Source organism: Bubalus kerabau, chromosome 10, assembly GCF_029407905.1.
Source record: "Bubalus kerabau isolate K-KA32 ecotype Philippines breed swamp buffalo chromosome 10, PCC_UOA_SB_1v2, whole genome shotgun sequence".
NCBI classification, from domain to species: domain Eukaryota; kingdom Metazoa; phylum Chordata; class Mammalia; order Artiodactyla; family Bovidae; genus Bubalus; species Bubalus kerabau.
The window spans coordinates 92,921,889-92,992,809 of NC_073633.1; the positions used below are offsets into that span (position 1 = coordinate 92,921,889).

At 50.0% G+C, this 70,921-nt stretch overlaps 1 protein-coding gene and 1 long non-coding RNA gene across 2 annotated transcripts; both read left to right on the forward strand.

Annotated features, from left to right (window-relative positions):
• Positions 1-1,420: 1,420 nt before the first annotated feature.
• Positions 1,421-60,175, forward strand: ESRRB (estrogen related receptor beta). The gene is made up of 7 exons (XM_055538734.1): positions 1,421-1,437; positions 2,860-3,269; positions 23,271-23,387; positions 40,683-40,793; positions 41,862-42,023; positions 51,183-51,452; positions 57,114-60,175. Exons 2-7 carry the CDS (start codon positions 2,873-2,875, stop codon positions 57,356-57,358), a joined length of 1,302 nt encoding a protein of 433 aa, XP_055394709.1. The 5' UTR covers positions 1,421-1,437; positions 2,860-2,872; the 3' UTR covers positions 57,359-60,175.
• LOC129621835 (uncharacterized) lies at positions 26,408-30,305 on the forward strand. Its single transcript, XR_008699713.1, has 2 exons — positions 26,408-26,883; positions 29,852-30,305. It is a non-coding gene; the product is annotated as an uncharacterized LOC129621835 (long non-coding RNA).
• Positions 60,176-70,921: the final 10,746 nt, after the last annotated feature.

Genomic DNA, 70,921 nt, shown 5'->3' on the forward strand with positions numbered 1-70,921 from the left:
GCTTAGGGCATGAAACCGCTGCCTGGCCTGGGTGTCCGTCAGGGCTGGCTGAGCCGTTAGGTTGGGGAAGACACTTGGAAAATTGTTCACTGGACGTAGCTGTAGAGCTCTCCAACTGCTTCCCTTGGGCATGAGCTTCTTGTACACCCGAGAGACAGACCTGAAGTGGGTGGTATATAAATCATGCTTACTGAATAGCAGTTGCGATATTTACTGTTGACTTCAAGTGTGTCTTCCAAAACCTCTGGGGCACTCGCAAGCCTGAAGGAGGAGGGCTTGGGTCTGGGAGCTGACTTGTCCTGCAGTGTTCGTCACAGCAGGCCTGGGATGTTTCTGGGAACGGCAGGGCCCTAACGCTTGCCCCTTGGGAAAAAAGCCGCGACAAACCTAGACGGCATGTTAAAAAGCAGAGACATCGCTTTGCCAACAAAGGTCCCTATAGTTAAAGCTGTGGTTTTTCCAGTAGTCACGTACGGATGTGAGAGTTGGATCATAAAGCTGAGTGCCGAAGAATTGATGCTTTTGAACTGTGGTGCTGCAGAAGACTCTTGAGAGTCCCTTGGACTGCAAGGAGATCCAACTAGTCCATCCTAAAGGAGATCAGTCCTGAATATTCATTGGAAGGACTGATGGTGAAGCTGAAACTCCAGTACTTTGGCCACCTGATCCAAAGAACTGACTCATTGGAAAAGATCCTGATGCTGGGAAAGATTGAAGGCAGGAGGAGAAGGGGACGACAGAGGATGAGATGGTTGGATGGCATCACCGACTCAGTGGACATGCGTTTGAGCCAACTCTGGGAGATAGCGAAGCACAGCATGACCGGGCGTGCTGCAGTCCATGGGGTCGCAAAGCCAGACATGACTTAGCCTCTGAACAACAAAGCAGCAGTGGGAGGGGATTATAAAAGTAAGAGCACCTAGTCCACTCTCCCTGCAGGCCCAGCGCAAGGGCATAGTAGAGGGTGAACCCACAGGCACCTTCTGTGCCTGCTCAGGCTGATGGTGTTTCCTGAGGACATGCCAGGGACCTGCTGATAGATGGACGGGAGGCAGGTGACCATGTGGAGCCTGGGGACATGACAGGGCACCAGTCAGAGGTGTAAGGGAAACTTGCAGCTAGCGGAAGAAGTGTCTCAGAAGACTCAGGAATATTCAGTTTGAAACCAGAGAGACCTGAGAGCCTCTATCTTCAAACACTACATTCCAGTAGATAATAAACTTCTTGACAGTAGGAGCCTTTTAGGGATCTTTTATCCTTCTTATCAGAGAGAGCTCCCAGCTTCTGATTAGAACTGTCTGCGGGGCAATGCCTCCGGACACGTTCAAGTGTAGACGGATGGAACAGCCCTCTGGGAGGGGCAGTGACTATGAGATCATTGGTGGGACCGGGAACAAGGGAGGCCCCTCCCCATTGTGACTGCCTTGGGTGTTGTGGGTAAGTGTGGCCAAGGTTGTGTTGTGAGGGTGGGCTTTGTGGGTGTGATAGGAGAGCCCCTTCCCCACTCGGGGACCAATGCTTTCTTCAATGAGCTGCTCAGAAAACAGGGGGCTCCCTGTGAGCATCACTGGAGGTAGGACTCCAGCACTGGGACCCTCCCCTCCTTCCCAGCTGGGGCCGTCTTTCCATGAACGTGGCTGTACTCCCACCCTCTCCAGCCCCCTTCATTCTCCAGGACCTTTCCTTCTTAACTTCCACCTGCTGCTCAGGCATCTGCTGTGGCCTCCTCTGTACCTCCACCAGGTGAGGCCAGGACATGGCCAGATGGACAGCTGGACCCTGACCCAGCCTCCTGACTCCAGGGCCTGCCTGGCCCAGAGCTCTTGAGTGTGGGCTGTGGCTGGGCTTCCCTGAGTGCACTTCCCTGCCCTTCACTCTTCTCGCTCACATGGGAGAGAAGCCCCTCCCCTGGTCCTGGGGGTCACACTTCGCCTGCCTTCTCACCCACCCATCGCGGTTCTGGGAGGAGGGATTTTCCTTATGGGAAATGTTTTATGACCCTTTGTGGTGATCCTGCCTTGCTGTTCTTGCTCCTTTGACTCTCCAGTGAGGCAGGGGCGCTTAGAGGTGGAAACTTACGGTTAAGAATCAGCAAGGTGATGCTCAGAGTTGGGGTTGGAGGGCTTCCTCCTGTTGCATGATGGAGGCATGTCTCTTGAGGGGGAGGCCAACCTCTTCTGGGGCAATAGAGGGGAATGAGAGAGGGGGCCTGGGGGCCACCCTCCAGATGTGCCCTGGTGCAGAGGGGGTCCCCAGAGGGCAGCCAATTTGGCTGATGCCTTAGCCACAAGCCCTGCCTCTTGCCCTGGTCAGGTGACATGGCACCTCTGGTCCCAGTCTCAATGATGGTGGCCTTTGGGAGAAGCTCCAAGGCTGGGTTACCTGCTGCCCCCAGGGTGGGGGTGGGGATGGGGAGTGGGTCAGGTGAAGTCGGTCATCGGATCGTGGTTCTGAGGGTGTCTGGTCCGAGGGCTGTCACCTTTGGACTTCAAATCTATTACTGTTGCGTGGGAAGGTTGGCCAGATATTTTGGCTGAAGGTTACCATGTTTTTCACACTTTAGACCAGCAGTTTGCAGAGGGGTGGGGTGCCTCATCTGAAGTTTATTGATCAAACGGACTCAGAAGGTTCTGGGGGGTAATGCCAGAAACTCACTGTGGCCTGTGCCGTTTTTTCTTTTTTCCCCCAGCCCAATTGACCTCTCCCCCACCCCCGCCAGCATTTTATCTCACCAATACCTAGCATAAGGCCCCTCCCAGCCACCCCACCCACCCGGTGCCCGGAGCCCAGAGCTAATTCCTGGGGACGTCACACGCACCGCACCCTCTCCGAGCTGACTCCTGCTCTCTGTGTCCCCAGGCTGCTGAACAGGATGTCCGCAGACGACCGGCACCTGGGCTCCAGCTGCGGCTCCTTCATCAAGACCGAGCCGTCCAGCCCGTCCTCGGGGATTGATGCCCTCAGCCACCACAGCCCCAGCGGCTCGTCGGACGCCAGCGGCGGTTTCGGTCTAGCCCTGGGCGCCCACGCCAACGGTCTGGACTCGCCGCCCATGTTCGCGAGCGCCGGGCTGGGAGGCACCCCGTGCCGCAAGGGCTACGAGGACTGTGCCGGAGGCCTCATGGAGGACTCGGCCATCAAGTGCGAGTACATGCTCAACGCCATCCCCAAGCGCCTGTGCCTCGTGTGCGGGGACATCGCCTCCGGCTACCACTACGGCGTGGCCTCCTGCGAGGCCTGCAAGGCTTTCTTCAAGAGGACCATCCAAGGTACGGGGCCGCCGGGCGGGCCGGGGAGGGGTGAGGGTGCGGCCCGGCAGGGAGCCAGTGATCCCCCAGAGCCAGCTGCCGGCGCAGGTCTGGGCGCCTCTGAATGCCAGGTTCCGGAGACTCTCCTTTTGGTCTCCCCGGGGCTTCTCATCCTGGGATTCTGGATGTGGGCTCTAACTCGCGGGCTGTTGTTGAAATGGCATCCCCCCACTTAGGGGACCCCGGAAGATCTGCACAAATGCCTAGGTGTGCCTAGGATGGGAAACACTGTCCAATGCGTGAGCCTAAAGAGCTGATTTTAGGGAGGGAAATGTTAGCAGCCCTATTTGCCCTGCAATTCCACACCTCTTGAACTGTAATGGGTCTCTCGCTTTGTTCACTGGTGGCTCAGACGGTAAAGCGTCCGCCTACAGTGCGGGAGACCAGGGTTCAATTCCTGAGTCGGGAAGATCACCTGGAGAAGGAAATGACAACCCACTCCAGTATTCTGGCCTGGAAAATCCCATAGATGAAGGAGCCTGGTAGGCTACAGTCCATGGGGTCGCAAAGAGTCGAACTCGACTGAGCAACTTCACCTTAACCTTTTAATTGCACAAGTGGACTGTGACTACTCTCTTTATCTTTAAAGAGTCAGGGAAGAGCAAGGGGAATCTCCCTGCCCCCCCGACCACTCATCTTGTCTCATCCCCGAGTGGCCCATCTTTGAGGGCTTTTCACAAAGTGTGTGCTTATCGGCTGAGTCATGTTCTGACGGCTATGGGGTGGCTGCCTCTCTCAATGGGTGGGAAAGAGCCCTCCAGTGCTGAGAAGTGAGTCCTAGGTAAATAGGGGATAATGATGGCTGCACATGGTAACCAAGATTCTTACTACAGTAGGTCACAGGTAGAGACCTTGCTTCATGCATCCCATTGACTATCTGTGAGTTCTCTCTAAGTGCCAGCCTGACGCTAGGGTAGACCAAAAGCCCTGCTCGTGGAGGTCACTGAGATGAGCAGATGCTGTCCCCTGGGGCCAGAGACTGCAGACCAGACTAGAGAAAACTCAGGGGTGCTTTCCTGTCCCTGCCCTGCCTGGCGGTCCGGGGGTATCCTCCCTTGCCCCCCTCCCCTATTTCTCTTTTAGAAGAGGCAGGCTGAGCTTCCATGGATGATTCTTGGCTTGTTCAGTCAACAAGTATTTGCTTAAATTTCTTGTGAGAAGTTATTTATTAAACTAACTAAGGGTCCTAGGGTGTTTCCAGTTTAACGTGTCAGTTGAAACGGTGTGTTGACCTGTCCAACTGCTGGGTAGGCTTCTGGGCCACACGGCTCCATCCCTTAGCTTACTGCTCAGTGCCCTTGGGGGCTGCCTCAGTTCCTCTGCTTTAGTTTGTTCCCATGAAAGGTGAGATGGTGTCATGGCTACCTCACATAGAGCTGTTAAAAAGAGGCTTAATTATATACTATACTGCTGCTAAGTCACTTCAGTCATGTCCGACCGACTCTGTGCGACCCCATAGACGGCAGCCCACCAGGCTCCCCCGTCCCTGGGATTCTCCAGGCAAGAACACTGGAGTGGGTTGCCATTTCCTTTTCCAAGGCATGAAAGTGAAAAGTGAAAGTGAAGTTGCTCAGTCGTATCTGACTCCTAGCGACCCCATGGACTGCAGCCCACCAGGCTCCTCCATCGATGGGATTTTCCAGGCAAGAGTACTGGAGTGGGGTGCCATTGCCTTCTCCGTTATATACTATATATATATATATATATATAATGCATTGTATGTATTATATACATAAAATACATTATATATGATGCATTATATATATATAAAGCACATATGTAAATAATGCATTATATATATATGTGTATATATATATAAAGCACTCATGTTTTGGCCTAGCACTTAGTAAGCACTAAATAAATGTCTGCAGTTATTATTTTCAGTTTCGTAGTATCCCTTAAGACACTATTACTTAGACAACAGATATAATCTGTTTTATCTTACAAAGCAGGTTTTTGTAATCTCATTAATTTAAAGAGTACAATTATTATTTTGACTTAGGATTTAAACCATTTTAGCTATAGATAAATTTATTTATTAAATGGACCCTTTAAAAATATAAGCATGGCAAATATGCAAATAGTACATAGGAATTTTTTACTGTTTTATTGCAACAGTAAAAAAGTAAGTTTTCCTAGAACCCCGGGCCCCCAGTTCCCTGTACCTTTCCCAGAAGGAGCATGGTACCAACTTCTCTCAGCAAATACTGACGGAACCCTTTTCTGTCCGGCACTGCGCTAGCCTTCAGCACTGTGAATGGATGTATGCTGGTCCCTGCTAGCTTCACATCCCCCAGTCTGGGAAGAGGCCCTGGAATTTCTAGATGTGAAAAGCACTGTATGCAGTTCTAAGTCTCAGCCAGGCTTGAAAACCCCCAGTTCAATATCCAATCAATATCATTGGATATTGGACGGATAAACATGAGATGTTTAAAACAATTCAAGCCACTGAAAGAGCAGTGTTTTTCTTCTAAAATTGGGACGTAATCTTGGTAAGATTGCCGCTATTTTAGACTCCTGAAGGTCAGTTTTTGAAAAATTGCCTTTTAAGAGAATTACATTTTCTTCTCTCCTTATTCTTTAATGTGCTGGAGAATTCTGGATCAAATTTTCTGAAAGCAGAGGCTGGTGTCGACTCAAGAATCCTGCTACACCCTCAACAGCAACCTGGGTGTTAAGAACATTCTCAGCAAGGGCCCACAGGAAGGATTTGTAAATAGTCTTCATTATTTGCTCCCGCGAATAGGATAACGATCTTTTCCTAGAAGCCCAAAGACAAACAGAGCATTTAGTGCCATCGGAACTGGCCTACTCTTTTCCCTTTTCTTAGTCACAGGAAGAGTTATTCATTTACAACCAGAAAGACATATCTGTCTGGAACAAGGACTGTTCATCTAAAGCTGATGGATTGCTCTGGCTATTTCATCAATTCTTTGATTTTGTTCTAACAAAGATTTTGATTTTGTTGTTTCTGAGCATAACAGTTGTAGGAAATTTGGAGATAACGGGGAAAATATAAAGAGGAAACAAATTACCTACAATTGGACAACCCCAGAGATGAGCTTAGAACCAAGAGAGCATTAATTGAGTCCCTGCGCTGAGTTAGGGGCTTCCCTGGTGGCTCAGAGGGATAAAGAGTCTGCCTGCAATGTGGGAGACCCGGGTTCAATCCCTGGGTTGGGAAGATCCCCTGGAGAAGGAAATGGCAACCCATTCCAGTATTCTTGCCTGGAGAAGCCCCAGGGACAGAGGAGCTTGATGGGCTACAGTCCATAGGGTCACAAAGAGCTGGACACAACTGAGCGACTTGACTTTTCTTTACTTTCCTGAGTAAGGAGCTTCAGGGAGAGGCACAGAGTACCTGCCCTCAAGATGCCGCAATCAAAGGTTTAGAGCAGGCGAGGCTACAGGCATTGCCTTAGGCTTCCAGCCCAGGGCATAGTCTCCTAAGCACCTCCCCAGTTAAGGAGGATGTTCAGGCCATTTTGAAAAAGGCCTTTAGTCACATGCAATAATAATCCATTTACAAAGTAAATGCCAGGACAGCTCTGAAAATCATGCTAGCTCACAGCCTCCCTTCCCTCTTTAGATTCCTTCCATCTGCTCCATTCAGTGGTTACACTAATAGAAGAAATTTATGGGAACCAAGGAGTCACAAGAGACTTAGGGAGAAAGCCCTCAGAATCCCATTCCCTGCCTACAAATATTTATTGAGCACTCACTGCTTACTGGGCTCTCAGTGCTCAGCACCGTGCTGGGGGCTGCCTCTGTGGGGATGGGGGAAGGGGATGGGAGAGGTGGGCAAAGTGCAGTTTGCTGGCGGCTTCCTGCTTTTGTAAATCAAGTTGTCTTAGAACAGGGCATATTGTCTCTGTTGGTGCTTTGGTGGAGTAGTAGTCAGACCTTCAGGCCACAAAGCATAAAGGATTTACATTTTTCTGACTTTTTGCGGAAAAAAAACTTACAACCCCCTGCACTTTGGCATTAGGTCCCTCATAGGTCTTCTGCTCAGACTGAACTTGATGGTTAGGCAGATGAGTTTTTCCTTGAGCGTGCTGGCATCCCCAGGCTTATCCATCCAGTCCCTGAATTTGGACAATGTGAGTCAGCCTGTGAGAGATGGAGCCCCTTGCTGTGGCTGGCCCACACAGGTTTCTGGGCTGAGGTACTGACCCACAGTAGTGAAAACCTTTGTCATGAGTACTGCAGTGGTGAGGGGGCCCTTTTGAGGGACCACCCAGGGGTCCATGCTAAGCTGTACCCCCACACCCTGACCCTCTCAGCAAGGACCCTGCTTTCTGTTCCGCTGATTGCCCCTCCGTGTGCTCCTGCGAAGCTTCTGCACGCGGATAATACTTCCTACACTGTATCGTCATTGCCATTGGTCATCTGCTTCCCCGACATCTCCTGAGGCATCACATTTATCTCGATTTTTCCGCCGAGCCCCATGCCGTTCCACGGTACCTGGCCTGTAGGAAGTTCTCAATGTGTCTGAGTAGAAGGCGATCCCCGAAGTGATCTCTCATTTTCCCAATGAGGGCAAACCAAAGACACTTGGCTAATGTATATATGTAAGCCTTTAGGATCTAGATAAAATAGTCACATGTTTACTTATAAGCATGCTTGTTTGTTATGCTTGCATATTTTCAGTCACATTCTGTAAGACCATGTATTCTTTTTTGAAAAACCTTTTCTTTTTCAAAAGGCAGAGTTTACCCAAAGTTTCGCATGACTCTTTGATAAAAGTGTCTTTGCCTTCTCCAGAGCCACTTTCTGAGTCGAGTTGCTCAGCGTGGTGTTTCAGAGCACTCTTCCTTCCACCTCTGTTCCACACGCTCCATCTCTGTTATGGGAGATTTTGTGAGCCTGGATATGCTGTCGTCTCTCAAATTTCTATTTGGAGCCCTAAGTACATTTCCTAGATCATTAGGATAGTTCTTTTTCAGTTGTGTCCATTTTAAAAAATTGAAATATGGTTAATTTACGATGTTGTGTTAGTTTCAAGTGTACAGCAAAATGATTGAGTTAGACACATATATTCTTTTTCAGATTCTTTCCCATTATAAGTGATGATTATATTAAGATAGTTCCCTGTGCTGGGTAGTAAGTCTTTGTTGTTTACGTACTTTATATGGTTAGGGCTTCCCAGGTGGTACTAGTGGTAAAGAACCCACCTGCCAATGCAGGAGACTAAGAGAGGCGGGTTCAGTCCCTGGGTTGGGAAGATCTCCTGGAGGAGGGCTCAGCAACCCACTCCAGTTTTCTTGCCTGGAGAATCCCACAGACAGAGGAGCTTGGCCGACTACAGTCTCGCAGAGTTGGACATGACTGAAGTGACTTAGCATGCAAAAAAGTAGCTGGGTCAATTTATAATTATGGTTTCCACAACATATCAGGTACTATACTGCTTTTCACTCTCAGCCTTTGCTATTGTGACTCCTATTCCTGGAAATAACTAAATTTGTTTTAAATTTCTTCCTGCCTTTGTTACTGATTTAGTCAGGTGACAGGCCTCATTTGGGGTCTTCTTGGGGCAATCAGTTCAGTTCAGTTCAGTTCAGTCGCTCGGTTGTGTCCGACTCTTTGCGACCCCATGAATCGCAGCAAGGCCTCCCTGTCCATCACCAACTCCCGGAGATCACCCAGACTCACGTCCATCGAGTCAGTGATGCCATCCAGCCATCTCATCCTCTGTCGTCCCCTTCTCCTGCTCCCAATCCCTCCCAGCATCAGAGTCTTTTCCAATGATTCAACTCTTCACATGAGGTGGCCAAAGTACTGGAGTTTCAGCTTTAGCATCATTCCTTCCAAAGAAATCCCAGGGCTGATCTCCTTCAGAATGGACTGGTTGGATCTCCTTGCAGTCCAAGGGACTCTCAAGAGTCTTCTCCAACACCACAGTTAAAAAGCATCAATTCTTTGGCACTCAACCTTCACAGTCCAACTCTCACATCCATACATGACCACAGGAAAAACCATAGCCTTGACTAGACGAACCTTTGTTGGCAAAATAATGTCTCTGCTTTTGAATATGCTATCTAGGTTGGTCATAACTTTCCTTCCAAGGAGTAGGCGTCTTTTAATTTCATGGCTGCAGTCACCATCTGCAGTGATTTTGGAGCCCAGAAAAGTAAAGTCTGACACTGTTTCCACTGTTTCCCCATCTATTTCCCATGAAGTGGTGGGACCGGATGCCATGATCTTCGTTTTATGAATGTTGAGCTTTAAGCCAACTTTTTCACTCTCCTCTTTCACTTTCATCAAGAGGCTCTTTAGTTCCTCTTCACTTTCTGCCATAAGGGTGGTGTCATCTGCATATCTGAGGTTATTGATATTTCTCCCGGCAATCTTGCTTCCAGCTTGTACTTCTTCCAGCCCAGCGTTTCTCACGATGTACTCTGCATATAAGTTAAATAAACAGGGTGACAATATACAGCCTTGATGTACTCCTTTTCCTATTTGGAACCAGTCTGTTATTCCATGTCCAGTTCTAACTGTTGCTTCCTGACCTGCATACAGATTTCTCAAGAGGCAGATCAGGTGGTCTGGTATTCCCATCTCTTTCAGAATTTTCCACAGTTTATTGTGATCCACACAGTCAAAGGCTTTGGCATAGTCAATAAAGCAGAAATAGATGTTTTTCTGGAATTCTCTTGCTTTTTCCATGATCCAGCGGATGTTGGCAATTTGATCTCTGGTTCCTCTGCCTTTTCTAAAACCAGCTTGAACATCAGGAAGTTCACAGTTCACATATTGCTGAAGCCTAGCTTGGAGAATTTTGAGCATTACTTTACTAGCGTGTGAGATGAGTGCAATTGTGCGGTAGTTTGAGCATTCTTTGGCATTGCCTTTCTTTGGAATTGGAATGGGTCTCCTCAAATTACTGTTGTTCAGTATGAAGTGACTGACACAGCACCTCTGATATGAGAGACACCTCACAAAGACCCAGATACAAAGCAACTTGCTATTTTCTAAAGAGCAATGTTTGAGGGGACCTGCTGCCTTACATTGAAGCTTGTGAAGCACTTGTTTGGTTCTTTCGTGAAACTTGGACAGAGTCCCAACCCTTGTGCCAGGAGCTGAAGACAAAGCCATGGGCCCTACTCTGTGGACTTGTATTCTAGGTAAGGGTAAGCAAGACAGTAAATATGGTAACAAATAAAGAAGGAAAATGACAGACCCAGACAAGCGCCGTGGACTATACAGTCCGTGGAATTCTCCAGGCCAGAATACTGAAGTGGGTTGCTATTTCCTTCTCCAGGGGATCTTCCCAACCCAGGGATCGAACCCAGGTCTCCTGCATTGCAGGCAGATTCTTTACCAGCTGAGCTACTGGGGAAGCCCAAGGTGGCTGAGAGAGGGGGCCTAATTTAGTCTGAGGATTAGGTAAGGCCACATCCAGAAGGTGACTGAATCCTGGAGCCAGCATTCCAGGCAGAGGAACCAGCAGGCTTGTTTCAGGACCAGGAGGAGGGCCCCTGTGGCTGTTGTGAGTGAGTGAGGGCTAAGCAGAAGAAGAGGCTGAGAGGCTGACACAGTTTTGCGCCCTGGTGAGAGTCGCATTTGAATTTCCTCCTAGATGGAATGGAAGCCATTGACAACACACGCTGCTTGGCCACGAGGGCTATGCAGAGGGTACAACCACCATGTCCCCCTCCCTGCATTCCCAGGGCACGTGGCCAACTTTGCAGGTCACCAGGAGGCCCCTGGAGCAGCTCCTTAAGATCGGGAGGAACAAGAAAGAGGCCCTGGAACCAAGCTTCCTCTGTTCACCTGGGGCCCAGATTGCAAGCCTGGAAGGAAACTCCCCGAGGAGACTGGGCCGGGCGGGGGCAGGGGGTGATTGATGTGTTATCCTGCCTTGGACGGCAGCCAGGCCTTTTGTCCTGGAGAAGGAGGCCTGCGATCCCAGGGGAAAGAGACGATGACAAGGATGCAGAGAAAAAGCCAGGAGTAAGTAGGAGCTGGGAGTGGGGTGCTGTCCCAGCCCAGCCCTGACACTTGCCAGCCAGCAGCTGACCTTGAGCAGGGCCTGGGGTGCTCTGGACAATTTCCTCATGTGCACAAAAAGAATCAATTAAACCCACAAAAATGTTACTATCTGCAAGTTACTGGGGGAGGGAGAGGAAGAACAATCACAGATCCTTTTTTCAGAGGCATAGCCAGGGTGAAAGTCAGGTGAGACACAGATTGAAAGTCAGCCACGCAGAGCAGGGAGGACTTCCCAGAGGAAAGGGCAGCTAAGCAGGAGTGAGGAGTGTACGTGCTCGGCAGAAAGAACAGCAAAACAGGCCCACAGGAGTTGAGTGCCCTCTGCTCAGGAAGTGAGTAGGTAAGGGGCTGAAACAGAGCATGGGACCCGGTGTCAAAGGGCTTCACAAGCTGTGTGAAGGAAGTGAAAGTGAAATCGCTCAGTTGTTTCCTACTCTTGGCGACCCCATGAACTGTAGCCCACCACGCTCCTCTGTCCATGGGATTCTCCAGGCAATAATACTGGAGTGGGTTGCCATTTCCTTCTCCAGGGAATCTTCCCGACCCAGGAATCAAATCCAGGTCTCCCACATTGCAGTCAGACGCTTTGACCTCTGAGCCACGAGGCAGAAGACAGAGGAATACTTTGGCATGAGCTGCTTCAGTTGGTTTAGACTCCCAACTTTATAATTTCTTAGTGGTGTCAACTTGGACAAGTTATTGAGTTTCTTTGGGCCTTAATTTTCTTGTCAATAAAATGGGATTGATGGGGCTAATAAATACCTCCTGCTTCTAGGATATTCTTGTAGAAATTAAATGAGACAGGCAAGTACAGTGTGTACCTTAGCGTCTGGTATATGACAGCTTAGTGCCTGGTATTAAATAAATAGGATTTGTTCTTTGTTATTTATATTTGGCAATGAGAAGCCATTGAAGGTTTCTGAGCAGGGAGTTAATCACATCTCCTTTTAGAAAGGTAATTCTGGCAATGAAGTGGGAGCATTTAAGGTCAGGCAAACCAGATAAGAGGTGATTTTAATAGTCCAGTTAAGAGTCTAGTTAACAGTCTGCTTCGTTGTTGCTTAGTCACTCGGTTGTGTCTGACTCTTTTGCGACCTCCATGGACATAGCCCACCAGGCTCCTCTGCCCATAGGATTTCCCAAGCAAGAATATACTGGAGTGGGTTGCCATTTCCTTCTCCAGAGGATCTTCCCAACCCGGGGATTGAACCTGCATCTCCTGCATTGGCAGGTGGATTCTTTACCACTGAGCCGCTTGGGAAGCCCTCCCGCCATATAACATCTCTGAATTGGGCCGATTACTGTCTGCTACGTGATAACTGTATGGGTTGTCACTGCCTTCACAAACGCCTTAAACTCTTGCAGAAAGGGGCCAGTGACCTGGAATGAAAGCCCCGAGACAACAAGGGACACTTAAAAGCACAGCATCATCAGCTCCTTTGTTAGCAGAGATGACAATTCCATGGAAAAACATGAAAATAATGACTTTGGTCAAAAATGATTCATTCGGGAGAGTCACACTGAGAAATTTTAGCAATATCTTCAATTCACTTTTCTTATCTTTTCCCTTTCATGTATGCACAAGAATGCTATATGATTAAATCTGAACCTAAATCTCAGAAAGCTCTTAATAAGGGGGGAAAAAAAGAAGAAAATGCTAGTGGCAAGGAAGCTCAGCCAAACTTTGATTGGCAGATGTTTTCTCTCTCTTTCTTGGTGGTATATAAAATAATGGTGCAATCTTACTGTTGAAAGCATCTTAGATTCTATGCAATAAAAACAGAAGCGGTCAGAGACCTTGTAAGAGTCCCTGCAGAGAAGGGAGATGAAATCTAACAGAGGAGTGGGTTTTAAGAGGTGTGATGGGCGTCTGCTGCTTCAGGAAGGACCAGGAAGGGAGGTCCCAGGGGAGGGGATTGCATGTGGCAACTGGGAGGTCACCCTTGAATTCTAGGTTTCTCTGCATTGGGGCTCTTGCTTTAAATTCATTTGATTAACAGGTATTTCAGGTGGCCGGCACTGTACTTGAGATACAGAATTAAAAGACCTACCCATCTGTATCTCCAGTAAGCACATGGTTCGGAATGGAGGACAGCTTGCAAAATCCTGAGGATGAAACATTAAGCTGTTGCTTTCAGTTGGGAGTGGGGTGGGGAGGGGAGTAATGGGTGAGGCCTGTTGGGGGTGAACAGGAAGGGGCATATAAACCTGCCTGGGACAGAAAACAAGAGGATCTCACCAAAAAAGGCCCTGGGAGTGCAGAGGCTCCAAGGATGTGGAAGACTTTACCAGGAGGGGTTTCAGCTGGAGGGAGGTATGAAAGGGCTCAGAGGCTCTGTGTGGTCTCCTGGAGCCGAAAGACTGGGGCCTAGGTGGAAGCGAGGTTAGAGTGGACTGGTCAGAGGTAGCCAGACCATAAAGTGCCTCATGTGCTTTTCCCTGGAGGTTATATTTTATCTTTACAATTAATTTTGCAATTAATTTTAATTAATTTTACAATTAATGTTAAATTCATTTTTAACTTTTATCCAAATAATGCATGCACATAGTTTAAAAAGACTCAAAGCATAACTCATAATGAAAAATAACAGTCCCTGACCCTACCTCTCTCCCCTTCCCCTGTAATCTGAAGTTAGTCATTTAAGAAAATCTTTCTTCCAGCCCTTTATCTTCTTAGTTACTAGTTTGACTTTACAGCTCTACTTACTGACTTAGCAATTTCACATTTTCCCTTTACTTCCTGTTATGGAGGATGAAGAGTTAGTTCTGATTATACAAACCCTCCCAACACACATACGTTTCCCCATCTCCCCGTTGTCTGAATATGGTTATATCACACTTTTCGGTTAATCTATTTGCCTACTGCCTATTCCTCCTGGATGTTCCCTTGTCTTTTCTCCCGGTTGGACCCACTCTTCTCCAGATCGTACCTCTTCCTCTTTTCGGCCCTTCCCTTTTGGGGGGTGGGGGAGGGGGCTCATGCTAGAAGGCACAGCACAGGGAAAATTGTTGACATCTTGGATGTGTGGAAATGCCTTTACTCAATCCTTCAACCCGTATATTAGATGCTAGTTGAAACTAGTTTCTCCCCAGAATTTGGACACCACTGCTGCTTTGCCTTCTAGCTTCTGGTGCTGTTGTCAAGAAGTTTGATTCATTCGCTTAGAAAGCGTATATTGAGCCTCACTCTTTCCCAGGTATGGTTCTAGGTATTTGAAAATAGCAGCGAACAGAGCTGACAATAACCAACCTAAATAAACAAAGGTGATGAGTGCTAAGTAGAAAAAAAGAGTGGGGAATCTGCACGTGAGTTTTGTGCATTTGTGTATGCACAGAGTTTTCCCCCTTGTGGTTTGAGATATGATGGCCAATCTTACTCTTGATCCTTTGTATTTGACTTGATTTTACTCTCTCACTGAAAGTTTTTAGGATCTTCTATATTGAGTGTGTAGGCCTTTTGTAATAATATTTTTATTATAATTTTTTGTTTTGAGGTACTTGTAGATTCCCATGCAGTTGTAAGAAATAATACAGAGAGATCCTGTGTATATCCAGTTTCTTCCAGTGGTAACATCTTACATAACTGTATGTACCGTACGTAACTTTGTAGCTGTATGACATAACATATATGGGTTATATAACATAACTATATATACTTACTAGCAAGATATCACAACCAGGAAACTGGCATTGATAAACATCAACCATATGCAGATTTTACGAGTTGTACTTACTAGTGTGTGTATGTGCATGTGGGTTCTATGGAGTTTTATCACTGCAGATTCCTGTGACCACCAACGCAGTCAAGATACAAGAGTTCCATTACACAGGGTTCCTGGCACCACCCTTTTATCTACAGGCACACCACCTTCTGTTTTCTCCCCTCCCTGACCTTGCAGTCACTAATTTGTTCTCCACCTCTATTGTTTTGTCAAGGTCTTTTTTCATTCATTCTTGGACTCTCAACAGGCCTTTTGATCTAGAAACACATATTCTTTAGGTCTTAAACATTTTCATCCCTCCCTCCTTCTCTCCCTCCCTTTCTCCCTTGGTAATAACTTCTTCTCCACTGTCTGCTCTTTCAAAAACTCCTAAGAGTCGGATATTCAGCTTCCAGGATCAATCTTCTAATTCCTACATCTTTTCTAGCCTACTGTCCAAAATTTTTTATATTTTTAATTTCTATACCCTCCATTTTATATTTCCCTTTTATTGCATGCTGTTCTTGTTTCATGAGTACAGTATTTTTTAAATTAATTTATTTTTGGCTGTACTGGGTCTTTGTTGCTGCGTGGGCTTTCCTCTAGTTTTGGCGAGCACGGTCTATGCTCTAGTTGTGGACCTTGGGCTTCTCATGGCAGTGGCTTCTCTTGTTGCCAAGCACAGGCTCTGGAGTGCTCAGGCTTCAGTGGTTGCTCCTGGGCTCTAGAGCACAGGCTCAAAATTTGTGGCATGCAGGCTTAGTCGCTCCACAGCATGTGGGATCTTTCTGGATGAGGGATCAAACCCATGTCCCCTGCATTGGCAGGTGGATTCTTTACCACTGTGCCACCAGGGAATCCCTGCTGCTGCTGCTGCTAAGTCACTTCAGTCTGACTCTGTGCGACCCCATAGATGGCAGCCCACCAGGCTCCTCTGTCCCTGGGATTCTCCAGGCAAGAATACTGGAGTGCGTTGCCATTTTCTTATCTAAGAATGCATGCATGCATGCTAAGTCACTTCAGTCAAGTCCGACTCTGTGCGACCCTATGGACAGCAGCCCACCAGGCTCCTCTGTCCACGGGATTCTCCAGGCAAGAACGCTGGAGTGGGTTGCCATTTCCTTCTCCAGAGAATCCCTAAGTATAGTATTTTTACCTTCTCAAGTAAACAGTATACTGACGGTTGCTTGTAGAGGTTTTAATACTCTTTGCTTTGTCCTGGTTTCTTTCCACATACTTTTCCTCCTGATTATTCCGGTTGGTTCTTATAGTGAAGGCTTTCCCAAAATGTAGTGATGATCCTTGGCCAACAGGGATTAAAAGTACAGAAGGAGCTCTCCTTTGGCTTATTTTTATCTGCTTGTCTTTCCTCTGATGCTGTTCATTCTTCCCATCTTCAGGTTGGGGAGTAGGAGGTGGAGGATGGGAGTGGTGGGTGGAGTGTCCATCTGGCTACTAGAATTCTGGAGGTGGGCTTGGGGAGTGAGACTGAGTGGTCTCACTGTTTGGTCTGCAGTATTCAGTCATCCTCTTTTCAGCTTCAGCTTCCCTCTGCCCTCTGCTGAGCCTCATATTCCTGAGTCCCGATTCTCTTACTTATGCTCTCCAGAGATTAAGTTGGCTTCTCTTGTGCAGGCTATTGGGGAGATTCTTGGTGGCCACATGGAGTGGTGCTCCTTAAATACAGACTTCCAGCAAATTCCCATTTTCAATCCCATACCTCTCTCCATCTTCTGCTGTATGTTCAACACCTGAGGCTTTTGAGGTCCTGCAGTACAAAGGGCTTCTTTCTTATCTGGAATCCCCTCTGGCTTCTTTGGTTTCAACTTCCTTCATTCTTTGGTGACAATTCTCACTCCCCGACTGCCCTTTAGTGGGCTCTTGGGAAGGCCTGCAGACTTAAGTGTCAGTGTGTGTGATGAGCCAGAGATCCGGTGAGGCATTTTGCACAGGAAAGTTAATTCCATCTCTCCAGGGTCAGTGTGGGGGTAGAGAGACTGGAAGTGAGTGAATGATAGTCGCTCAGTTGTGTCCCACTCTTTGCGACCCCATGGACTGTAGCCCTCCAGGCGTCTCTGTCCATGGAGTTCTCCAGCAAGAATACTGGAGTGGGTTGCCATTTCCTCCTCTAAAGAGAGACTGGAAAGGACAATGGAAACAGGAGGAGGCAAGTGAAGGGACTTCCCTGGCAGTCCAATGGTTAAGACTCTGCAGTTCCATTGCAGGGGACACAGGTGCAGTCCTTGGTTGGGGAACTAAGAGCCCATATGCCAAATGGCACAACCAAAAAAAGGAGGCAAGTGCATTAAAGGTGAGGCAAGAGATGACGGTCGTGGAAATGACCAGCGGCAGAAGGGGAAGGAGGCAGGAAGTACCAGGCAAATAGGATGAAAAAGACCTTAGAAGTAACAGAGAGGGATGCATCGATGATGCCCCCTCAGTTTGACCCAGGTGGCAGTGGCTTAGTAATGGCTTTGCTAAGACAAGGGACAGAGTATGAGCAAGTCTGGGTGAGGACAGGTTCAGCAGGAGGAAGTATGAGAAATCCAAGGGAATTCCAGGTGGAGGGATCCGGCAGGCAGGTAGATGTAAGAGTTTTATGCTGCCTTGTCCTTGCCAATTACGTCAGCTGAAGCCAGTGGCATGAATCAGATCATCAGCTGGAGGGTAAGGAGGAGGGAAGGGTGGAGAGCTGAAGACCATGCGGAGATGGCAGGGATAATCTCTGTCCCTCAGGAGTCATATAAATAAGGAAGTGGGACCAAGTGGGACCAGCCCAGCCCCATCACTCCAGAGCTGAAGACGGTGGTCATTCAGGCTCTGGTTTTAGCCAGCAGACTCAGAGCCCATAAATTCCTCAAGAACTGTTTATCTAAGCCCTGCAGCCCCCATCCCTGAGCCCCGGGAGAGGACTTACCCGCTTTGATGCAACTGTTTAAGGACAGCTGATGGGGTTGCCCCTGGGCTTTTTCATCTCCTGGGGCACAAAAAGAGTTGATAGTGGAGGGTCCCCCTTCACCTCGAGGTCTCACTGAAAATCCAGATCATTCCTGGCCCCCTCCCACAGGCACACATACAACATAAACTCTGAGATCTATCCATGGGAGACCCGGTCCTCATGTTCCTAGATGTCAGAGCTGGTGGCTAGCCTCAGGTCTGACACCTAGAAAGGAGTCGTCTGGAGTCCTCTGTCTACATGTACCCTGACAGCCCTGATGGATGTGAAAATGAGCGTGTTCACTTTGATTGCTTGCTACCCAGTGCGTGCATTTCACCACACCCTGGATGTGCTTTCTGTCACTGAATCCGTAGGACTTTAGGAGATGAGAACATACTGTGCCCATTTGACAGATGAGAAAACTGGGGCCCAGAGAAGTCGAGTGATTTTGCCTGAGGTGGAGTCTGCCTGCGTCTATGCTGGGCACACTCCCAAGTCAGAATGCTGAATTTATGCTGGGTGCTGGCCGTGTCCGTGTCCTGGGAGAGCCCACCCCCAACCCTGCCACCCCTCAGCCATGATGAGTGTGTGTGTGTGAGTGTGTGTGTGTATCCCCCTCCCTGCCCCTGTGCTCTCCTAGACTGCCCTCCAGAGACCACAGGAATTCTGATGAATTAATCTCATCACTTTATCGAGAAGGCACTTACAGAAATTACAAGGCAAGGCCACCAGCCTGGGTTTGCTGGCAGCCAGCCGCTGGGGCCATAAAACAAATTGAAGAGAACAAAAATAAATAAATAAAATTAGATTTCTGTCTCTCTCTCACACACACACACAGGGTCAAGAACATCTCTAGGTTCTTGTTGTTAATGCTTAGTCTCTTGTCCAGGGAGAACACTGGTACCAAATCAACAGACACTTATTGACCCCGGGCTAGAGTGACAACCCCGAGAAACCCAGGATCTGTCCTTCAAGGGATTGACAGGGCTGGCCGAGGGGCTGAGACCAGTGGATGCAAACACTTAGCTGCCTGGAAGTGACATCTCAAGGTGGCCCGAGTCCCCATGCCCCAGGCCCAGTGAGCCCACAGTCCAGTGGAGCAGAGCAGAACCAGAGCCTCAAGCTTCTCACCTATAGGAGAGGAAGATGTTCACCTTGGGAAAGGGAAAGATTCAACATATGAAAAGCAGAACTGCAGCCGCTTCATAACAAACCCTCGTCAGTGTCAGATCTCAGTGTACGTTGAGCGCCTACTGTGTGCCAGGCATGGGGACTATAGGGAGGAGTGATCTGGGAGGAGGAGACAGACAGCGGTGATCCGGGTGATGGACAGAAGGAGCACCTTCCCAAGGGGGTCCTGGAGGTGCGGGCAGCCGAGGCGAGGAGGTGGAGGGAGCAGGGCGGAGGGACCAGGGTGGGCTTGTTCTACAGCTCAAAGGCCTGAGGGCCTAGGGAGTCCCTGAACTGATAGTTACTAGAGCAATGGGGAAGGTGAGGCTGGAGGTGAGGTGGGGGAGTGGGATGGAGGCCAGGGAACAGACTCTGCAGAGCCTTCTAAGCCAGGACAGATGAATTGGTTTATATATGGGGTTTCCTCCTTTCTCTCTCTCTTTTTTACAATGTGTTAATTTCTGCCATACAGCAAAGTGATTGTTATACACAAATATATTCTTTTTCAGATTCTTTTCCTTATAGGTTATTACAGGGTATTGAATATAGTCCTTTGGGCTATACGCAGGTCCTTGTTATCTGTTTTATATATAACAGTTTGTATCTGTTCATCCCAAGCTCCTGATTTATCCCTTCCTGGTTTCTCTTTTAACTTTATCATGCTTATGTGAATATTGAAGTTATTTCCCCTGAAGTTACACAAGTTACCTATGAGATGATTATGGAAATCATAGAAGGGAGGGGCACACAAAATCTTTATCCTTTTTACCTCCCATCCTCCACAGAGGATGACCTTTGGACCCCCTCCCTGCAGAAAGATGGTGCTGGCTGGACTTAAGAATGAGAATGAGAGGAATTTCCCTGGTGGTCCAGTGGTTAAGACTTCGTACTTCCAATGCAGGGGGTGCAGGTTCAATCCCTGGTTAGGAAACCAGGATCCCGCATGCTGTATATTGGAGCCAAAAATTAAGGGGAAAAAAAAAAAAAAAGAATGAGAGGGATCTGTAAGGTGTTCCAGGCAAATAGACATCTGTGAGCCTCAGTTTTCTTACTGGTGAAAAATGGGGATCAGAATCCTCACTGAGCTGTGGTGAGTACTCTATATTAGGCACCTTGTAATTGCAGCTCAATAATGTCATTACTTGGGGAGGCCGGGCTTCCCTGGTGGCTTAGACAATAATGAATCTGCCTACAATGCAGGAGACCTGGGTTCAATCCCTGGGTCGAGAAGATCCCCTGGAGAAGGAGATGGCAACCCACTCCAGTATTCTTGTCTGAAGAATCCCATGGGCGGAGGAACCTGGTGGGTTATAGTCCATGGGGTCGCTAAGAGTCCAACACGGCTGAGTGAGTTTCACTCATTCAGTGTCATTACTCAAAGCAGTTTTTGGTGGTGGAAATGGTTCATGCTTGTTCTCAGAAAATCCAATAGTAAGTGGTTTCCAAATGCAACCTGGGGAGACTGAGGTACCAGGACACCTGAGGACAGTCCCCCTGTCTAGACCAGCTCAGTTGCTGCGTTGGTACAGGGGCCTGTCTGAGGTGCTCAAGCTCCTTGTGGGGTTCAGGGGTGGCACAGGGGCTCTGTGTGGCCTCGGGTAACTCACTTCAGCTCCCCAGGCCTCAGTTTCTTGATCTGTGAAATGGGGCACTGGTGGGTCCCAGAGGGTCATCGTGAGGATGGAGGGAGCGCATAGTAGGTGCACAATAAAAGTGGCTGTTATTACTGCTAAAATGGAGGGGGTTATGTGTGGGGGATTCTGAGGACAGGCAGGCCTAGGAGTTGCCCTTTTGAGCCCTATCCTGGGCTGGGTGTGGCCTCTTGAAGGCTGCACTGTGCCAGGCAGCATCCTTGCTGGGCAAGCTGGATTCCGGAGGGAAATCCGGGCAGGTGGCATGATGGGCATTACTTATCCCTGCTCCATGAGTAGGTGGCACCTGGATGGGGGTGGGGACGGACGGTTTGTACCAGTTCAGAGTCTGTTCTCTGAAAACCACAGACTCAAGCAGACTGCACCGACTGGGAAAGGGGACGGGTGCTGAGGAGGCAAAATAAGCACAAAACAGCGCTGCAGTCCGCTGCGGTCCACTGTGGTCCCCTGCAGTCCACTGCGGTCCCCTGCGGTCCACTGCGGTCCACGGTCCTGTGCTGTGTCTTCCTCGTGTCTGCCTCCCCTGCTCTTCTGACAGTTCCACCCCGCCTGCCCTCCCCCCAACCCCATTGCCTTTCCTCTGGCCTCGAGGCTTGTTACGGCTGCACAGTGCACATTAGTGAGATGAATGTGGACCAAGGGGGTGCTCAGGACAGAGGCTGCACCCCCAACGTTAGAAAGGCAGCTCCAGGGACTGCCCTGGTGGCCGAGGGGTTAAGACTCCATGCTTCCAGCCCAGGGAGCGTGAGTTGGATCCCTGGTTGGGGAACTAAGATCCTACATGCCGCGAGAAGTGGCCAAAAAATAAATAAAAATAAGAAATGATGCAAAAAATTCATGATGAATAACAACAAAAAAATTTAAAGAAAAAAAAAAAAGAAAGGCAGCTGCAGCTTCTCCTAATCGTGCTGTCAGCCCTCCCAGGAAGAGGCCTGAAGAGGAACAGTGGCCTTCCCAGAGCATTTGAACATCAGTTAATTGGCTCAGACGGTAAAGGGTCTGCCTGCAATGCGGGAGACCGAGGTTTGACCCCCTAGGTCAGGAAGATTCCCCTGGAGAAGGGAATGACAACCCACTCCAGTATTCTTGCCTGGAGAATCCCATGAACAGAAGAGCCTGGCGGGCTGCAGTCCATGAGGTGGCAAAAGAGTCAGACACTTTCACTTTCATTTTGAGCAAGACTTATACAGTTACTTGGCTCAGAACCACTCTGGAAACCTCTGGTTTCTCATCTGTAAACGGGATGGTGTGAGCACTGATTTCATGGAATTGCTGTGAGTGTTTGGTCGATCGTTCATTCCGCAAGTTTGTCTTGCCTGCCTTCTGTGCGGCAGGAGCTGGTTTCAGGCCATTGCAATGACATGGTGAGCAGCACACCTCTTGTCTTTTGGGGGCTCACAGCCTCTGTGGCACGGGGCCAGGTTCATGGAACTCATCATTATCACCCATTTAAGGGGTGACATGGAAAATTAATCACAAATTCCCTCTGCAGTGAGGAACTGTGCTTATAAATTCACCAGCTCCCGTTGAATCGCGCTTTACAATTTTTAAAGCAGTTTTATATCCATGGTCTTGCTTGATCCTTCATTTAGCAGTTATTACACTGTTTTGCAGATGAGGAAACTGTGACTTGGTGATAGAAAAGTGATTTTTCTCAAGGTCAGCCAAGCTGGGTGGCCTGGGCCTCGGCCGTGGGATGTGGGAGGTAGGCCCCTGGCGCCTGTGGGCTCAGAGCTGCCGAGAGGCTTTTCCCATGAGTTGGGGCCCAGGCTGGAGGGCAGAGGACCAGTCAGAAGGGGGATAAAATTTCTTTGCCTTGGATAAAATGCCAGCTCAGTGAGTTTCGAGGTCCCAGGTCCGTGGTAGCTTCAAGACTGTGGGTGACCAGGGCTTCCCTGGTGACACAGTGGATGGCAATCCATCTGGTGGTGCAGGGGACACGGATTCAAGCCGAGGTCTGGGAGGATTCCATGTGCTGCGGAGCACCTAAGTCCGTGAGCCACAACGACTGAGGCGCCCGTGCCTAGAGCCTGTGCTCTGCAACAAGAGAAAGCCATCTCACACACCCACAGCCATGAGAAGCCTGCACTTCAACTAGGGAATAGCCCCAGCTGGCCTCAACTAGAGAAAGCCCACGCAGCAGTGGAGACCCAGCGCAGCCATAAATAAATAGAGCGCTGCGTGCATGTAAAAAAAAAAATTCTTTTTAATTAAAAAAAAACCTCACATCTTGTGCTGAGCTTGTTTGAAACTGAGTGACCGTTCTTCAAAGCCATGGCCCCCTGGCCGACCTGACCTCTGGCCCTGGGGTCTCTGTGTTTAAGAGAGCTGGAAACACCCTGAAAAGTGCCTCGGAGCACTTCATCCTTCGACAGCCACTGCCCCGTGGGGACCCCGGGGTGGTGGGGGGAGTGGTGAGCTGATCAGTGAATCCCCATCTAGCCTGTGGCTGGCGGGTTGGGGCGGGGGGCCCCGACACACCTGGCAACCCTTCTGTGTCTGCTTCCAGGCAACATCGAGTACAGCTGCCCGGCCACCAACGAGTGTGAGATCACGAAACGGAGGCGCAAGTCCTGCCAGGCCTGTCGCTTCATGAAATGCCTCAAAGTGGGGATGTTGAAGGAAGGTAAGAGCCCCCCTTCGGCCACATGGGGCCGAACCGAGGCCTGGGTCCCGGGTGAACTCGCCTTCCCCTGGGGAGGCTCAGATCCCCCGGGAGATCCCACCAAGCTCTGGACGTGCTCCCTGGGCAGCACCCAGACACAGGTCTCTCCCTGAAGCCCAGGTGAGGACCCTGTCCCCAGGGTTGCCATCTCACACCCCCTGCAGGCAGGTGTGCAGCCCCTCAGCCTCTGCAGAGCTCTCCACGCCCTTGGGAGGGGGGAGTTGGGAGGCAGGAGGTTGGAAATTCTCCACCAATGGTCCTTTGGGGAATCACAGCCCCACTCGGCCCTTAGAAAGCTGGCTTGGTGCTTCTGGGAAAGGCTGACTTGGTGCTTCTGGGAAAGGCTCTGCTCAGGAACAGTCACCCTCTCTCTCCTCCCAGGGAAGGAAGGCTTGAGATGCTCAGTGGCCCATGGAGTGTGGGGGTGCAGAGACTTTAAGGCCGAGGATGGCAAGTCCCGTACTCTTCACCTGCCGGGGTCAGCCTCTGCTTCGGCAGGTGCCCCGGACGTGGCCGTCACCTGGCGAGTGTGGTCCCCCTCTCCTGTCCCCTGCCCTCCCCCTCTCTGTCCTGTGCCTCCGCTTCTCTAGCGCCGTGCCATCCAACACAGCATGAGCCACGCCTTCTAAGTGTAAAACACACCCCAGACTTCGAAGACTCACTAGGATGGTGAAAAGGCCTGTGAAATATGGCAGTAATAATTTTAAAAATGGTTATGTGTTGAGATGATGATAATCCGGGTATACTGGATTAAACAAACCATATTATGACATTGACATCACCAGCTTCTTTTTAACCTTCTTTAGGGTGGCGAGTAGAAAATTTAAAGTGACCGTGCTTCTCGTTATTAGGACAGCACAGCTCTCGGTCTCTCCACCACCTTCCCCATCCGTCTGCTCAGGCTGATAACCCTCATTGAGTAGCGTACTTGGGAATGGGGTCTGTGTGTGTTTCTCTCCTTCCCCGGCTTTGAAGGGGAAACAGTGACAATTCTTACAGATTAGCTTTTATGATTTGGGGCCCTAGGATCCTTCCAGAAATGGGAGGAGGCAGGAAAAACGGTGTGTGCTGATGATCAGATGATCTGATCCTGAGGGGCTAGGAGAGAAGAGGAAGGGACAGGATAGGAATGCAGGCCCTCGCTGGGAGAGGCTTCTACAGCCCAGCCTTGAGGAGCCCAGGGCCCTTTTCCCAGCCTCTTCTCCACGCGCCCTGGGCCAGAGGGCCCAAATTTGAGGTGCTTTGTTAGTAGGATGACTTGGACACTGTTGTGATGGGCAAATAGGGACTCCCTCCTTCTGTCTTCCAATCTGGGCTTCTTCTTCACCTCGGCCCAGCCCAGTTCTTCCACCACCCCAGTGTTGACATGTCTCATCAGCTTTTAAACTGCGTGTCTTACTCATTGCTTCATGTAACGCTTTTGAGATGGAGAAGGCCACTCAACTCTTACTCACAGGCCAGCTGCTCTGCGAAGTGGGAGTGGAGGAATTGACCAAAGTCAGTCCTCTTCCTAGATTAGAAACAGGCTGCACTGGACCTGCTGAAAGGCTTGTCTATTTGATTCTACCCAATTTTGGTCCACCCCTCCATAGGCGGGGACTCAAGCTAGTGGCTGAACCAGGTCCCCTGATTTCTGCACCAGGTTCTTTCTGCTCCTCCAAAGCATCTTGGGGTTCACAGATGAGGAAACTTGAACAAATGTCCACAGAGGCACACCTTAGCACTGGTCTCCTGACTTCTTTCCTGCATCCTGCAAGGAACCAATCAGAGGCTTTCTCAGCCTTGGAGAGACTCCTTGCTCTTAAGCTTGTGAGGATGTTCTGGGAAGCTGGTGTGAGGGTCCTGACTCAAGCTGGGGACCAAATGTCCAGCAGCCTTTCCTGGGTGGGGTGCATAGCCTTTCTCAGCATATTTCACAGCATCTGAAGAACTGGGAGCTGAAGGAAGCTGATTGCTGTCAATATACTCCTGAATTTGAAGGGTACAAACCCAAGTCCTGTGAGGACTCACGCTGGTTTGAGGGGTGTGCGTCCCGGAGCCTAGGGCCTGGAGCTTCTCCGTGCTCTGCTGTGTCTCCTCCCCACAGCACAGGTCAGGGCTTGGGGAGGCTGCCAGTCCCAGGGACGGAGAGAGAAGGAAAAAGTAGGGATGGCCGCTCAGTCCCCAGACCACTTGGCAACCCTTGAACAGATTTTTTTTTTAGGGGCTACCCAGTGATGGGAAGAGAGTCGAGGTACTTCCTAGTGACCTCCAGAAAAGGGGAATGATGAGGGGGATCCACACAGGCCAGGAAGTAGATGGCCAAGGGCGCAATCCATTGGAACAGCAGCCCAGCCATTTAAGAGGAGTGAGATGGATGCTGTGTGCCCCAGGATGCTGGCATGGGATGCTGGGGGGTGGGGGAGCATGGTAAGCTTCCTGGGGTCCGGCCCGAGGCCCCTCAGGAGCTTGGGCCCCAGGTGGAGGCACGGACCCTAGAACGCTCCCCTCCCCGGCCCTGCCCTGCCCCCATAGTTGGCGAGGGAAGGTGACACAAAGGCTCCAAGGCTTCCGTTTAGCCCACTGAGCTTGTCCCATGGTACCGAGTCTTGGCAAGGTGCTGGGATCAGGAGCTCCACGGGGACCGGTCCCTTAGGAGGAACGTGCCTTATTGCCGAGCCTGGGTCTCTGCCAGGCAGTAGCTCTTGGCAGCTACCCTGGCTCCTGCTTTTGTTTGGGGGGTGCCACCCCCCTCCATCTTGGCCCCCACCATGAGCAGGGAGCCCAGGTCCCCAGAGTCAGCACAGACTCCTTGCCTCCCTCTGATTCCTTTCAGACCTGACCCTTGAAATGCAGACTCCAGTCTTCCCCAAGGTGGCCTGCCATCTTCAAGGCTCCATGGCGGGCCTCGGGCGTTGGGGAGCCAGGCTCTGGGCTCCTGGGTCTTCTGGGGGAGGGGTCCGGGGAAGTGGGGAATGGAAGGCCACCTTCCCCCTCATCCCCACCCGTTTCCCTCTTCTATCTAGCAGCTCTGGTTGCCTTTTACAGTCTTTCTTAAGTAAAATGACCTGAGAGGTTGCCATGTGATTGTGGGGTGGGGGGATGGGTGGCTAGCACCTGCCAGGGAAGTCAGAAGTGGGGCTTTCTTTGGCTCAGCCTCTGTCTCGAGGCTGCTGTTGGCTCTGGAAGCTTCAGCTGTGGAACCTAGGTGATGTCCAAGGGTCTGTCTCACTTTAACCCAGTGTTTGAAAATCTGTATCTTCAGGGGAAAGGGTGATGGTTCTCTTTATAAGAAACTGAATACAAAATCTGCTCTGGGCTAAGTTGGTGTCCACGTCCTCTCCTGACTCTGAGGTGTCCTTGCCGTGTCTGTTGTTTCTCTGACACCTGTTTCTTCACCTGTGGAGCAGGGGTGTTGATGCTGAAACCTGTTCTCCATCACCAGGCCAAGGTGAGGCCCAGATGGGACAATTCCTTGGTAAGATCCACTGTGGGCTTGCTTTAACAGGTCAGCTTCCCTGGTACATTCAAACAGTATTTGATTCAAAGATGGTCTCGTTTGCGCTCAACTTTTCGAAAATCCAACCACTGTGTTAGGCGGGGCACATTGGTGTCCAGCTGCCCTGATTCTCTTCCTGGATTTGCTGGTGGGAGTCTTAGAGGCGGCATCTGCCTTGGGCGGACCCCATCTAGGGTCTAAAATGAGGATGAGAGGGTCTCCCTTGGGACGACTGTGGAGACAGTCTCCCCTGATGGGTGAGGGTGTGGCCTCATGGCCCCTAAGCCAGGAGAACCTGGAAAACCATTTGCTACATTTCACAGCACCCCCCCACCCCCACATCTGGAAATTCAGCAAATCACCCTGCACAGATTGTCCCTGCACACTTCTTCTCCTCAGCTCACTTTACCTCCCTCAGGCCCCCAGCCTCCCAGGTCTGCTCCCTTTCCTCCTCCCCTCAGCCCCTGGCTGCCTTTCCCCAAGTGTTTTCTAAAAGATATTTGATTTCCGTGAAAGCTGGGCTGCCGTCCATGCAATACGCTCTCACTCTCTTTGTGCTTGTTGGGAAGGCAGAGGGCTCCTCCAGGGATTCTGGGTAATTGGGTTAGTGGCCAGCTCATGTCAGGAAATTAAAAGGCAGCCCCGATCAGGTTCCTGCTGCATGGGATTTAATGGCTTTGTATTTATAGTCTCCTGCCTCTAGCCCATGCCAGAAATACCACTTCTCTGGCCCTATGAATGAAGAAAGAGGATGAGAGATGACTTGCCTTTAAAAATTCTCTTTCTTTTCAAAAATACATTAGTGTTCTGAAACAAAACAACTCTTGAGCACTTCAGAGAACGGTTTTGAACTAGAGCCCAAGAACTCTGATGGATGTTTGTATCGCCCTGAACCACTTTCCACCCTACAGGCACATATGCACAGGCACACACAGCTAGCTGATGGCTCCCAATATCTTCCTGTGTGGCCTCACCTGGGGCCACTCAGCCTCAATGACTTAATGACTCTGGTTGAGGAACTGTGTTGATTGAATGAAGTCACAGAGGATGGTCTTGTCTGTGCTGAGCTCTTCTTACTGTTCATTCAGGGCTTTGGCTCATTGGACATTGGATAACAGGTTCAATGGTCATATAGACCCTGTAAAACCCCAGTAGCACATTTATCAACTCCTTGGGTGATTTACTTCTTAAGCCTCCCTCTCCTCCTCTGTAAAACGGAAATGATAATAGTGCCTGATTCATCTTGCTCTCCATTCACCGGAGAAAGCCCCTAGAGTTGTACCACAGAGTAAGATGTCGGTCATTGATTTGAGAGACTCCACATTGTGCTAAATCATTGATTTCTTCTGTGTTCCAGAGGGCAGTTTTGAATCTCTCGTAGCCTCCCTCCCTGTTCCTTGGCTGATGACCTTGCTTCATATTTGCTTGAGAAAATAGAAACAGTTAAATAGGGAATTTCTAAACTTCCTGCTGTTGAATCCACAAACCTTCCCACTTGTTTTCCATCTTCACTCTTGTTAGAAGTATTTCTATTCCTATCAAAAGTCAGGCTCCCCACCTCTGCTCTAACTTGCATTCCTCTTTATCAGGGACTTCACATAGTGTCATGTCTGCTTCCAGCCCCATCAAACCTTCCTCACTGCTGGATCATTTTCATCAGCACAGAAACAAAATTTAATTTAAAAAACCCACAACTGTACTTAGGGCTTCCCTAGTAGCTCAGCTGGTAAAGAATCTACCTTCAATGCAGGAGACCGCTGTTTGATTCCTGGGTCAGGAACATCTGTGGGAGAAGGGATAGGCTACCCACTCCAGTATTCTTGGGCTTCCCTGGTGGCTCAGCTGGTAAAGAATCTGCCTACAATATGGGAGACCTGGGTTCAATCCCTGGGTTGGGAAGATCCCTTGGAGAAGGGAACTGCCCACTCCAGTATTCTGGCCTGGAGAATTCCATGGACTGTATAGTCCATGGGGTTGCAAAGAGCTGGACACGACTGAGCAACTTTCACTTTCACATCTGGACTTTGATCCAGACTTTATCTCTGTTCAGCTACTGCTGTCTTACCCTGCTGCCTTTCTCAATGCAACTTGCCTGAAGCGTTGACAGCACTTACTATATCCATCCACTTTAAAAATAAAAACAAACAAAAACAAGCAAAACAGTCCCTTAAAAAGTAAGCATCTAGTAGATCCAGAAAAATATTTACAGTATATTATATTAGTTAAGGTAAGTCTAAACTTCTGTACAAAGAGACTGCCTTCCTCAAAACAAAAAACTCAGACTTAAGCAAGATGAAATTTTAATTCTTTCTCATTAAATAAAATAGTCCAGGACTGTTTAGGCAGCTTTAGCATCCTTAGCAAGTGGACCCAGTTATCCCCATGTCTGGGAGATAAATCATTACATCAAATCATTCCAATGGCTGGAGCCAGAGTGGCACAAGTCCCTTCCATTTACAGCCCATTGGTGGAATCTAGTCACATGGCCACACATCTGTGCAAGGATGTCTGGGAACTGTAGTCTTTAGCTGGGACTGCCATGTGTCCAACTAAAACTGTGTCAGCATGGAAAAAGAAAAGAACATATCTTAAAGGACAGGCATTGTTATTTGCCAAAAACACGTGAAAAGTAGGAAGAATACTGGTCCTCTCCATACGCTCTAAGAAAAAGAAATTTTACCCTTACTTTTGAGGTTCCCTCTGTGTCTGAGCCCCCATTCATTACTTTCAGGGGCAACTGTTATCCTGATTTCACATTATTTTCCTTGCCTTTCTTTGTAGTTTTATCATAGGTTTGTATCTTGAATCATATTGTATTTTTTAGTTTTAAATGAAATTATACTATACATATTCTTCTGCATCTTGGTTATTTTAGTCAGTATTTCTGAGATGAATGCTTCTTGTTGTGTCGTTCTGTAATTCATTTATTTTCATTTCTGTATTATAGGAGTCAGCCGGATACACACATTTGGCTTTGTGGGCCACAAGGTCTCTGTCTGTTTAACTCTGCCGTTGTAATGTGAACACGGCCACAGACGATATGCTGTTCTTGTTGTTCAGCCGCTCAGTTGTGTCCAACTCTTTGTGACCCCATGAACTGCAGCACACCAGGCTTCCCTGTTCTTCACCATCTCCTGGAGCTTGCTCAAACTCATGTGCATTGAGTCAGTGATGCCCTCCAACCATCTCATCCTCTGTCATCCCCTTTTCCTCCTGCCCTCAATCTTTCCCAGCACAGGGCTGTGCTCCGTGAGGTGCTTATCTGAGCCTGTCCCCAATTTTTCCATATATTCTGGCCATTTTAGAAGTCATTTTTCTCATTTGCAGCTTTCTTCTCTTTATGGAGTTCTTTGATGGGCAGAAGTTAGTAATATTAATAAATTGATCGGTCTTTTCCTTTATGGTTTGTACTTCTGTGTCAATTTTTTTTTTTTAATGTGTTTTCTTAACCTGCTACTGTAAAGATGCATACCTAATCTGCCTTCCCCATGTTGGTCTTGGATTTTGCTGGACTGGACTTTTGAGTACAGTGAGGTGGCTCCAGGATGGCTAACTGCTTTTAGGTGAACTGTCAGCTCTAGGGTGTGGGGCAACTGCCTAGAATGCGTGATTGAAAGGCTTCTTAGGCAGAACCCGGGATCAGTAGGCAAGAGTGCCGTGCTTGATTAGCAATGTCTGCCACAGACTAGGAAATGGAGGGTGGTGGTGTAGCTCACAGCTTTTTGCCACAATTGATCTAGTGCAGCTGAGTTCAAGTGATTTGCCCAAGGCCACACATTTAGTAAATAATCAAGTTGGGGGGAATCTAGTCTCCTTGGTTATACAGGAATTCATTCTTTTTTTAAAAAAATGTATTTTGCTGTGCTGGATCTTGGTTGTGGTATATGAGATATTCACTGCGTCATGTGGGATCTTTCATTGTGGTTCTCAGACTCTCTAGTTGTGTTGTGTGGGCTCCAGAGCGCCTGGGCTTCAGTAATTGTAGCACACAGGCTTCAGAGTGCACAAGCTCAGTAGTTGCAGTGAGCGGGCTTCAAACCCTTGTCCCCTGCATCGCATGGCAGAGTCTTAACCACTAGGTCACCAGGGAAGTCCCAGGAATTCCTTCTAAGAAGCCCAGTCCAACTCATTGTAGATGCCTTGGCCAGTAGCCTAGAGCCTGTCCCCAGATGGGAAGAAGAGGAAGGGAATGGAAAGAGAGACTGGGCTGAAACAGCTTTTCCTGGTTAGGTGTTCAGTTTTAGAGACTTCTTGGTAGCTGGGAATGCAAGGATAACTCAGCCCTGCCAAAACGTCCTTGGGGACATAGTGCTCTGGGTGGGAAGGGTCCGGAGGAGAGAGCAGCAAGAGAGTGGACACTTCTTTAAAAGGCAGAAGGCTAGGACCTCATCGCCCAGTGCCATCTCACCCACTCTGGAGCAGTTGGCACAAGCCCTGGAGAACTAGGCGGCAGGTGCGTTTATCCACCTGCAAGGTTCCATTCTCTGAGCTTGTAGGGGGCCAAGTGCGAGGCACACTTCATATTATGATACAGCAGCAGGGTGAAAGGCAGCCCAAAATAGCTGTCCTGCCTGAGACAGCAAGGTGAGCTCACCTGTCACCCAGAAACCCCTGCAGGACAGGTGGCTGGAGGGAGCCCAGATTGTGCAGGGGCTGTGCATGAGTGTTGAGGGCATTCTTCTAGGCTGCTAGGTGGGCATCAGCACGTCCACGTGACCCACAGTCCCTGGGCCCTCCGGAGCCCAGGGTCTTCCTATCACCTTTAGAGGGGGTTGCTTCTCTTTTTGGAGAGGGGTCAGCTAGAGTTTGGTAGAACTTATAGGTAGAGAGTCAACACCTAAGTCTCCTGGAAGGAACACTGCTAGACAAAAGTACTGTGTAAAATAGGTTTAGTGCAGTGCTTCCTGGGCCTGGTAGATAATCTGAGTCACTAGAGGAGTGATTGCAAAATTACCCTTTCCTGTATATCTGCCCTACTAACTTAGAACCAGTTGACTCAACCTTGAAGGGGGTAAGCCCTTAAGGTCTGTGTCGTTCAAAGGCTCTCAGGACATTCTGATGGTCATACGGGATGGGTGGTCTCAAGTTCAGAGCAAAGATGATAGAACCTTGGAGATCAAGATTCAGATCCTCCCTCTGACCTTTCCTGGCTGTGCGTCCCTGAGAGAGTTCCCTGACCTTTCTGAGCCTCAGTTCTCACTTGGGCGTGGTAATAATCACATATTCTCTCTCCCTCAATTTTGTGACACAGATCAAATCAGATGTGGAAAGAGCTTTGCAAACTGCACAGCATTGTACACATCGTTAATAAACCAAGGATGTTCAGTTGGGTGGGAGCAGGGTGTGGGTGGGGATTTCTAGGGAGAAGAGAAGGATCTTGACTCTGACAACTTGGCAGTGTCAGGACAGGAGAAGACCCAGGCTCAGAACCTTGCCTGAGCGTTTCCTGTGGGAAGAGAAATGTGACCCTCAGTACCTGTCACAGGGACAGGCTGTGGGCCAGGTGCGGGGCCATGCTTTCCCCAGCTTTACCTGGTTATTTTTAGTTCCTGGGATAAAAGAAAGACACTTAAACTGCCCCCCACCCCCACCCCGCAGCTGCTGCCGCCCCTGCATACTCTGCTATTTTTACTTCCGAAAGGCTGGGATCTCGGCCAGCTTAGGGAGGGCATTGGAGAAGAAAGCGGGGAGTTGAGGGGTGGGGGGTGCAGGAGTTATTTACTTCCATTAAGAAAAAAGTCAGAAGCCTGATCTTATCAAGTCAGCAAGTGGACATCTGATCTAGGACGCAGCAGCCATCAGCCCTGGCTGCTCTGACATGCCTGCGGTGGGTTGGAGAGGTCAGTAGATGGGGCAGGGGCTTGGTGGAGTCCCCCCCAGCCCCCCCACCACCTCCAAGCAGTTTCTTCCCAGAGCAGCCCAGCAGCTTCTTTGCTCTTTCCTGCACCCTGAGCTGGGAAGTGGGGTTGGGCATTGCAAGTGTAGGGAGACCAGCCCAGGGATGAGGCTCCTGGGGGTTGGGGACTGTGTGGCCTCAGCTGAGCACATTCAGGGGGGTACCTGTGTTGGCACCGTGTGCCCTTGGGCACAGTATTCTGCATCTCTGAATCTTGATTTCTTGAGAGGTTTTGTTTAACACATCTGACCCACAGTAGTTATAACTAAGGGGATGTGTTTCTCTCTTTTCCCATGAGGCAGTTCAAGGCAGACACTACCACTTTCCTAGGCAGATGAAAGGAAAGAGATTCCTATTAAGTGCCTACTGTGTACTGGGCATATTACTATTTTGAGATATAATTACCATCAGTTCAGTTCAGTCACTCAGTCGTGTCCGACTCTTTGCAACCCCATGGACAGGCCTCCCTGTCCATCACCAACTCCTGTAGTTTATTCAAACTCATGTCCATTGAGTCAGTGATGCCATCCAACCATCTCATCATCCTTTGTCATCTCCTTCTCCTGCCTTCAATCTTTCCCAGCATCAGGGTCTTTTCAAATGAGTCAGTTCTTTGAAGCAGGTAGTAATTATATATGATTACTATATTGAGATAGAATTCACCCAGGTAAAGTGTACAATTCAATGGTTCTAGGTATATTACATTATTTAATTGTGGCAAAATATATACAACAAAATTCACCTTTTAAAAGCCTTTAAAACATTTTTTTTGCTATACCATCTGGCTTGTGGGATCTTAGTTCCCCGACCAGCGATTGAACCTGGACCACGGCAGTGAAAGTGCCACATCCTAACCACCGGACCAGGAGGGGATTCCCTAAAAACAATTTGGCCGCACCACATAACTTGCGGGATCTTAGTTCCCTGACTGGGGATCGAACCCATGCCCCCTGCAGTGGAAGCGTGGAGTCCTAACCACTGAACCGCCAGGGAAGTCCATGCATCCAGACTTTATAATGGAGCATCTCAGCGTGGACCTGCTCACTCGCTCTGTTCACACGGTCCTCCCCCCTCCTCCTGGGGAACAGTGACCAAGCACAGCCCACCTCCCCACTGTCTTGCTCAGGGTCAGGCAGGAACAGATGTCCCCTCACAGGGCCACCAAAGAGGATTTTATGAAGGCACTGTTTACAGATGGGAGGGTGGCCTCCAGGGAGCCAACCGGAGGGGGTGATACACCCTGAGACTAGTGATAGCAGGGAGCACTTAATCATCTCAACCTTGAGAGACCAGAGAGGAGTTGCTCCAGGAAGCCAGAGAGAACTGGGCTTGTACTTAGGGGTACAAGTATGTCCTTCGAGCAGGGAGGGCATAAGGGTTAAGTACCCCTCTTCCTAGCTCTCTGATCAAGGCACTGCAAACCCAGCTGGAAGCTAGAGAGCAGAGATCCCTGGTGATGGGGCAGGGCCTAGAGGCAGTAGGTGGGCCTAGAGGGACCAGCTGAGGACAGCTGGCACAGAAGGCTGCTGGTGCGGAGGTGTAGCTGGCTCTAACACACAGGGTCTCCTGCCCGTTATAGGCCAGTGGTTCTCAAACCGCCTCTGGGCAGGATTTCCCCCACCAGCGATGAGGCCACACAGACTGCAGGGCGCTGGGAGGCACAGCTCCAGGGCACCATTCAGATGGAATTCCAGGTGAATGGTCCCCAGGGGCATGCAGTGTGGCCCTGGCCCCCCACCGCTGCGTTTCTTCTACCACCACGGTGACTCAGGGCCCTTTGAGAGACGTAGCATGCCTGAGTGGTTGAGAGCCTGGGCTCTGGCGTCAGATCGAATTCCTTCCTATGAGGCTTTGGCAAGTGACTCACTTTCCCCCATCTGTAAATGGGATAATAATAGAAGCTCCCTCATAGGGTTGTTGCAATCCCTAAATGAAATAATGCACATGCAGCACTTACAGCAGGGGCAGCCCCAGGGAGCAACTGGTCAGAAGAGGTGAACTTGCTTATACTTATGTCTATTAGATTTAAGGGGGTTACCGTGTTGGCCAAGAAGGGGGACAGGTTCTTATCCGGGCCTGGGCTCAGCTAAAGGCCTCAGTCTTCATGGTACATGTATTCCAGCATTATCAACCTTTTTTGTATTCAAATTACACACTAATGAATACTTAATTTTGGCCTGCACATGTTAAGGGATTAAACTGTACTGAACAGTCATTAAAGCAAAGGATAAGTATTTATTATAGCATTTGGAGATCTGAGAATATTATTGATGCCTTTTTAAATTCAGAAAGTATCAATAAGATGATACAATCTAATAATCCCAGACAGTAACTGTAAATTACTTAGTATTTTAATATGCTCCCTGAGCCTGCCTTTTATATATTTCACTAATAAAAGAACACAAACAATAAGTCTACTCTCATTTCAGGTTCAAATCCCCACCTTTATTTTCTTTCCATTTGCTGTTTGTAAAGACTTAAGTATCCTAATTTAAAAAGTAATTGCACATCGTATCAGTGAAAATTGCTTTTTGCTGCAAGTTACAGAGAACTTGACTGCTAGTGGCTTAAGCATTGATAAATGAGATTGATTTCCCCACCAAACAAGAAGTCCAGAGATGGGCGATTGCACAGACTTCTCAGTCACAGCGTCAGGGGCTCAGGCTTTGCCTTTCTTCTCTGGTGTTTGGTATCTTCACATGGCTGCTTCATGGTTGCAAGGTGGTTGCCACAGCTCTACGCTTCGTCTTCCAGGTCAGGGCAGAAGAAAGGCAAAAAGAGCTGCACCAACAATGTTTGTCTCTTTTATCAGAAAAGCAAAACCATTCCCAGAAGCTCCCACCATGGGCCAGAACCAAGCCATATGACCAGTCTTGGTTACCAGGGAGACTGAAAACGTCGGAAACAAAATTGCTCGGACTAGCTAGGGCTCATTGTGTCTATGAAGAAAATCTGAATCCTGTTAGCATGGAAAAGGGGGAATGGAATGAAAATTGGGTAGACAACTAAGAATGTCTACTAGACTCAATGGTTAGAATTTGGTGATCCACTGCCAAAGGATTCATGGTACAACATGCTGCTGTATCTCTCTGGATGAGAACCCAGTCCATATCATTACCTCTTGGGAAGGGCTGCTTCTTGTTCACTAAATATGTGCAGCAGAGTCAAGGGAAAAAACACGCAAATTGGCAGATAGTAAGTATAAACATAGACCAATGTTTGTTTAGGCCGAGTGCCAAGGAATGCAGATCTCTGTGCACTGTCTCTGCCCTTGAGGGGCTGAACCTTCTCAGGGCAGAGCAGATCACATCAATAAAGACAAATGCGTGGAAGGCAAGGAGGTGACTGGTCTGGAAACACTGTACAAATGTAAGAAATAAAGGGCGCTTGGCTTAATGGAAGGAGGGTGTCCAGGGATGTTCAAGTCCATAAAGGGTTGTCTTGTGGAAGGGAGTTAATCCTGTGGGATGGAATGCAGGGTAGGAAGTGATCTGGAGACAGAATTCAGGTCAGTACCAGGGGACATTTTCAGGAGGAATGGGCTGCCTTGAGAGAGTGAATTTCTGGAGGCTGGAGAGACAAATGGAAGCTGGGGAAAGGATCAGACCTGGACAGTCTCTTGTTTTTTTAGTCGGAAGCGCTTCATTTTAACGGGCACATCACTCTACTAAGACACTTGATTGCCTCCCACAAGCTGGGTGCTGAACCGGGACTACAATGATAAATGAAAGTCCTTGTCCAGGAGTTGCCCACAATCCACCAGGGAGATGGGCGCATGGTGTACAATGGTGAAGAGTTGTTTTGACCTTGGTGGCTGTAACACAGAAAGGACAAAGGGAGCCCAAGAATGGCATGGTCAGCTCTGCCAGAGGAGTCTGGAAAGGTTTCCCAGTAGAGATAATACTTGAACTGGGCCTTCAAAGGTGCGTCCAGGATATGAACTGCCTTTGGGATGGTTTGGGCTATTCATTTAGATGGGGGCCCATCTGCCCAACCCCAACCAGGATCTATGACCCTGGACAGCTCTACCCTAAATGGTCATTGATAAACCCTGACTGTGGGGCAGTGTTATGGGGAAGGGAGATCTCAGAACTGGGGCAGACGGGACCCTGGCCACTAAGAGCCTGTTGAGTTGGAGGTGGCACATGAAGTGCTGGGACCCAGAGCCATGGAGTGATGGCCTCGCTTGGCTACTGAAACCACTTTCCGATTTACCAACCATTTCCCCACTATTTTGTCTTTTGTTGCAAAAGCCACATGCTGCGAGCAGAGTTGGTATAATCACAGCTTCCATCTCTACGCTGAGACCAAGGCCGTGAGAGCCAACGTGGCCGAGGCTGCCCAACCTGTAAGGGTGGAGCCGGCCTGGGACCTCGATCACTGGATCCTGTGGGCTGGAGGGATTTGGGTTTGTGAGCTGAGCATGACTTGGAAAAGCAGACGGGAAGCAAGGAGAGCAAACAAACTTCGATGCCAGATATCAATTTGTGCATAATCAAACCCTACAGGTTCCTTTTTTTTTTTAAACAGAATAACCTGATAATCAATACACTTATTGATTGCAGCTATTGACCATTGTGCTGTCAAGATCTAGAGGAGAAAATTTAGAGAAGTTATACCTGCTGTGCCCTAGGATGTCATACCCTGGAATGGCAAAGAGCTTGGGTTTTGGTTCATTTATTGGGCAAATTACTAAATCTCTGTGAGCCTCAGTTTGTCTTATAAAATGGGGATAATAACCCCAGCTGTATACCTTGTGGACTAAATACAGCAGCACATACAGGAAGTCCACCATAAGCTTGGCTGTTCACATTCTCATTGTCGATGTGGTTTACCAGAGGGCTGCACACAACTTGGGCGCAGAGTACTAATGACGGTGATGATCATGCTAACAGTTCCGTTTTCTAAGCACCCACGTGGCGCACTGGGGGCCACGGCACCCCCTGGAGTAGGGCGGTGAGCGGCCCCTGGTCGTAAGGGGTGCCTAATTAGGAGAAGCCCAGTGTGTTGTTGGAGCCCGGGAAGAAGCACCCAGCCTGGATGGGGGCTGGGGGGGTGGGGGTTGGAGGCAGGTCCATTCGTGCATGTATCAAGATTTTCTTGAACACCCACGAAGTGCCAGGCCCTGTGTGAGGACAGAGTGTATTAGACGGGGAGGCATGGACGGAGGTGGCATATGCCCATCTCCTTGCCCCGCTGAGGGGTGGGTGCCTCCTTTTCCCCCTGTTGAACAGCTCCCTGTCCTGTTGACAGCTGTCTGGGATCAGGCAGCCTGGGAGGGAGGGGGGACTTCATGAGACTGGCTTCTATCAAAGAAAGCCAGTGAAGTGGAGAAGGGGCCCACTCTGGACTCCAGGTCAGACCCTAGCACATAGTAGGTCCTCACAGTCCTCTGTGCCTGCTGCCTGGTGTTTTCACTCACGGTCTTGCCAGCTTTCCTGGCGGAGAAGCCTGGTGGAGGGTCGGACCCTCCTCGGGGGTAGTACGCGGGGCTGAGCTGCTTTCAGGCTGGGTCAAAGGATGGGGTCAGGAAGACTCTTCAGGGAACTGGGGACCATCCTTCCTGCCTTCACGTGCTTGCTCCTTCTGCCCTCCCAGAAGGAGTTGGGAGGGGTGAGCCAGAGTCCCATTGGCACACAGGTCTCGGTCTTTTGCTGAATGGGATTCGGCTGCCCCTTCAAGTTCCCAAGGTGCCGATGGAAGTGGATTATTCAGCCATGTCTGCTAGGAGGCTGTGGTGCAGCCCAGCTCAAACTCTTCCAGTGCCTATGAATCACCCTGCTGAAATGCTAGCTCAGCTTCCACCTGGGAGAAGCTCCGCCCTGCTACTGCTGTTGCTGGTCATGGACCACACTTCTAGAAGGAGGCAGCGGCCGGTGCCCTGCACACACCTACGTAGGGTTCTATCGAGTGAGTGCTAACCCGCCACCTCGTGACTGTGGCTCTGCCCAGGGTTTTCTCTGGCCACCAGAGCCTGCTCAACCCGGACCTGTGACTTCCCAGTGACTGTGGGAGAAGGGGCTAAACGCCCCAGTGGCCCTTGTCCCCAGCACCGTAGCTAAGGTATGTTCTACACTGCCTCCCCAGGTCTGCAGTGAGGCTGAGCTGGTTGTCCACAGCAGTTGTCCACTCAGGAACACACTTGTATTGACTTCCTTCCTGCAATTGCCTCCCAGATAAACTGTCCGCGTTATCTCAGCATCTGGTCCTGGAGCACCCACTACAGAGGTGGCCAGTTGCAAACCATTCTGACTCTTGTCGCAGAAGAGAAGTTCATTGGAAACTCATCAGGAGGCTTAAGGACCACACTTAGCCAGACAAGGACCAAGGAAAGCCTCTAAGAGCCCAGGCACGGGAGATGCCCTAACCAAGAAAGTCTGGCCCAGGGCTGCCCACACCCTGGTGACTGAGGGCAGTACTGCTGGCCTCCTTAATAAGATGACAAGAGAGGAGCTGCCTTGAAATAGGAAGCAGGGGTGGGACGCTGGGTAGACCCTGTCCTGGAAAAGGAAAAATTTACTACAGCCGTGTTCAGCATCAAATACAAAAGCGCCAGTTGTGCGGTAAAATGGACACTGCTGATGAAATGCCGAGCAGTGACCGCCCCCTCAAAAGACATTCCCTCTGGGCAGCCTGGATGGGTGTGCTTACAGCAGCCTCCAGGCCCTTGGCACACCCCCGTGGGCCGGGAAGGTGGCAGAAGGTAGGACCAGCAGGAGGAAGTGCCAGGGAAAGACAGGGCCCTGAAGACCAACTGGCTGGAGCTCCGTATTGTGATGCTGTTGACCTTTGGCGAAAGGACGAGAAGGTGAAGCCCCCGAGCTTGCTCCTCTGGGGCCTCGGACTCTGACTTCCTGCGTGTTCCAGTCAAGGTCCGTCTCGTGGTGAGGCAAGGAGAGCCGCTTTGCTTATGGTGTTCTCACTTGGAGCTAAGTCGATGGGCTCCAGCCATCTTTTTAGGGCAGGCCATACAAGTTGGTGGCTACAAGTAGGTGTGTGTGCCCTTGGGTGAGGAACCCACAGGAGGGCCTGTCCGCCCTGCCTGCTGGTGGGAGTGTCAAGTGGTAACAATATGTGTATCTAGAATGCAGGAGCTGGGAGTGGGGTGGGTTTCCTGAAGGTGGTATGGACTCGGTGACAATAAAGGGTCTCCCTAGGATCGGGCCTTACTCCACTGGAAACGGGCGTCAGTGTGGTGTGACCACACCTGCCTTTGCACTTCCTGTTGACATCCTAGGCACTGATGTTCCAGGTGTGACCAGGACCACCTGATTCCCATCCGGTGGGGTTTGTGTAGAAGACATTTATGTCTGCATTTATGTAGAAGACAGACTTTAGAACTGAACCCTAGAATTTCTGAGGGTGGGATCCAGAAACTGACGCTTGTGACGAGTGCCCTCCATCTAGACGCTTCTTGTGTGTAAAGTTTGAAGGTCATTGTTTTATTTAGCTCTTTGGATGTATCACTCATGGCAGGGATTTCTTTCCTCTCTTGGCAAGCTAACTCAGTCCTGCTTGGATTCACAGCAGATCTAAAATGATGCGTCGTCTTTCCCCAACACTTGGAGGAGTGCTTTCGCTGTGCTTTGCCTTCTGGAAACAGAAAGACTCAAGAGCTGAAGTCTGCTTGGAAGGGATTTCAGGAGGATGCTGACTCCAGAAAGGCAGGCCAGGCCTAGGGGAAACCGGGATGGGTCATTACTGTGAAGACGATTATCTTAGGATTGTCCAACCACCTGGCCTGAGGCTGGCCATGGGGCAGGTGCAAACAGCCATCGGGATGTAGCTGTGAAAGACTTAGCCATTGCTGGTATTCTGAAGTCAGCGCCGACATTGCCGGTGATGTTGAATAACTCTGAGACCTTCTTTTCCTCTCCAACAGGTGTGCGCCTCGACCGAGTGCGTGGAGGCCGCCAGAAATACAAGCGACGGCTGGACTCAGAGAGCAGCCCATACCTGAGCTTACAGATTTCTCCTCCTGCTAAAAAGCCATGTGAGTGCAGGGCAGTCCGCACCCTTTTTGCCAGCCTCTGTTGCTGGAACATCTGGCATCCTTTGGGGAAATGCTGCCTTCACATCACTAGGTTATGGGGGCACTGAGGACCACTGAGGAGGGGCACCAGGGTCTGGCCTTGGCATCAAGTACTTTAGGCTTCATTGCTTCATTCAGAAGATCTTTCCTATGGGATTTATAGAAAGTGAAAGTGTTAGTCGCTCAGTCTAACTCACCAGGCTCCTCTGTCCATGGAATTCTCCAGGCAAGAATACTGGAATGGGTAGCCATTCTCTTCTCCAGGGGATCTTCCCAACCCAGGGATGGAACCCGGACCTCCCGCATTGCAGGCAGATTCTTTACCATCTGAGTCACCAGGAAGTACAGAACGGGATTCTAAATGCAGCATGATTCCAGTCTCCAGAGCATGTACCCTCACCTCCCACTTGAATCAGGGTGCTCTCAAGAGAATTCACCAGGCAGCTTCCCTTGTTGGGATATTTGCCAGCAGCCCAAATCATCACTGCCAGCAACTTTGTGGAGTTGGAAAGGGAGGGGGTGTGTGAGAAGGATGGACTGGGAGTTGGGGGTTGGAAGGGATGCAAGCTATTACACATCGAATGGGGATGGATGACAAGGTCTTACTGTAAGCACAAGGAGCTATAGCCAATGTCCTGGGATAAACCATAGTGGAAACGAATATAAAAAAGAATGTGTGTGTGTGTATATGTATGTGTGTGTGTATATATATATGTGTGTGTGTGTATATATGTATGTATATGTGTGTGTATATATATATATGTATACATAAAACTGTGTCACTTTGCTATACAGCAAAAATTAACACAGCATTGTAAATCAACTATACATCAGTAAAATTTAAAAAAAAGAAAAAAGGAAGAAAGGGAGAGAGGGAGGCAGGGTGGAAGGGAGGGAGTAGGATTTAGACATGTTTGACCTTCCTAGGGCTCCCTGGGACCCAAATTTTCTTCCAGAGCCATCTCAGGCTCCACCTTGGCCTCTTTCCTCTTTCCCCAGGCATTTACATTCTCTCTTTGGTCTTTGCAGTGACTAAAATCGTCTCCTACCTGCTGGTGGCTGAGCCAGACAAACTGTATGCCATGCCTCCCCCCGGCATGCCGGAGGGCGACATCAAGGCTCTGACCACTCTCTGTGACCTGGCAGACAGGGAGCTCGTGGTCATCATTGGCTGGGCCAAGCACATCCCAGGTGAGTCCCACAGGGATACAGGACTGGGGGAGGGTATAGGCAGAGACTAGCAGCTCTTCTCCCCATGGCTCTGGTTCTGATGCGTGGGAGCCCGGAACCCAGGAGCCATGTGGGATCTTGGCAAGCCTGTTCTTCTCTGGGATCCTTTCTCTCTTTGTGAGATTGGAGGTGAACAGGCATTTGGAAGGTCCAGTGATGCTCCTGAACTGATTAGCATTCTAGTGGGGCTATGATTGCTTCTACATTAGGTAACAATCAAAGCAAGTTCTTTGGATCCCTAAAGGCCAAAGAACAGGGTTTTCTCCATATTGATCATATACTGGGAAATAAAAGAGGCATTGACTCTCTTGTTTCCTATTAGTGAAGTGGAGTGGTTAAGAGCGTGGGCTTGGGAATCAGATTGGGGTTCGAGTTCTAGGTCTGCAACTTGCTAGCTGCGTGACCCAGGACGGGTCACGTGACCTCTCTGCACACAGGGAATACCAGCACTACCTCCTTGTGCACTTTGACATGGGGATGAAATGCAAGCGGGTGTGGGGTGCTTTTGTTACGTCCTTGACATCAGCCATATGCTCGCTATTCCCTTTTGCCTGAGATTAAGGGAGGCCAGTCTCTTAATTTGGATCCTGTGATTTTTTAAGATCATTTCTGGCTTGAGAAGTATATGTAATGAACAGGTTTTGGGTGATCCAGACTTCTCTTCATTGCCTGTGGCTCCAGACCCCTCCTTCAGCCTTTTAAAACTGGATAAAAGGAAGGAGCTGACTTTTATAATTTGTTTATGTAGACACAGATACCCACATCCTCTACATCACACCTTTGCTGAGGGGCTTTCTAAAGTCTGTGCAGTTTGCTCCTTTACAGTTCTCACGGCTTGGCTCATAATGTCAGGGAGACAGCCTGTTCCCCTCTGGCGGCAACCTATGGTGGACTCGGATTCTTCTAGCTATGTGACATGGGACAGTTTATCTTCCTGTCTGTAGATCCCTTCTGTATTTGCCACTGGCTCTGAAAGATGAATACAGCATTCGTGGTTCTGTAGCAAAGGTGTCCTAAACCTCAGATGCCAAGGCCCACAGTTGATTGGGGCAGGTCAGAAAGTCCTTATATAAGATGCTATGTGCATGACTTATGGGAGTGAGCCTTCCTGCAGATAACAGCTCAGAGATGTTGCTGGTATCACCGTTGGCAGGAAGCCTAGAATTCCTTCAGCAGGGACTCCCTGGCTCAGGGCTGTGCTCCCCGGGGATCTGGGCTGGAGCGCCCTTACTAAGGAGCTCAGCCTCTTGGGATTACACACTCAGTAGTTTTTGAATCTGCCCTGTGCTGATTCAGCAGCAATGTGGGGTCAGGCCACTGCTTAAGACACCTCAGCCTGGATTGCTCCACTAACCCAGGGCCACATGGGGCACGGCCCCCCCGCACACCCCGCTTCCCATCACATGCTCCTCTTCCAGCCTGAGCAGATAACTGCATCCCAGCAATGGCTCAGGAGTGGCTCCTGGTGGACCCGCGGGTCACTGCCTCCTTTTTTGACCACCTCATGCCCACAGTGCCTCCCAGGGGTGGAGAAGAACCAGGAGTCACTGCGTCCCCTGCGCCCATTTTCCTTCTCACCCCCCAGCTCCACCTCTAGTCTGTGCCCAGCCAAGAGGGCAGTGAGCAGAGCAGGATGGTTGCTGAGGATTCAGGCAGACCTGGGCCCTCCTCCCAGCTCGGTCCTAACTGGCTTAGAGAGAGATACTTGGTGCCCCAGTGTGAGATGCTTCATTTTTCTGTGCTTCAGAGTCCCCACCTGTGAATAACAGCCCCCTAGCCCCCGACTCCTTTGGGTTGCTGGGAGGCCATGGCACATTTAGCCCAGCCCCCACACATAGTGGGCGCTTGATAAATGGCAGAGACCGTGACCATGGTTGTTGTCATTGCTAATAGTATTAAAAGCCTCCTTTTACATCATTTCTCCTTGTCCAAAGCTGAATTCTTTTTGATTAAAAAATAAAATAAACATAGGGGCTCATTTGTCTGTCTCAAATGCTAATTTGCCTATTTTGCATACATTTGCATGCTGAATTATTTGGGCCTGACCTTCTAGTGTTTAAGGTAAAATTAATTAATAGGGTCTTCTGCCACTGCATGTAAACTTCATATTAAGGGTGATGACATAATCAAGTGCCTGATTCAGTTAAACTAATTGACTTAATCCCATCTCAGATTAGATGGAAAACTTATCTGAAGACCTGCTCACTGGCCCTTAGAAAGCGAGAATGAGAAAGAGCAGGCTTATACAAGTCAGGGCCCCATCCTGGGGCTTGAGTCATCAACTGTCCATCTTGGTTCCTGGACAGACAGACAGAAGGACTGGCTTCTTAAATCGGCTCAGTTTAGTGCCCTGGAGAGGAACCCAACCCGCTGCCCTGAATTAAGCACAGGAAACCATATCTCATGCCTCAGTGTCGTCTGGTCCAGAGCCTGGCACACAAAGGGTGCTTCAGATCTGCTTTTGCTGCATTTATTGAAGCGAAATTTCATGTTCACACATTGCACATGAACTGTATGTGAGCTCTCTTGAGGACTTCCCAGATGGTGTTCGTGGTAAAGAACCCACATGCCAATGCAGGAGACTTGGGTTTGATTCCCGGGCCAGGAAGATCTCCGGGAGGAGGGCATGGCAACCCATTCCAGTATTCTTGCCTGGAGACTCCTCATGGACAGAGGAGCCTGGTGGGCTACAGTCCAGAGGGTTGCACAAAGTCGGACGCAACTAAAGCGATTTAGCATGCATGCACACGCTCTCTTGCTTGGAGTTGTGGCTGATCCAAAGAATTCGATTCATTTCTGCCCTAAGGGTCTCCTTTGGGAATAATATAGATAATTTAAAAAAGGTTTTTTTCACGGAAAATTTCAAGGGTAGGGTAGACCAAATAGTATGATGAACCTTCATTACCTTGTTTCAACAATTACCCCCGAAGACCAATCTTGTTTCCTCTCTACCCACCCATCTCCCACCTCCTGTATCTCACTCATGAGAAGGAAGAGCCTTAGTTATCAAATGCAGCAGGAAAAACCACAGGATGGAACTCAGAGGCAGGAGGGATGCCACGGGCTTCAGCACATGAGTTGAGCTAGGTCTATAGGATTGATGGGCAGTGGCCATGGAGGAAAAGTCCAGAAGGGCATTAGATGCCATGCATGGAAGCAGATATACTCATGCAGCACTGAGCCACCAGCTTAGCCAGAAGGAAGGGTCATCTGAGCATAAACTCATTGCTGGCACCTCCCTGCATTTCCTCCATAGTTTTCAGTTCAGTTCAGTTCAGTGTCCAACCCTTTGCGACCCCATGGACTGCAGCATGCCAGGCTCCCCTGCCTTTCACCATCTCCCAGAGCTTGCTCAAACTCATGTCCATCGAGTCAATGATGCCATCCAACCATCTCATCCTCTGTCATCCCCTTCTCCTCCCACCTTCAATCTTTTCCAGCATCAGGGTCTTTTCCAATCAGTTAGTTCTTCCCATCAGGTGGCCAAAGTATTGGAGTTTCAGCTTCAGCATCTGTCCTTCCGATGAGTATTCAGAACTGATTTCCTTTAGGATGGACTGTTTGGATCTCCTTGCAGTCCAAGGGACTCTCAAGAGTCTTCTCCAACACCACAGTTCAGAAACATCAATTCTTCGGCACTCAGCTTTCTTTATAGTCCAACTCTCACATCCATACATGACTACTGGAAAAACCACAGCTTTGACTAGACGGACTTTTGTCGGCAAAGTATGTCTCTGCTTTTTAATATGCTGTCTAGGTTTGTCATAGCATTTTTCCAAGGAGTAAGCATCTTTTAATTTCATGACTGCAGTCACCATCTGCAGTGATTTTGGAGCTATGGCTTCCATTGTTTCTCCATCTATTTGCCACGAAGTGATGGTTCTGAACACAGTCTTCTGCAAGGGTGCGTCCAGTGGATTAGCTGGGGGTGATTGGGATTCCTTCAGAATAGCAGCTGTCCTTTTGTTTAAGTCAGTCTGAAGTTGCCCATCCCCTTGAGTTGAATTTTCCAAGTATTAGGTTGCCCAGAGGACAAGCCCAAGTCTTTAGAGTGGCCACCTCTGGTTCCCCGGCAGGGAGAGATGAGAGCAAGAGGCAGCACAGGCAGTGGGTATCACTTGATGAATTGCCACCCCCAGATGTTATTGACTGTTATCCTCCCAGCTCAGGCAGCCCCAAGGGTGCCCCAGTCAGACAGCCTCCCCCCAGCCAGCCCTGCCTGGCCCAGGTTGACATGGGCACAACTTCTGCAGGGGAGCCCCCCCAAGAGGCCTCCTCACAGAGAGTCCCTGGGCGGCCCTGCGCCCAGGTAGCCACCGTCTGGCTCACCCTGGGGAGAGAACGCCAGCGGCCGATGAAATATGGGCTGCCGAGTGACAGCAGCTGTGTCTGGAGTGGCCTCAGATCCTATAATTATATCTCCCTTTATTACCTCTGCTAATGGCCCTCCAGGTCGACAGAAACGATAATAAATTAACAGATTATGAACTCCACTTGCCACAAATTATGTGCTCTTTTTTTTTTTAATTCTAGGAGCTCATGCTGTCAAATCACTGGGGGATGGGGTCTTGGGAAGAGCCTGAATGTTATTAGATCAGTTGGTGCCGATAAAGCAACCTTTGGAGGGGGGGCTGCAGCAGAGCTCAAGGTGGGAGAGATGGGAAGAGAGGGGCAGTGGGCAGCCCCCCACGCAGCTTCCCCCAGCAGCCCCTTCTGCCTTGGTATTGCTGGTCACCTGATGGAGGGGCAGACCCAGCCCAGCACAGAAATGCGGAAGTGAAGGGTGCATTGCTGAAGGGCAGGGAGGAGAGCTTCAGCTCCTTTGTTTGGGTTTAATAAAAGAATACTGCTTCCAGTAAAGGGGTGGCAGAGGGGTGGAAGTGATGTATTCCAAATACCCATCTTTCTTAAGCATCATCGTATGTGTATAGCCACTGTGTGTGTGGGTGTGCGTGCGCGTGTATGTCCCCTCCCCACCGTGACTCCTCCTGTAACACTGCTTTACACGCTGCTGTGTTCATTTAGTTATATGAACTAGTAGCCATTACTGTGTGCTAAGATGTGTTCTTCTAAGTGGTCTATGCATTAGCTCATTTAACCCAAACAAACCCATGGGGTAAGTAGTAGTATTATTCCCATTTTAGGCACAGAAAAATGTGCCCAGGGTCACAGCCAAGGGGTCAGCAGAGCTAGGATTCCAACAGACAGGCTGGCTCTGGCATCTGCGCCCTTAACAGCTGCATCCTTCTTGGGCAATGGGTATCTTTCCACATCTGCACAAGTGGTTCTCTCTAGTGGCTTCTAATGTACCATTCACCTAGCTAATAATTACATTTAGTACATTTCTATTTAAGGACGTGAGTTGCATGTAGCTTGTTGCCTGCTTTGGGTCCTTACAAATGGATCTAGCCAACACCCCTTCCACATGTATCTTTGTGTGTTTATACATACTTCTCTTTCTAGGAGAAATTCCTAATAGTGAGATGGCTAGGTGGATAGGAACGTGCCTTTTATGTTACGGTTAATTTAATCTTACTTCTTCAACATGCAAATCAAACTAGGCAAAAATGTGTATGGAGAACTAACTCTTAGGTCCATCCCACCCCCTCTCCCTCCTGTCTTCTAGAGGTCATTTTTACTTCTCTTTTTTTCTTCTAGTGTTTATTTTTTTCAAACATTAAAAATATTCAGACTGTTTCAAATATTAGAAAATATCCAGTCTATTTCCCCGCTCCCCACATCCCTGCAACATGAAGCCGCTTGTATCCGCCGGGCAGCACTTCGGAGCATGCAGCTGGATTTCCAGCTCCTTCTGAAGGAGAAAGAGAGTCAGGGGCTGAGTCACTCCCCAAACCATCCTAGCCGGGGGTGTGTGCAAAGGCCCCAGGGCACCCTCAGGTGCTGATCCTACGTCCCGAAGGCACTCATCCCCCCCACCACCACACCTCCACCACACCCCCTGCCCTGCAGGCCTGTCTCTGACTCACACAGGATCAGCAAAGGCAGCTCAACCTGGAATCCTGCCCAGAGGACTAAGAGGGTCCGACCCTGTTCTTTTGGCCCGTTTTCTCGCCACCCGGGACTCGAGGCCCAGTGGCATCTGTCCGTCCCCTTCTCTGTGCTGGGAATGTTTGTGGAGCCCCTCTGCCCCAGGCCAGGTGCTTGGCAGTGGGGGTGACCATGCTCCCAGGAGCCCAGAGGTGACAGCCGTCCATGCAGACACACCCCACTCGCCTTTCAGAGCTCAGCCCCAAAGGTTCCTCTCCTGTAAAGCCGCCTGGACTCTCTCTCATTTGGGCCAAACTCCCCCTTTGCATATCCTCAGCCCTTCCTCTCGGGGTAGCTTTTCTGACAGCCCTAAACCTCACAAGACACACACTGGGGTGTGTCTTTCCCTCTTGACCGAGCTCATGAAGGCAGGGCCTGGCCCTGGTTCAAGCTGGCCGGTCTGTCCCCAGTGCCCAGCACAGGGCCTGGCATTTAGTAGGTGCTCAGTAAGTATTTGTAGGGTGAACAGAGGGGCAGAGCTCATGGTCTCCTAGTGATGAACCTCGCACGGGTCTTTTCTCCTTCGTTTCCAGAAGCCCAGCTCGCCCTCCTTCTCTGCCACCTTCCAATTCAATTGTCTATTAATTTCGCCCTGTCCACCTCCTACATCTTCCCTCCCAGTGTGTCTGCCTTGAGACCCGCACCCCCAGTGCAGTCCACACGTCCGTGCATACACACACAGACACACACACACACACACACACCCATGCTGGCTGATTGGTATCTGTTAATTAATGTCGCCCCAGGCCTCTCCCGCTCAGAGACTCGATAAGGGAAATTGGATGTCCATTTCTATCTATCTTTCATTACCTCCCGGCTCTCCCCACCACTGCAGGCAGCCGCACGTCCCCTGCTCCCACGCTGGGTCTGGACGACAGCACACGCCCCTGACCCCTATGTGCCCAGCCTGTCCCCCGGGAAGGCGCAGCCATCCACGCTTGCCCCGTGGCCTCAGAGTAATCACTCCAGCTCTGTGGGCGGTCACCTGGGGGTGCCAGCAGCCGGGTGGTGATCCCAGGCCCCAGGGCTACAGATCAGCCTGTGAACCGCAGTGATCAGACTAAGAAGGGTGTTCACTGGGAACGGGGGACCTGCTAGTGAAGGGGGCTTCATCCCCTGGGAACCCCCTAAAGTTGAGCACTGGTTACACTGGTTGGAAAGTAGGGAGGGACAGTGGCTCTCAGAGACATAGGACAGCAGGTGAGGGTGGGGTAGACTCCATGGAAACCCAGGGCGGTGGGCCAGTCCGGAAGCTTGGGACCCCCAGGACCTCCAGGCTTTAGGGGAGAAGACTCACGTCGGTAGCACGCCAACAACTACGGCAGTGACAGCTGCCGCCATCGCCACCTTCCTGGTTCAGGTTTGCTGAGCACCGGCTGTGTGTGTGGCTGGGGTGGCAGGGGAATTTGGGGGTACGGGGGGAGGTGCTAAGTGTTTCCTACGTGCCATCTCTCTTCGTTCTCCTCTCACCCCAAATCAGAACCCTGCATCTAAGCAGGCTGAGGTTCTAGGTCAGCAAGAGTCCTACACAAGAAGAGTTACTCCTAGGGAGATCTCTTAATCTCAGCTGTCCGTGACAGACGAGGGGTGCAATGACTCTGTGGGTACCTTTCCTTTTTGGTGTGTCTGGCGCAGTTGGTGTTGGAATCCACTCCTGAGTTTCGGTGGAAGTTACTGCCTTGCGTTTAGTAATCAAGATATTTGAAAATCAGCTTTCTTCCTCCCTCCCTGCTCCCTTCTTTTACTTCTTTCCTTCCTTTAGTTTTTCTTTCTTTTAAATCGGAGCCTGGTGGGCTGCCGTCTATGGGGTCGCAGAGTCGGACATTACTAAAGTGACTTAGCAGCAGCAGCAGCAAGTGAAGTGCACATGTAACTCAGTTCCAATGTATCATTCTCATTTCACAGATAAAGACTTTTCATCTCATCACTAATAATAGCAAGAGCTCAGTAAATGTATGTTGCATAATTGTTGTCTCATTTAGGCCTCACAGCGGCTCTCTGAAGCAGGCACTACTGTTATACCCATTTCACAGATGAGGAAGCTGAGGTTTGGGGAAGTAGCACAGCTCCTTCAAGGTCAGCCTACAGGTACTAAATGAGGAATTGGGATTCAAGCCCAGGCAATCTCCAGAGCACACTGAACAAGACGGTGTCATAATTCTGGAGCCATCCCCACCCCTAACCTTCTTTCACTCTGGACGCAGCCTCCATGCTCATTGTTCAACTGCTAAATCGTGCCCGACTTTTTGCAACCCCATAGACTGCAGCACAGCAGGCTTCCCTGTCCTTCACTATCTCCCAGACTTTGCTCAAACTCACGTTTGGTGATGCCATCCAACCATCTTATCCTCTGTCTCCCCCTTCTCCTTCTGCCCTCAGTCTTTCTCCCAGCATCAGGGTCTTTTCCAAAGGGGAAATGGCCATGATCCAAGCTCACAGGATACAGGACTGCTTAGGACATCATTAGGTGAAGAGTGATGGCCAGGCCAGCGGGGCTGACTTCTGGGAGGATGGGCTGCCCGTGATAAAGTGCCCCCTGACTCTGAGGGCTCTTGAGCACTTAGCAGCCCCAGCTGTGGTCACTAGGGGGTCACTGGCTGGGAGCAGGCGATTTCCTCCTTCCTGGTTGGGCGCCTTGCTTCCGTACAGCTGAGACTCCACCTTAAGGATCAGGTGTCACTCTAAAATCCCCACGCCTCCCCTGCTTTGAGCAGAGAGGGGGATCTGGAAGCTTCTCAGTGGAGGGGACCCTGTCCTGCCACCTCCTGATTCTACTATGTATTCAGGAGCTCCTTAAATTACAAATGCCTTTGGTTAATCAAAAAGCCTCCTCGCACATTTGAAAAATATATAGAACTAACAAGGATAAGAACAATAACAACTGTCAACATTGACTGAGCTCTCGTTATATAAGTCTTTTCCATGAATTCCGCATCTGACTCATTCACCAAAGAAGGACCATGAGTCCAGCAGGTGGAAGGGAGGGGCAGGCAGAGGTTCCCTTCCCCCTCTGCCCCCACCCCAGCCCACCCACCTGACCACTGCCACCCTGCTGGCCCCCTCTCCCGTCAGGCTTCTCCAACCTCTCGCTGGGCGACCAGATGAGCCTGCTGCAGAGCGCCTGGATGGAGATCCTTATCCTGGGCATCGTGTACCGCTCGCTGCCCTACGACGACAAGCTGGTGTATGCGGAGGACTACATCATGGACGAGGAGCACTCCCGCCTCGCGGGGCTGCTGGAGCTCTACCGGGCCATCCTGCAGCTGGTGCGCAGGTACAAGAAGCTCAAGGTGGAGAAGGAGGAGTTCGTGACGCTCAAGGCCCTGGCCCTGGCCAACTCAGGTACAGGCAGGGGTGGGGCCTGCAGGGGAGCTCAGAGAGGTCTTGGGGCCCAGGAGAGCACGCACAGCTCTGGGGCCAGCGATTAGGGTGGGTCTAAGGAGCAGGAGTGGCATGATGATGCTAGAGCTTCTTGCCACCAAAGGTCGTGCATGGGTGGCCTGGAGTTGCAAAGGTGGTGACGAAGGCTGGCATTGGTTGAGTATTTCCTAAGCCCTCTGCTGGGCCCTTGCCATGCAGATCAGCATGAGGGTTAAGGGCACAGATTCTAGACCCCAGTTGAGTGATTGAGTGTCTGACTCTTTGCGACCCCGTGGACTGTAGCCTACCAGGCTCCTCTGTCCATGGGATTCTCCAGGTAATAGTCCTGGAGTGGATTGCCATTTCCTTCTTCAAGGGATCTTCCCAACCCAGGGCTCGAGTCTCCCGCATTGTAGAAAGATGCTTTACCATTTGAGCAGAGCCCAGTTGCTAAGAGTCAAATCCTGCTTCTGTCACTTGGGCATGTCTGTGCCTCACTTCACTCTGTGCCTTAGTTTCTTCATCAGTAAAATGGGAATAGCAAACAGTCCAGAAGATTCCACCCCAGAAGACTATGGAAGGGATTTATTTCTGTAAAATTATGTTTACAACATGCCTGGCACTTAAGTACGCAGCCTTTTAAATCAATTAGCCGTGAACCGATTTTGTCTTACAATTCAACCCTATGAGCGACGGTCTTATCATTTTAAGCCCACTTTACAAATGGAGAAACTGGGGGCTTGGAAAGCTGAAGCACATTGCCCAGCATCACACAGCCAGAGAGTACTGAACCTGGGACCTAAGCCCAGGTCCCCAGATTCCAAAACCAACTCCAAGCTTATACAGACTCCTTAAATCTCCTGCTCAAACTGCTCAGGCCCAAGAGAGAAAACCTTCCTGGCATTAAAAAGGAGGCTTCACTCCAATTGTTTCAGCCTCTACCTACCAGCTTCCGACTAGACTATCTGGGAGCTTAAATATAACCTGTGTCCACGCTCAGAAGGTGTCTGCCCTCTGCAGGTAGCAGGCCAGGTGCAGGGGGTTGGGGTGGGGATTGCAGAAGAAGGAGAAAGGCAGGCTCCCTCTCCTAAAGAAAGAGTGTCAGGCACGCAGACGCTTAATTCTGCTGCTGGGCGCATGCCGTAGTATAGTAGTCAATTGCTCAAGTCTCAGTCAAGTGGAAATGGGACCCAAGTTTGAATTCTAGCTGTGATATTTAGTAGCAGTGTGGCAACCTCCCGTAGCTCTGTCCCGTGTGTAAAGTGGGAACATCTCTGTCCCTCCTCTGAGCACTTTTGTTTTTTAAATGATCGACTGAAGATAAGCACTTACCTCTGTGCTTTGCCTAGAGGAAATGTTCAATAAATACTAATTATTGTCATTATTATTAATATTTGAGGAAACAAGTGTTATCAGTGTATGGAAGGAGGAGAGCTGGTTCCAGATGTACAGACAGGATAACCAGCTGGTTTGCTTGATGCTGTCGCACTTTCACTGGAAGTTCCATGTCCTGAGAAACAGCAGTTCCTGGAAAAGCAGGACAGCTGGCCCCCTAACAAATGGCTTCATGGAGAAGGCAGGGGTTGCCGTTGGTGCCCCACTCAGAACCCCCCTCACTAGCTTAACACACCTGTGCCCCAGCTGCTGAATTTTGTTGCTAATAGCTCATAGCTTCTCCCTTCACCAGAGACCTACCCTTATCTGCCTTGTTTGGAGGATTCCATCAACTCCCCACACTCCACACACACCTTCAGCCAATGGCAGACACACACAGGAGAACAAAAGGCTGGACTCCTGGAGTGGGATCAGAGCCAAACAGGCTGCCTCCCTACCTTGCTTGCTCCTACCCTTGTTCTATCCTACCTCCCACCTTTCTTTCTCCTGAAAGCACACTCTCCACAAATCCCCTGCACCTGAACCCCTGTGTTGGGCTCTGCTTCTAAGAAACCCAACCTGATAGAGGCAAGCTTTTTTTTTTTGAGTTCAAATCCCTTTTATTAAAAAAAAAAAAAAAAAAACTAATGTAAAATAAGAATTAAGCATTTTACATACCTCTGTAGAGACTATTTACCCACACCTTGGGATTCCAAAATTGCAATGTAGTCTTTGTTAGAGAATGCTAATGCTATTGGGATTTTTTTCATACAGTTTCAGGTTGACAGAGTAACTGATCAGGTACAGTTCCATAGAGTTCCACACACCAGCCCACCCACGTCCTCCAATCCCTGTGCACCATTTCCCCTATTATTAACATCTCAGGTTAGTGTGGTAATTTGTTACAATTAATGAGCCAATGTTGATACATTATTATTAACCAAAGTCCAGAGTTGCCAGCAGAGCCCACTCTTTGTGTTTTCCATTTCTATCCGTTTTGACAAATGCAGGGGACAGATCTCGGTCATCACACGTCATACAGCGGAGTCTCACCCTCACAGCCCTGCACGCTCTCCTACTCAAAGAGAGGCATTGTAGTCAGCGGTCATACAGGGGCTGGGGGTTTGCGAGGGCAGAGGAGGAGAGGAAATCAGTAAGAGCAGAGGACACTGGGGAGCACAGAGAGACGCAGCAGGGCTGGCCAGACCCCCAAGGGCACGTCCTTGTTGTTGGAGTCTCCTGACCACTTCTCAGGAAAGAGACCAGGAGCTCAAGCTTGCCCGGACCAGGAGAGGAGTGTGAAGAGGTAGGAGGCCGCTCAGCGGTCACCTCACCCTCCACGGACAAACTGCAAGGGCTCTCCGAGGACTATTCAGCTCTGCCAGCTGCTCTTGTCTTGATCTCAATACATACAGACAGACGTGCACACATGCATATCCAAGCACATGCATGTGCGCGCACACACACACACATATGAAACTCCTAAGGACTGACGGGCTTCCCTGATGTCTCAGTGGTAAAGAATCTGCCTGCAACGCAGGAGACACAGAAGACCTGGGTTTGATCCCTGAGTCAGGAAGATACCCTGGAGAAAGAAGGGCATGGCAACCCACTCCAGTATTCTTGCCTGGAGAATCTCATGGACAGGAGAGCCTGGTGGGCTCCAGTCCACAGGGTCACAGAGCCGGACATGACTGAAGTGACTGAGCACCCATGCAAAGACTGACAGAGCCCATCAGGAACTTAAGCTAGCATCAAGCTTGCCTGATTACATGCTTTGTCGTGAGCAACAGAGTGCCGGGAACTTGGACTTCTTGGCCCTGTGGTGTTTACCAGGCCATCCTGCAGCTCTCTGCAGATCCAAGAGCTCTAAGTGGGAAAAGAGGAGTTTGTGATGCCCACAACCTTGGCTGAGTCATGGAGTGACCAAGTGCAGGCAGGAAACAGAAAGAACAGGCCTGTTGAGAGATTAGGCTAGAAGAGCTGTTGGTATTAGACCAGAGCTCCAGGACTGTGAAGGGAGTGGAGTGGAATGGGGTTGGTATAGGGAGCCTTGAAAGCCTCCGGGGACATGGCCTGTTCCCAGCAGCGAGGGGGAAGTCATCCAGGCAGATAGTGTGTTAGCTGGAGGAGAGAAGGGCTAGGAGATCATTGCCTGGAGGCAACCCACTGTGGGTGCCTCTGCTGAGGTTACGTGGGCCAGAGCACCTCAGAAGCTATTGCCCCAAAACACAGCCCCTCGGGAGCCAGCTGGCTGTCTTTCACCCGCTCCTGGCCTCTCCAAGGCTCCTTGACAGCAGAAAAAAATTCATAGCCATTGATTTTGTAATTAACAGTTTATCAATGCCATCAATACAGACTCGCTGATAGATTGCAAAGAAATTAATCTTGCAATGTTATTTTATTTCATTTTCGGTCGAAGGCAGCTGCCAATTTTGGCCTCCTTGGGGAGGGCGGGGTGATGGGGAGAGGAAGCTGGCAGGAGGCATGGGGTCTGGATGGACAGGTCGCAGCCTTACAGGGACCATGCTCTGAAATCAGCCAAGAGTGTAGGAGTGGAGCCAGGTTTCTCCCCCAACTGCCAAAAGGAAGAGTCCTCACTGCCTTAGCAACAAGGAGCAAAACACTGTAGGGGAATCTCAGGTATGGGGCCAGCCCCGCAAGGGCATCTCCTGCCTTCTGAGTTCTCAAAGTAACGATAATAACAACATTTATTAGTTGCTTACTAAGTGCCTGATGACGTGCTGGCTCATTTAGCCCTCACCTGTGAGGCGTGCACCCTCATGTGCTCCATGTCACAGACAAGGAAACAATCTCAGAGAGCCTAAGTAACTTGGCCAAAGTCACACAGCATCTAAGGCTCCAGAGTCTCATCCACCTCACTCTACTGCTGTTCTCGTAAGAGAAAGAGGCAGGGCCTGTGGAGGCATGGGCTGAGTGCCAGGGCCACAAGGTCAGAGGGCATCACTGGGGTCAGCCAGTTGGTACAGCTGCCCTCAGCAGTCTGGTAGCTAAACAAAGACAGCATAGAAAGGAAAAAAAAAATTAGCAAACACAGCATGCAAAGAATTGTGCTGTTCCTTTGAGGAATCTGGGAAACTTGCTCAGCCGTCTGTGGTGACCCAACCCAAGCTTGCAGTTCACTTGACGCACATACCCCTACCCTCCCACCTTGGACAGGCCTTGGGTGCTGCACTTCAGGGTGGAGGTGCAATATCTTTAAGGAATGTCAGAAGAAGGCGGGTTATTTTTCCGGGGGCCAGGAAGTGGGCTCCACTTTGCTTTGACTTGGACCCACCTGTAACCCAACCATCCGCCTGCACCTCCTTGCCCCTCTGCGATTTAGGTAAATTTGACCTGGAATTCATGGCCAGAGTCCAAAGCCCTCCCCAGGATTTTCTAGAACTCCCAATAGCATCTCCCCTCTTTGTGCCCTACCTGTCCAGCCATGTGATCTCAGTTCCCCCATACGCCCCACCTCAGGGCACCCAGACACAAGTCAGCCCCTTTATTTGTGTACATACAACGGTAACAACTGTTCTATAAGGTTAGGGAGTGCACTGAAGACTCTGGGGCCTAGAGGCAGCAGTAACAATAAAATCATGATGGTGACTATAATGATGATGATGGCGGTGATATGACTGATCACATCATATGACTGATAAGCTGATACCATGATGCTGCTAAGATGCTGATGCTGATGATGGAGGTGATGCTGATGATGGAGGTGATGGTGGTGGTGGTGATGATGGTGGTGATGACGGTGGTGATACGCTGACGATTGTGAAGGTATAAGATAACGGTGGTAGTGGTGATGGTTCTGGTGATGATGGTACCATAGTTGTGACAAGTGCTATTTTAAGCCCTTGATGGGTATTAACTCATTTAGCCTCTCAAGGTAGATCTAGCTATTATGGCCTTTCACAAATGAGGAACATGAGGTGCAGACAAATGAAACAACTTGCTGAAAGTCACAGAGCTAGCAAGTGAGGGGGCGAGATCACAATTCCACCACTTTGGCGCCAGAGGTTCTCCCCCTCACCCTGCCCCACCTCTGGGGCAAACCCTTCACTGCCGCCTCCTGGTGGTTATCTAAGAAAAGTCTCCCATAGGCACAGATCTCTCCTTGGGTGTGAACCCCAGCTCCGTCACTGGCCTCTGAGACTTCAGACCGGTAGCTTAACCTTTCCGAGCCTGGGTTTGTCTCTGTAACATGATGGGGCTGCGCTCGCAGTCGTACCGCTGATGCCCACCCCACTGTGTCCGCAGATTCCATGTACATCGAGGATTTGGAGGCGGTCCAGAAGCTGCAGGACCTGCTGCACGAGGCGCTGCAGGACTACGAGCTGAGCCAGCGCCACGAGGAGCCGCGGAGGACGGGCAAGTTGCTGCTGACGCTGCCCCTGCTGCGGCAGACGGCCGCCAAGGCGGTGCAGCACTTCTACAGCATCAAACTGCAAGGCAAGGTGCCCATGCACAAACTCTTCCTGGAGATGCTGGAGGCCAAGGTCTGATGGCCCGGCCCATGGACGGACTCCCGCCCAAGGACAGATGGATGGACCGACGCGAACACCTCCACAGCCACCAGCCTCAACATTCAAGTCCTGTATCATGGCCGTGAGCCGTCGCGGCGGAAGGGGCTCCTCGCCTCCTGGCTGTGTGCAGAGTCCCGGGTGCTGGAGGGGCGGGGGGTACGGGGATGGAAAGGCAGGTGCGGGGCTCATCTGTAACTGGCTCTTTTTTTTTCCATTTGGTATGTTGTTTTTTTTTCCTCCGCCACGGGCAATGCCGAGGCCTGGGCCAGAGCTCACTCCCCCCTGAGGCCGGAGACCACCAAGGAGGAAAGGCAACTTCTCCCCACCTGATCGCCAGGAGGCAGCACATACATTTCGTAACCACTTCTCCGACATCCACCCCACTCCCGGCCTCCACCCACGGCCTGGGCGGGCAGTGTTTAGTGCCAGGACTCTGGCATACTCAGGCGGGGGTATACCTTCGGAGGCTTTCCTCTCCCAGAAAGCAGGTACTTTCTTCCAGAGGCCCTGCCTACTCTGAGGTTCTGCCCCCCAGGAGGCCCCACGCCTTCCGCAGTCCAGAAGGTTTCCTCCCTCCAGTCTTCACCTAAGCTCCCAGGCCAGCCCAGCTCACCATCAGGGGACTAGCCGCCAGAGCTCCTGGATTTTCCTAGTCACCCCGCCCCCTTGGTGCGCCCCCCACCCGCCTTCCACTGCTGCCCCAGGGTCCCCTCCCTCTCCGCCCCCTCACCCCAGGAACTCCGCTGCGACTTCCTGCCCGACCTCAGAGCTCACCCCCATTGTGGGTTCCACCAGCCAAGACTTAAGGGCCCACAGGTGGGGACGGTGCTGGCTCAGAGCAGAGCAGGGTCCAAGACACCACGCCCCAGCGCCCCCTCTTCTGCAGGCTTCTCCCGCTCCCTGGGGGCAGTCCAGAGCAGGTGGGCCTGGGGTACTGAGGGATATGCAGGGACCTGGCCCCTCCGAGGGCACCCTGGGCACTTGATTCTAGGCTGGCAGCGACCTGGGTGGGATAGGGAGAGGCCCAGACCAAGCTTTGCTGAGCACAGAAAGGCCCAGAAACAGAGATGAGCAGATAAGGGAACTCTGAAGACAGGGGCTCCACAGAGGTCACCAGCTTGCCTGATCAGTGGACACCAGGATGCCCTCTCCCTTGCCTTCCAAAGGGCAGGGTGAACCAGTGTGCAGGAGGGTTTGCACCTGCCATCCTTGGACTAAGGAGGTATAGCATAGCTCCCCGGGTGCACTTAGATGCCAGCTTTCTGGCAGGAGACCCCGACCCCCTACCAGTCCATCAGGCTGTTGCATAAGGTACCAACCACCCCATTTTGCCCAGGACCCGTTTTGGCATTGAGAGTCTATTTGCCAGGAAACCCTCCAGTCCTGGCCGAATGGGAACAGGAGGTCACCCATTTCAGTGAGCGGCTATGAAAGTTTGTTATAACCCACTCAGACTGGGGGGAGGGCAACTTGAACACACCATCTGGGGCTCATGGGGTTGGCTGAGAGCAGTTTACAGGACCTCCCATGGCTGAAGGAGTTTCAAGCATCCATCCAATCAGCTGTCTTCTAAAGCAGAGATCAGAGCAATCCTGCCAGGGACACTTTCCCGGGGAGTCCAACACATTCTACCCCCGACCTCTCGTCACTTTGAGAGGCAGGCAGCTCCCACCCACCTAGCCCCAGGACCAGGAGGCCAGGCGTCCTCCTCCACAGCCTCGCAGCCTTCCGTCTCTCCACACCCAGACACGGCTCCTTCTGAACTTTTTCTTCCAGGATGTGCTAAGGTCACCGCAGGTGTGAGAGCTGGCTAAATTCCATCTGCTGCTCTCAGGTTCCAAGAGACTTCACAGACCAGTGAAGTATGCTCCCTCCCTTTTTTGTCTGTGGAGTCTTCAAGGCCAGAGTCATGTGTCTGGCAACACTGGAATGATCCAGGGTGCTGCTAGCATCCTGTGCAGTCTCCGATCTGGGCGGATAGATGCACAGGTGCCTCTAAGGGACCAGGGGTAAAACCCAGGCCTGCTTAGCTGTTGGGGGCCATTCATTGACTCCCTTAGCCTCTCACTGAGTTGTGTGCTCAAGGAGGCAGAGAGCAGAGGGTCACATCTCATCACCCCTGTTCTGTGTTAGAGTCACTGCTCGAGCGTGAGGACCTGAGCTGTGAGCCACTGCAGGGGCTAGTTCACAACTGGTCTTCACTGTCCATCTTTTCTAGAAAAAGCACCTCTGATTAACAGTGCAACAAGTGGTCTGTGGGCGGTGGTTGTTGCATACACAGGGCAGCTTTGCCTTGCCGGAGCTCATGCATCTGCCAGTGTGCCAGCGTTAGAGCCCCTTTATACCAGAGGGGGGCCATGGTCCTGATGGCTTGGTGCCACTGAGGTGGCTGCTGCTTTTACATTAAAAAACTCTCATGGCAACAGGAAATGTACCAGGAACGATGAGAAAGGTCTGTTCAGTGGGGAAGGCCCTGGTGCGTACTTGATGGATCCATTGGCATTCAGAGAAGTTTACAGGCCAACTTCTTAGTTGGAAGCCTAGCCAGCTTTTGGGACCTCCCTGGGAAGAGGGGAGGAGGTTGGGAGGGGGGTGACTTAGTGGAGGATGTGAAGCGAGGAGAGTTTAGGACACCCCATCCCCCCTAAACAGAACAAAAGTGAAGTTTTCCCCCCAAATCCACTGTTCCTGGGAAATCTGTAAAGAGGACATAACCCTTCTCAGTTGTACTCTCATGATACAGGTCATTGAAATGAACCAAGAAATAAAATGGAAAAAAAATCCAACCCCGGAGAAGGTGGTATTGGCTGGGTTTTGTTTGGTGCCCGTGTCCCCACACTTTCTCGAGAGTCTAGACTGGCTTTGGCTCATGTGAACCTTGTTAAGGGCTCGCAGTTTTGGTACAGAGGAAGCTTCAGTGATTCCCCAGGGCACAATTTAAGAACCGAGTAGGAAGACCAGAGCAGGATGTTGGGTGGGAGGCAGTGGCAGGGCCTTAGAGGAGCTGGAGTCTGCACCCGCCCCCTGGGTCAGGGGCCACCCTTCCCTCCAGAGTCCCCCCAGCCCCTGGACAGAAGGCAGAGGGGGTTGTGGCGAGGGGACAGAGGCCCGTGCCCACGGAAGAGCACCAAAGAAAAGCACTATGTGGAGATTGTTTTATTTTCTAATAAGGATAATGTGGCTGGAATGGCTTCTTAAGATGTATATATTTTTTAAAATGACGGTCCCTTATTGCATCACCACCCCTGTACATACTCCCACCTCTGTATGTGTTCTCCCGAATGCCCTAGGAGTCTTCCCATCCTGGTCCCATGTATCTGGAATCTAATAAATAAGGAACAGCCTATCAAGAGAGTCTCTTAACACATTATCTTGGCTGGCGGGCTGTCCCCTGGACAGCACTGCCCGCAGGTCTCAGGCTGATGCTAGGAGAGGCCATCGGGAGAACCAGCTTGGCCTCAGGGTTCTCTGGGGGTTCAAATGGGCATAAAAATGTGTTCAGCGGCAAAATTCAGGGATGTAAATTAAGCGGTCTGAAAATCCCGTCTACTTCTTTTCAGGCTTTGAAACAATAAAAGTGAGGCCCTTTATTATTTTCCTTTGTGTCAGAAAAATGGAGCATCAGATATATGTGAACCAGAAACCATCCACTGCCTTAGGACTTTGAAGTGCGTCTGTGTGTATGCACATGACACAGACCGTGCAGGATGCCCTCGTGTTGTACACACAGCACACACTCAGGTCCTGTGAGAGGCAGAAGGAAGGGCCTGAAAGAAATCAAGAGGACTATATCAGGATGCTTTTTGTTGCAGGTAAAAACACCCCAGCTTATATGGGCTCCCTGGACTCATTGCATTGGATAGATGTGAAATCTACAAATGGGGGCAGGCATCAGGTAGGGTTTAATCCTGAGGTTCACAAAGTCAATAGAACCCTGGCTGTATGCCTCTGATTCTCTCAGTTCTGCCCTCTTCTGTCTGTATGCTTTGTCTTCACACTAGCCTCTTTAATAGTAACAAGAAGACTGCCAACTTTTTATTTTGCATCATGGATAGAGAGGGGAAAAAAAATCTTCCTACAACCATGGAAAATATCTGGGCTTCATTCTGAATCCCAGTGAATTTTGTGCCTGTCCTCACTGTGACCACCTTGGGGTGAGGCCAGTTGCAGACATCAGTCTAGCAGCCTCACAAAAAGAGTTGGTTTGAAAGTCTAGGAGGCAACCAACCAGCTATGATACCCACAGAACCCACACACCTAGACAGCTCAAGGTCTGATCAACTTGCAGTGAGCAGTCAAGTTCCCTGAAGCTCTTGGAAGAGAAAAGACACATGGCAGTCTCTGAATCAACACCTAGCAAGTCTTGAGCATGAGTTAAGTACTCATGGAAGTGAAAGTACCCGTTGTGGATTATTTTAGGTAAATTCTCAATTCACTTACATCTGGTGCATGTACACATGTATGTATACCCACGCCCCTCCCACACACACAGCTGGTATTAAACAGTTAAGAAAAACAGTCAGCCATAGCATTATATAATGTAATAAAAATAGAAATTTTTATTGGGCTGTATTTTAGGATTTTCTGTACTTCAATTTGCCTAGATAATTGTGATCAGACTAGCTAATAGCTCATTTTTTCATCCATTTCTTTATCTTTCTTCATTTGTCCTCCTAAATATCCCCGCTTTGTGTTAGCAAAGGATTTGAAGCATCAAAGGGGAGAAAAACATAACTGAGGGTCATTCATTCATTCAACAAATATTTACTGAGGGTCTGTCCTGTGCCTGACACTTTTCTGGGCAAAGAGACTACCTTAGTAAAGAGAAAAGGCACAGTCTCTATCTTCATAGAGCACACAGTCTAGTGGGAGGAAGAGAGAGACAATGAGCAAAAATAACCGGGTTCTAAGTTGGTTAGGATGTGATAAGTTCCATGAGGGGAAAAAGACAGGCTGTGGAGGGGAGGGGGTGGATGGAACAAGAAAAGGAAGTGGTGGTATCATTTTAAAAGGAGTGGTCAGGGCAGCCTCATTGAGAATGTTTCAATGAATAGAAAGTTGAAAGGTGAGGGTCACGTGGGCATCTGTAGGAAGAACTCTCCAAGCAGAGGGACCAGCACGTACAAAGGCCCTGAGGTAGGAGTATGCCTGGTCTGCTCAGTGAACATCAAGAAAACGAGGGTGGGTGGAAGGAATGGGAGAGGCATGGGGGAGGGAGCACAAACCACCAGGGGGCTTGGGGCCATAGGAGGTGTGGCTTTCACTTTAAGTGGAAGATTTTGATTAAAGAAGAGCTATGCTCTCATTTCAACGGAGCCTTTGGCTGATGTGTTGATGACAGGTCAGAGAAGGACAAGCAGGAAGACCAATTAAGAGACCACAGGTGGGGTGACCATGGCTTAGACCAGGATAGGGGAAGAGCTTGGCTAAGAAATGCTTGGGTCTTGGATCAGTTTTGAAGCCACCAGAATTTGGTGATAATGTTGGATATAGAGTGTGGGGGGGAAAAGGGGGACATGTGATTTCAGAGATTCTAGCCCCAACAACTAGAAACAACGTTGTCATCCAATAAGGTGAGAATATTCAGTGGAGGCAACTCTAGGGGCTGACTGGGGGAATTAACTCTGTTACTCTGAGAGGCCATTGAAGATCCAGGGGAGCCATCAAAAAGGTGCCAGGTGTGGGGTCGGCTAAATAGGGAAGAAAGAATGCGCCTCCCTAGAGAGCAGATGTTAGCACTGACCATCTTCACCAGCCGTGAACTCTTTCTTTCATCCAGCCAACAGTTGCCTTCGCTCTTTGCTGCTGCTGCTGCTAAGTCGTTTCAGTCGTGTCCAACTCTGTGGGACCCCATAGACGGCAGCCCACCAGGCTCCCCCGTCCCTGGGGTTCTCCAGGCAAGAACACTGGAGTGGGTTGCCATTTCCTTCTCCAATGCATGAAAGTGAAAAAATAAAGTGAAGTCTCTCAGTCGTGTCCGACTCCTAGCGACCCCACGGACTGCAGCTCACCAGGCCCTTCCGTCCATGGGATTTTCCAGGCAAGAGTACTGGAGTGGGTTGCCATTGCCTTCTCTGCCTTTGCTCTCTACCTAGCCTCAAAGGCAGTAAAATAGAATTCATCTTAGAAACATGGATTTGGGGGAGCAGAAGGGGTTTAGTAGTTACCATTTTATATCCCTACTTAAAGTTGTGAGAAATGAGCCTAAATTATAATCTCACCCTTGAATTTCAAAAACTGGGGCGATGGACTGCTTGACTTGATTTAGACTAGAAGTTCGCAAATGGGGCCAATTTTGCCCCCAAGGGTATACCTGGCAATATCTGCAGACATCTTTTGTAGCCACACCGGGGGCACTACTGTTATCTCGGGTGCAAGCCAGGGATGCTGCTGGACATCACAGGTTGCAACAGGCCAGCCCCACAACAAAGGACAATCAGACCCCAAATGTCAAGAGTCCTGAGGTTGAGAAACTGTGATTTACATATATTCTGGGCATTATCAGGAAAAAAAAATAACCTAGGTTTGCAGGGAACAGAATTTGGAGGTGTCAACTGTCATTCCCAAGCTCTTCCTGCCCCAAGATGCCACCTCTCCCTTACCTGGTCTTGCTCTGGCCCCGATAGGTCTGTCCGGGACAAGCATCCCACACTCTGTGAACCGTTCCTACACAGACTCAACCTAGAGGTGCAAGGAGAGAGGGCTTCAGTTCTGCAGTCTCTGCAGTCAGGCCGATCTGGTCGCCGTTAACATGCAAACATTTTGGGGGGACGAAAGATAGCACCTATGGCTTCACGTCTGGAAGCAGTGGAGAGCCTTTGTAGTAGAGCACATGCTCCCTGTTTGAGGATGAAGAACAAGAACGTAGGTACCTCCACCTCCTCTTCCTCTTGGCCCCACGTGACCCTCGCCATGACTGTCCTTACATGTTTGGCTCTGTTTGTGGGCTTTCTCTTATCGTTTCCTTCCCTGGCCTGGGATGGGCTGGGAACCTGGGGCATAGACAAAGTCCCATGTCTTACGGTTTGGAAGCCAAATCTTCTCTACAAGAGGAAGGGTTAAGAGTCTTTAGAGACCTTTTTCCAACTTATTTTTTCCAGGAAGTTCTGCAGCCATTTCCCCGCTTCTCAGCCCCAGTCCTTAGCTCATCGGTGCAAAGATCCCATTGGCAGCTGTCACAAGCCAAAGCCAGGGCACTGTGGCTTTTCACTCAGCTACTGAGGAGTCTCTCCCCACCTCCCCTATGGAGAAGATGGACCACAAGGGCCTCCCATCCCCTCCTCCCACAGACGCACATGACAAGCTCTACAGTCAAGTTTGGAGCAAGGCTGAGCCAGGGTCTGACATAAAGGAGAGAAGATTCCAGAGCAACACATGGGCCACACGGACTACACTGGGCCCCATTCTCAAGACTCATTAAATCACACGTTCCAGATAAAGCCACAATACCACATTCAGTGCCTGTTCTTGGGTCACTTCCAAAGAAACAACAGTCCAGCAACCACAAATAATTAAAAAGTGACATTAGTTTTACCCTTGGCGTACCCTTACCACCACCAGCGGGATGTTAAATGATAAACGCACAGCAAAACCTCATTAGAAACCTCTTTTTTCATCTCTCTCTCTCCTAGGCAGCACCTGCTCATGGAAATCTTTCTTGTGCACTCTGTCCCAGCCCAGCTCCCCCTAACTCAACCTTCGGGGTGCCCCTTCTCAGCTGCCCCGTCCCTGATTCAGCTCTTTGTTACCTAGATCAGCTCAGCCTCTCCAGTTTCTTTCCACTTTCCTGCACAAGCTAAAGAGGACCTACAAGCTGATCCAATAAGCAGAGTCTCTTCTTGAGCAGAGAGCATGGGCAGAGTGCAGTGGAGGAAGACTGAAAACCTCACCATGTCATATACTTCATTTTGCCTCGGATGCAAATTCACTTCACCCCCAAAGAACAGATGCTACCTGGAATCCCAGAGAGCTGACCCCTTAAGCTGCCCTGAGGTTCCATTGTACACTCTGTGGTTCCACAGACCCAGGAAGTACCCTTCCAAGGACCCACCTCCAAACTCAAAGGCCAGTGACTGTTTTAGGGGAACACCCAGAAAGGCAAATCTTTTCTGATCCAGGATGTACCATCTTTTCTTAGTGAGGCCTGACAAATTCTAGTGACTTTGGCCCCCTCTCTTTACTCATTCATCACCTGGCACAGGATTAGATTTTGGGGTATGGTGAGGACCCCTGGTTTAGCAGAAAAGATAGACATTGAACTAGTGGTTTATGAGGGCATCTTATCCAGGAGACTTTCAGCAATATGTAAGCACGTGTAACAGGGCAACCAACCTGGTCTTTGGAGGAGCTAGGTTGTATAAGTGACCATCCTTCAGGAGCAGGTAGAGGCTGAGATCTATAGGAGAGGAGGAAGCCAGCTGAGGTTGGGGAGAGCATTTCTGGGAAAGAAACATACACACAGAGAGGTTGATATGCTCTGGGCTTGCCCAAGAAACTGGAAGATTATTTGATTGGTTGGTTTAGTCGCTAAGTCATGTCCAACTCTTGAGACCCCATGGACTGTAACCTGCCAGGCTCTTCTGCCCATGGGATTCTCCAGGCAAGAATACTGGAGTGGGTTGCCATTTCCTTCTCCAGGGAATCTTCCCAACCCAGGAATCAAACCCGAGTCTCCTGCCTTTCAGGCAGATTCTTCACCCACTGAGCTATGAGGGATTGATTGCTTAGTTGGTGGCAAAGGGGCAGAAGAGAGAAGGCTGGAAATCAGAGGGGCCAGATTGCACATGGCACAGTCAGTCTAGTTGAGGACATTGCTGTCTATCCCAGAACAAGTGGGAAAGTCTGGCAGTGTTCCAAGCAGGGAAGGGCCATTGTCAGGTCTGTCTCTCCAATTACAGATGGTGGGTCAAGCTTTCTGTCCTCCATGGACCAGTAATGGACATGAAGCACAGGGTTTGGATTCAGACTGGCCCAGGCTCGGATGTCCCTGCTCTGCTCTCACTGGCAGTGTGGTCACAGCGAGGCACCTCCCCTCCCATCTGCACAACGGAGCTTACCGTACCCTGTGAAGATGCTAGCGGGTTACATGTTAGTGGGACCACAGCTACATCCCAGACAATCACACACGTTTCACTGTTTGTTCTTCATGATGGGTGTTTGACGTGAATGCTGCTGCTTTCATGCTGTGGGTGACTAAAGCTCAGAAAGATTCATCAACTCGCATAAGGTCACAGAGCTCAGAGTGGAATCCAAGTCTGTATTGAGTTAGCACCTTCCCTTGTGGCTCAGCTGGTAAAGAATCTGCCTGCAATGCGGGAGACCTGGGTTCAATCCCTGGGTTGGGAAGATGCCCTGAAGAAGGGAAAGGCTATCCACTCCAGTATTCTGGCCTCGAGAATTCCATGGACTGTGTAGTCCATGGGGTTGCAAAAAGTCGGACACGACTGAGTGACCTTTCACTTTCACTTTTCACTGTATTGAGTTCAATTAAAATCTCTCCTCTTAACCACCACACCATATTTCAGACTAATTATTTAAGGGCCAGACACATAGCAGGCACTCAGTGAGTGTCCTTTCCCCAATCTCTCCCACATCAGGGAGCCACAAGACCTCACAGAAGCCACGTGAACCACAGATGTCTGCTCCCTCCCCTGCCAGGGCCAGCTTGCTGCCCAGCCAGGTCAGCTCACTAATATTCAGTATGCCAGCTGGACAGGGAGGCTTCCTCTGTGCCATGCAGCCCATGTGTACGATCACAGTAGGGCCTCTGGGGGCCTTGCTTTGCCAGTTAAGTGACTTTGCCCAAAATCACGCCCCTTGTAGGTCACTGAGCTGGGGTGATGCTGCTGGCCTTCTGACCACATTGTGTGTGTGTGAACGTGTGTTAGTCGCTTAGTCGTGTCCGACTCTTTTTGACCCCAGGGACTGTAGCTTGCCAGACTCCTCTTTCCATGGAATTCTCCAGGCAAGAATACTGAGTGGGTAGCCATTCCCTTCCCCAGGGGATCTTCCTGACTCAGGGATTAAACCCAGGTCTTCTGCTTTGCAGGCAGATTCTTTACCATCTGAGCCACCAGGGAAGCCATACTACTAGGGACAAAATTCCAGGAATTTCATACCTTGCTCTTTTCCACTTGGCTTTGAAAAATTTCAGCCTAGCCTCAAGGGCCAATATTGGAGGGATATTTCTATCATCATCCTGAAGGTCCCTGGATGGAAGGGGTAGACTCATTTATCAGAGGAAAAGCCTTGGTTATACGCTATCAGAGGTCAGAGCTTAGACAGAAGGGATCTTATGTCCCCAAATAAAACACAGAGGATCTGAGGGTACCCTGGGAGGTGGAGGTGGACAGGGATGCGGGGGGCAGGTATTTTGTGTCCCTCAAATCATGCCTGGTGTGTGGTTGGTTCTGTCTAAGGTCACTTTCCTGGTCTCAGGTCTCCTGCAGCGTGGACATGGGGAGGGGGTGCCAGTGTCTGCCACGGAGGAGGAGCTGGGTGGTTCTTGCCTGGCCCTTCATCCTATGTCCTCTGCATCCTATGACACAAGTAATCCCCTGCTCCACACCAGGGTCACTACCAGGAGGGTGGGGTGGGGGAGGGGAGTAAACAGGAGACCAGTAGAGGAAAAGCACTGCCGCGCACCCCCCCTAAAAAAAAGAATTTGACTCAGAGGAAATGTTCCTGGAAGGAGACAAAGTTCCCGCAGCTTCCTCTGGAAATTGCTTTGTTTAAAATGCAAAGTGCAGATGTGTTTAGATGACATCTCAACATCCATCACCTAATGCAAATACCGACCCTGGGGAAGAGGAGCCCCTGTAAGTCACTCAGATCCCCTAATCGAGTGCGCGCGGTGATGGCAGGCCGAGGGGGCAGCCCAGGGGTGGGTGACGGCTGGCCACCCAGGAGAGGGGCTCGATCAGGGGCACTGGGGGAGGGAGCCCAGCCCTGGTGTGGGAGGGGTGGGTGAGTGGGTCCACATCTGTGCCCAGCGGTAGGGATGACCTAAGGCAGCGCGTGCGTGCAAGCGCACACACACAGACACATACATACACACACACATAGCCCTGCCCCAGGCTAGCTGCTCTTGGATGGGGTTATGGGGTGTGGGATGCTGCTGCAGGCAATTGAAGGACAAGCTCTAAACAAGGAGCTGCCAGGCTCAGGGACAGGGAATTAAATCCTTCTCGGGGAGCAGAGAGGATGCCCCATGCCTGATCACTCTGTCCCAGGAAAACTGGGGAAACTGGATGCCCCATTGGAGGTGGGGTGGGGCTCTTCAACCCAAGCCCACCATCTGTTAACCAGTGGTCTTCTAAGTGGTGCTCCAGACTCAGCTTGTATACCTTCAAGGACAAAAACTTACCGTCCTGGTAGAATTATCAGAAAAAATCCTAGATGCTCAGTTAAATTTGAATTTCAGACAAATAAAAAATAATTTCTAGCACAGCGTGCATGCATGCTCGGTTGTGTCCGACTCCTTGTGACCCTACGGACTGTAGCCCACCAGGCTCCTCTATCCATGAAATTTCCATGGGCTGCAAACACTGAAATACAGAATGACCTCTGTAACACTGCCCTTGGTAAAATGCACCTATCATGACATGCTTTATAGATACTGTTAAAGTGAGGTGAGTTGCCATTTCCTCCTCCAGGGGATCTTCCCACCCTAGGGACTGAACCCACATCTCCTACCTCTCCTGCACTGGCAGGCTGATTCTTTACCATTGAGCCACCTGGGGAGACTTAGCATGTTCCAAATACTGCAAAAGATTTTTGCTGTTTATCTGAAATGCAAATTTAACTGGGTTTCCTGTATTTTCATTTGTTATATCTGGCAACCCTACACCTTAGACAATCCATGCCATTTCTGCACACATCTAATCACAAAGTTATGGGTTGAACCCAGCTCTGCCTTCATTTTCATTTCAGCCCCATCCTGATTTTGCCTTCTGAACCATTTGCAACAACTTTTGTTCCTTCCCTTGATCTTTCACAGGTTCCCCCTACTTCCCACCACTGATACATGTCCTGCATACCCAATCCCATCTTAGCTTCTGCCTGTGGTCCTCAACCTTGGGGAAAACCACTCAGGCTTGCTGTTAGCTCCACTCCAAACACACATTCATTTCTCTACTCAGCAACTACTTGTTGAGTTCCTGCTGTGTTTGATACATGGGTAGACATTAAGGATCCAGTAGTAAACAAGATAAGCATGGTCTCTGCTTCACTGGTGCTTCCATACTACTTGGGTTAGACAGGTTTTCTAAAAAAGAAGCAGCAGCAGTTAATACGTGTGAAGGATAGAAAAGAATAAAGGAGCTGAGATGGAGAGTTATGGGATGGGAAGGAAAGTTACTTCAGGTGGGAATACTGGGGAGAGTCACTCTGAAGAGATGATATTTAAGCCAGGCTCCTAAAGATGAGAAAACATTAACCACACAGAGTGAGGGGCAGTGTGTTCTAAACAGTAAAAACAGCTTGTACAAAGGCCTGGGGGTGAGACTGCACCTCAGCATGGGGCTTAATGTTAGACCATTGTCATTGATCAGAATTTTTATTTTATGTTTTAATTTATATTTTTCCCTCATTAGATATTCTGATTTCCAATATTATTAAGGCCAGCCCCAAGTCAGTTTCATCCTTTAACCGGGTGACCCCAGCTCCTGATTCACTAAGAAGATGGAGTCAATGGCAGCTTCCTTTTATCACCAAGTTTCTCTTCATGGTCACACACCAATTTCTTCCTTTTCTTTGTTCTTGAGGGCTTCTCTGATAGCTCAGTTGGTAAAGATCTGCCTGAGATGCAGGAGACCCTGGTTCCATTCCTGGGCGGGGAAGATCCACTAGAGAAAGGATAGGCTACCCACTCCAGTATTCTTGGGCTTACCTGGTGGCTCAGCTGGTAAAGAATCTGCCTGCAATGAGGGAGACCTAGATTCGATCCCTGGGTTGGGAAGATCCCCTGGAGAAGGGAAAGGCTACCCACTCCAGTATTCTGGCCTGGAGAATTCCTTGAACTGTATAGTCCATAGGGTTGCAAAGAGTCGGACACGACTGAGCAACTTTCACTTTTGTTCTTGAAATAAGATGAGTTCTGACTTCCCTCCACAGTCAGCTCTACCCCAGCCCCTTTGGGGCCTTTGCTTCATCAATTATTTTCTCTCTTGTACCTTCAGCCTTGCCCATTCCACTGGCTCCTCCTCTTACACCTTCAAATTAGCTCAAATTTGATAGCTCCACTTCCAGCTGCCATTTTCATTTCTTTGTGTTCTCAGCCACTTTGTTCTGAAAATATTGACATCTTCATCTTTCCTTCTCCTTTCTCTCTTCCCCCATGCCTTCTGTCTTCCACCATCTCCCACCCAACAGCCTCTGCTCCCTGAAAGGCTGTCAGTGCTGCCTCTCCCAAACTTTCCAAACGTGTGGTCCTTCTTCTTCCCTCTGCACAAGCCTGTGTTCTGTTGCCCAGGACTTCCTAGTTACTTCCTGGTCTGAATACAAGGTCCTTTGAAGTCAGGGTCTTGTCTTACTTATGTTTTA

Coding starts and splice junctions, on each gene's coding strand:
- ESRRB (XM_055538734.1), top strand. CDS start 2,873: ATGTCCGCAGACGACCGGCACCTGGGCTCCAGCTGCGGCTCCTTCATC. Junction 23,388..40,682: donor AGTGGGGATGTTGAAGGAAG/GTAAGAGCCCCC, acceptor CCTCTCCAACAG/GTGTGCGCCTCGACCGAGTG. Junction 51,453..57,113: donor CCTGGCCCTGGCCAACTCAG/GTACAGGCAGGG, acceptor CTGTGTCCGCAG/ATTCCATGTACATCGAGGAT.